Raw genomic sequence first — 70,514 nt, 5'->3', positions numbered from 1 at the left:
CAGGAGTTTGCCCATACTTTGATGATGTCCTAATTGCAGGTAGCTCTGAGGACGTTTTGGCAGACCGCCTGCAAGCTGTGTTGGAAAGGTTTAGGGCTGCAGGTTTAAAACTCAAGAGGGACAAGTGCAGGATTGGGGTGAGAGAAACAGAATTCCTAGGGTTCAGGATAGATGCTCAAGGCATCCATCCCTCAGCATCCAAGGTCAGGGCAATCAAAGAAGCCCCAATTCCACAAAATAAGGCAGAGCTACAGGCATTCCTGGGCCTGCTCAACTTCTATCACACTTTCCTGCCACACAAAGCAACGATAGCAGAGCCCTTACACAGGCTGCTAGACAAGCAATCACCCTGGAATATGGTCTGCCACACACACGGACGCATTCAACGCACTAAAAAAACTGTCAGCAGGAAATGCCACAGTTACACACTTCAGGGAAAACAAGCCAATCTGAATTGCTTGCGATGCATCCCCTTATGGGATTGGGGCAGTCCTCAGCCATTTAGAGGAGGATGGAACTCAAGCCCCCATTGCCTATTACTCCAGGACCCTGTCAACTGCAGAAAGGAATTACGCACAGATAGATAAGGAGGCACTGGCAGTGGTTGCAGGAGTAAAGAAGTTCCATGATTACCTGTATGGTAGGGATTTCCTAATATACACAGACCATAAACCACTATTAGGGCTGCAGGTTTAAAACCCACAGATAAACAGACACCACAAATTCTGTCACCTAGGATGCTACGCTGGTCCATTTTTCTGTCAGCATACGCCTGCAAATTGGTACACAGGCCAGGCAAGGAGATGGGGCACGCAGATGGCCTCAGCAGACTCCCCTTAAGGGATGCTGAGCCAGACCCGGCACCTGCTGCTCAGATACTGGTAATCCAAGAGCTGCCAGAATGCCCCCTCAACGCCAAAGACGTGGCCAAAGAGACCCCCAAGGACAAAATCCTGAGCCGGGTGCAATCATGGGTAAACAGTGGGTGGCAGGACAAATCACCAGGGCAATAGTTCATTGCTCATTTTTCTAGGAGGCATGAGCTGTCAACCCACAAGGGATGCCTGTTATGGGGAAGTAGAGTCATAATCCCACAAGGCCTGAGAGGAAGAGTCCTTCAGTCACTGCACGAGAGCCACCCAGGGGTGGTAAGGATGAAGGCACTGGCAAGGAGCTACCTCTGGTGGCCGGGGCTAGACAAGGAAATAGAGGGGTTAGTAGCAGGGTGCTACACGTGCCAGAGGTCACGCCCCGAACAACCACATGCTCCAGTACACAAATGGGAGGAAACATACACCCCATGGTCCAGAGTGCACATAGACTATGCGGGACCATTCCAGGGCCACATATTCCTAGTAGTGGTAGACAGCCATTCTAAATGGTTGGAGGTGGTGCCTGTGGGCAACATGACCTCAGCAGGAACCATTCAGGCACTAAGGGGGCTGTTCGCAACCCATGGACTTCCGGATGTAATTGTGTCAGATAATGGAACGCACTTTACCTCATCGGATTTTCAGGTGTTCCTGAGGACCTTGGGGATTAGACACGCCACCTCAGCCCCTTTCCATCCGGTCAGTAATGGTTTGGCAGAATGATTTGTACGGACTACAAAAGACGCCCTCAAGCGCATAGTCCAAGGGGAATGGAAGCAATGACTGGCCACCTTCCTTCTTCACCAACACTCAACGCCCTGCTCCGCAACAGGCAAAAGCCCAGCAGAACTCAGATGGGGTAGACGCCTGATAACAACACTGGACAGGCTCCACCCAGACAGAGTAGCAGCGGACGTCGGGACCCCAAATAGCAAAAAGGTTTTCAACACAGGCGATACCATCTGGGCAAGGAACTATAGCTCAGGTCACCCATGGGTGCCAGGGGAAATACTGGACCAAACAGGTCCCCTGTCCTACAATGTAAGGGTGGAGGGGGGACTACTGTGGAAAAGGCATCTGGACCAGATAAGGAAAAGGGCTCCTGAAAGGGTTTTGGGGGACATTTTTGGGAGTCATTCACACAATCACCCAGGAGGGCTACCAGAGAGTCACAAGGGCAGCTATGCTCCAGGCAGGAGACCGGCAGTGGGGACAGGCCAACACCTGACCTAGACGGAAGGAGGTCACTGCAATACCAACAGAACAGCCCCTCAAACCCCAGCCACACACAATCCCTTGGAACCACAGCACCCACACCTACACACCACGGACCACCACCCCAACAACCAGGAAAGGCAGGAAACAACGAAAATGCAAACAGCAACACACCACTGGGCGAACCAGTCCTAAGGAGATCAAGCAGGGCCCACAAGGCTCCAAGCTACCTCTCTGATTATGTGCGGTCCTAAGGGAGGAGGAAGGTGGAAGTGTCAATAATATAATAAGATGTAAATAGTGTATGCAGTTATGAGGGTAGGAATGGTAGGGGGGATAAAACCTCACTATGGGGGGGGTGTAGTGTATGCAGCTAAAGCATACACAGGCTGTCAGCACAGCAGGGGGCTGGACAGCTCCAGGCTATAACCGCATTTGGCGGGAAAGCCTGGTTTGAACGAGTTTGACAGCCCCGGGCTATGGCCAGCTCTGGCGGGAAGCCAGGGTTTAAATCTATTGGCAACCTGCACTGGTGGGAAGCCCAGGTTTGAATGGATTGGTTGGCATTCACCTGGGCAGGTATAAAGATATGCCAGGTAACCCCCTTTCCCCAGCTTCGTTCCTGACCTCAATAAAGAAGTTACTACCCAGCTGAGTGTCCGTCTCTGTGTGCGCCCACGCTACTTTACAGAAATATATTACCATGCCGCAGTGTTAAATTGGATTAGAGAGTGGATAATTCTGAAGAACAAAAGATTACTAACTTTAGAAGGCTATGATTTACAATTTGGTTGGCATGCTTTTCTTTGGACTGAGAAACAAGGATTATTTCTACATTTTCAAAAACATCGGATTAGACAAGCCTTATTCAATATTTGGAACAAAATGGACTTCCGGATGGCAAGTCGTCGCCGGAGGCAGCCATTCTTAGGCTGTCAGCCCCGCGGCTCCGTAGAGCCACCAAAAACAGCGCTGATCAGCTGTTTCGGCGGCTCGGAAGCCCCCTCCTTGGGAGAAGAGGAGGGGGTGAGCGCTCAGGTAGGGGTAGAGCTCTCCGGGGCCGCCAGAACTTAAAGTTTTGGCAGCTGAAGGATTGAGCTCCCCCGAAGCCTGGGTATGCTCCGGACTGCGAGGCGCTTCTGCTCCGGGTTTTTTGGAGCAGAACAAGGCGTCTGCAACCATTCCTGCTAGCAAGAAAGAATTTTGGAGAACTTGGACGCAGGCAGAGCGATGCAGGAGATTCAGGTGAAAGTGGACTTTTGATCTTTAACTCAATGGATTTTGCTGAGCTTGAAAGCGAAAGTGCGTAGCAGACAATAGTGGGTGAAAATGGTGGCTACATCTTTTAAAGTTTCTAGAAGTGCTGGGGTTTCTCCGGTGCAGCAGTCTTCGTTGCAAGTTTTATTGCCCCCTGCACCCGTACCAGCATCAGCCCTCACAGTTAAAGATTTGCAGAATGTGATGCAAGAGATTATGGAAAAGCAATTGCAACAATTAGCTGAGATAATGGATGAAAAGTTGGATGAGAAGTTAACAGAAAAACTAGCTGAGGTTATGGATGAAAAGATCACAGAGAAATTCACAGAAATAAGGGCAGACATCTTATCTGCATTTCAAGGCATGGCTATATGTATTGAGCATTTGGACGAAAGAGTGGAAGATCTCAGTCAAAATAATACTAGATTAGAAGTAAAAATGACAGAAACCGAAAATGTGGTGGAGAAAATTGATTGTGATTTGACCTTGGTAGAGTATCATCAGATGGAGTTTGCCGTGAGAATCAGAGGCTTAAAAGAAGATCCTAAAGAAAATCTGAAGGAAATAGTTTTTGAGGCTTTGGAAGGGGTGCTGGGGCGATCAGCAGATGAAATAATGGAAGACATAGATAAAATTTTCCGTGTTAATTTGTGGATTGCAAGACAAAGGAAATTACCCAGAGATGTGGTGGTTTATTTTACAAAGAGAGCGATTAGAAATGAGGTTATTCAAGCCTCCTACAATACCGAATTTGCAATTGCTGAGCAAGAAGTCTTGATTTTAAAAGAGATCCCTCCAAGAATTTTAAGTAGAAGGAAGAAATTTGCTTTTTTGGCACAAGAATTAAGACAACGTGATATCAAGTACAGATGGGAGATACCAGTGGGTATGGTGGTGATCTATGAAGGTATGAGACATTGTCTTACTACGGTGATTCAGGCACGTGATTTTTACAGTAATGTTTTAAAAGCAGCCCCCATACCACTTTTGGAATCTACAAAGAAGAAAGGTGAGGGAGAGTCTCAACGACACAGAGAGAATTTACAAGGTGCTGAAGGAACAATGCAGACAGATGAGAAAGTTACAGGAGTGGATCAAGTTTCAGTATCATTGGAGGAGGCCAGAAATTGGAGGAGGCGTGCTGCTTCTAGACGGATGAGATGAGCTTGAAGATTTAGTTGTAGAACTGAAGGAGATTTTAAGATTTAAGATTAAGATTTATTGAGATTTTTATACCACCCTTCTCCCAAAGGGACTCAAGATAATAATGTAATAAGGATCATAAAAGGCAGTTTTAGAAGAGTAAATGGGAATTGAGATTGTTAATAGGGTTAAATATTTGGGGATATATTTTTCACCCTCAAATGTAGAGTTATATAAAATAATTATGTATTGTAATATTTTATATTGTTTTAATTTTAAAATAATTATGAAAACTTAATTGGAAAGAATTGTAGTAGTGCTTACTGAAATTTTGAAGGTCATGATTTGTTATTTGGTTGGTATGTATATCTATCGTGTGATAAGAAGGTGGATAATGTGTTTAAGGTATATATTTTAAAACATGCTCTGTTGCGAGTTTGGGAAAAAGTATAGATGCAAGCTAATTTGTAAGCTATTTTCATGGGCAATAATGAAACACGTAATAGAAAATACAAAAATGGTGTGATTACATATAAGAAAATTTTAAGTTTGGAAAGGAATGTATGGTATTCGAAGCTGCATAATATCTTAAGAGGTTTTAGATGGAAAATTACAGACCAGGCGGAAAGAAGATTAGAAAATTGATTTTTTAATGATTGATGTAAATTTGTTTTGTCTGTAATTGTTCTTATTGGGTATTTTTATTGATACTACTGTTATGGATATCCGGATGTTGAATTTGACTACGGCAGTAAGACTTTTAGTAGGGCAATATTGGAAGAAGGAAGAACTGCCGACTATAGAAGAATGGATTGTAAAAGTTCCCAACTTGGAGGATATGGCAAAGATGTTAGCGTATTTGAAAGACTATTTGCAACAGAGAAATACTGTGGAGTAAATATGGGACTAAAGAGTGTTATCCAGCACTTGAATAATTATTGATGTGATATTCATACTGTTTGGAGTTAATTTATAAGAGTTAAAGTGCGATAGTTTTAATAGTTTATGATTGTTTGCATAAGGTGGACTATGATTATTTGTATTCTTATACCCTGTACTTAGCTCTGGGGGGAGGGGAGGGGGGAGGGGGAAGGGAGGGAGGGGTTGGGGAGGGTTGGGGAGTGGGAAGGGGGTGGGGTGGGGTTGTGTTTTGTTTGTTAAAAATAAAATATATTGTAAAAAAAAAATATTTGGAACAAAATTAGAAACCAAAACTATACTAAAATACCAGTCTGGTTGTCCACCCTCGAAGCGATTGTTTATCCAAATCTGTTCAATTTGGGTAATAATATTACATACAAAGATATTATGGATAATGAGGGGGAATTGGAATCTAGAAGCGATTTAGAACTACAAGGGATAAAATGAGATTGGTGGGCCTATCTACAGATACAATCACGATTCGGGAAAGACAAGAAAGAATGGGGGATAAATACCCAAGAAACTGCTTTGGATAAAATATTATTGGGGCCAGATGACAAACAAATAAGGAAATTGTATAGTTTGCTTTTGGGATATAAAATGTTTGAGGAACAAGTGAAGGAAGCTATGTTGTCTTGGGCCAAAAATGTGGGGCATGGCATCGATCTTGACATATGGCTAATGCTCTGGGATAGGAGTAAAAGGATAGAACACTGGCCTCAGCCTATAAGGAAAATGGGGTAGCTGCCCCCCTGGAGTTATGGGGCTCCATCACTGGGGGTTTCAAGCAGAACACGCAATATAGAATAACAGAGTTGGAAGGCACCTTGCAGGTCTTCTAGTCCAACCCCCTGGTTAGGCAGGGAACCCTACACCATTCCAGACAAGTGGCTGTCCAGTCTCTTCTTGAAAACCTCCAGTGACGGAGCACCCTCAATTTCTGGAGGCAGCTTCTGTTCCACTAATTAATTGTTCTCACTGCCAGGAAATTTCTTCCTAGTTCCAGGTTGCTTCTCTCCTTGGTGAGTTTCCATCTGTCGCTTCTTGTCCTTACCATAAGGGTAAGGTTGTGTATCAACAGGATCTTATTAAGGAAGCTTTTGTGGACTTTTATTCTAAATTATATGCTAAAGATAAGATTAATGAAGCAGATATTGATGTATATTTGAGGAATGCTAACATCCCGGTTCTTACACAAGAACAAAAGGAAGAGATTAATCAATTGATAACAGAAGAAGAAATTCTTTTAGCAATTAAACAATTGAAGGTGGATAAAGCGCCAGGCACGGATGGACTGACTGCGGTGTATTATAAAAATTTACAATTGGAGATGATAAAGCCATTAAGGGAATTGTTTCAGACAATTCAAAGGGGAGGAGGGGTGCCTCCGTCTTGGAGAACTGCTTTTATTTCTCTGATTCTGAAGGAAGATCAGGATGTTACTCAAGTAAGAAATTACAGACCAATGTCACTTTTGAACACGGACTACAAGATATTTGCTAAGGTTTTAGCTAATAGATTGATGAGGGTTTTGCAACAGATAATTCATGGTGATCAAACTGGGTTTATTAGTGGCAGACAAATGAAAAATAATGTGAGGCATATAGTAGACTTGTTGGAATTTTTGGAAAGGAACAACCAGATCCCTACGGCGCTGATCTTTCTAGACGCCGAAAAAGCCTTTGATCAACTGGATTGGCAATTTTTGATGAGAGTATTAGATAAAATGAATTTTGGGGATAAATTCTTACAACCAATTAGGGCATTATATCAAAAACAAACAGCCCGAATAATAGTAAATAATAGTTTGACTGAAGTATGTAATATTGAAAAGGGCACAAGACAAGGGTGTCCGTTATCACCCTTATTATTTGTTTTAACATTGGAGATATTATTGATTAAAATACGGAATTCGGAAAAAATTAAGGGAATTCAAATTAGAGATCAGGATTATAGATTGAGTGCGTTTGCAGACGATCTGGTTGTTACGGTGACTCAGCCAAAAAATTCTGTTGTGGACCTGATGGAGATAATAATGCAATATGGGAAGGTTTCTGGATTCAAGGTTAATATACAAAAAACTAAAATATTGGCTAGAAATATGACAGTAACGCAAAAGGCCCTTTTAGAAGGGTTAACTGGATTTGAGATTGTTAAAAGGGTTAAATATTTGGGGGTGTATTTGTCACCCTCAAATGCAAAGTTATATAAAAATAATTATGAAAAATTATGGGGAAAAATTCAAAAAGAATTGGAAAGCTGGAAAAAATTACAATTGTCTCTATTGGGAAGAATTGCAGCAGTGAAAATGAATGTTTTGCCTAAATTTTTATTCTTATTTCAAATGATACCTATTCTTAAAAAGGACTCAAATTTGGAGGAATGGCAAAAGGGTATCAACAAGTTTGTATGGGCAGGGAAAAGGCCACGAGTTAAATTTAAGATTATGCAGGATACGCGTGAAAGAGGTGGTCTTAAAATGCCCAATTTTAAATTATATTATGAAGCTGCTGCGTTGTCAGCAATAAGTGATTGGATTAATTTAACACAAGGGAGATTATTAAATCTTGAAGGCCACGACTTGTTATTTGGCTGGCATGCATATTTATTGTATGATAAGAAGGTAGATAATGTGTTTAAGGTGCATATTTTAAGACATGCTTTGTTGAGAGTTTGGAAAAAGTATGTTGTTGTTAGTTGCGAAGTCGTGTCCGACCCATCGCGACCCTATGGACAACGTTCCTCCAGGCCTTCCTGTCCTCTATCATCTGCTGGAGTCCATTTAAGCTCACGCCTACTGCTTCAGTGACTCCATCCAGCCACCTCATTCTCTGTCGTCCCCTTCTTCTAGTGCCCTCAATCTTTCCCAGCATTAGGCTCTTCTCCAGTGAGTCCTTCCTTCTCATTAGGTGGCCAAAGTATTTGAGTTTTAGCTTCAGGATCTGGCCTTCTAAAGAGCAGTCAGGGTTGATCTCCTCTAGGACTGACCGGTTTGATCGCCTTGCAGTCCAAGGGACTTGCAGGAGTCTTCTCCAGCACCATAGTTCAAAGGCTTCAATTCTTTGGCGCTCAGCCTTTCTTATGGTCCAACTTTCACTGCCATACATTGCAACTGGGAAGACCATCGCCTTGACTATACGCACTTTTGTTGACAGGGTGATATCTCTGCTTTTTAGTGTGCTGTCTAGATTTGCCATGGCTTTCCTCCCAAGGAGCAAGCGTCTTTTAATTTCTTGGCTACAGTCCCCATCTCCAGTGATCTTGGAGCCCAGGAAAATAAAATCTGTCACTACCTCCATTTCTTCCCCATCTATTTGCCAGGGCCAGATGCCATGATCTTGGTTTTCTTAATGTTTAGTTTCAAACCAAGCTTTGCACTCTCCTTCTTCACTCGCAACAAGAGGCTCTTTAGTTCCTCTTCACTTTCTGCCATTAGAGTGGTATCATCTGCATATCTTAGGTTGTTGATGTTTCTTCCGGCAATCTTAATAAGTATAGACATAAGTTAAATTACAAGATACCTTTATGGGCAATACCGAAACACGCAATAGAAAATATAAATGTTGGGTTCAAACATGATGTGACTACATATAAGAAAATTCTAAGTTTGGAGAGGAACATATGGTGTTTGAAGCCGTATAATTTTTTACGAGAAGAGAAGATTGTTCAAACCTGGTTTCAATATGGTCAGTTACGGGCCAGGTGGAAAGAAGACCAGAAAATTGGTTTTTCAATGGCTGATGAAAATCTGGTAAAGCAAATTAGAAATCAGGGTCCAGCACATATTAAACGGATATATCTTGCATTGATAGAAATTGATTCAGAAACAGAACTTGTTAAAGATTGTATGATAAAGTGGGCCCAGAATATTCAAGAAGTTATCACAATGGATACTTGGGAAAAGATCTGGGTGAGGAATGTAAAATTTACGCAAGCCCAAAATTTAAGAGAGAACTTTTATAAAATGTTTTATAGGTGGCATTTAGATCCTAAAAAGCTTGCAAGTATGTATCCGAACTATCAACCTAAATGTAAATGTAAATCTCAAAAATAATGTAAGACAAGAAGGTATGTCAGTCCGTTCATATCGTGTCCAATGTTTTAAACAATAAAATTTGTAAAAAAGAAAAAAGAAAAAGAAATTTGGTCGGGGTATGTAAATTTTAAGGGTCTTTGTCTCCCTTATCCAGGGGACTTCAAACTTGGCAACTTTAAGACTTTCTGTCTCCGAGGTGTGTCTCCCCTGTGGATTCCCTCTGGAAAGCCACACTGGGGCTTTTGTGGGGAGGGAAAACCCTCAAGGGGGCAGAAAAAGGCACCTGAGACCAAGAAGGCAGCGAGAACAAAGCTTTATTGCAGAACAGAAGGGATGAAGCCAGGGTGGGTTTGGGGGGAGGGTCTCCAGAATAATCCAGGAAGGAAGGAAAGCCTCTCAGTGAAGTTGGCGAATTAGACCCAATTCAGGTGGGTATCCCCATTGCGGATGCTGTAAAAAGAGACATTCAGACATGAGATTTCTGCCCAGGACTGCAGGCAGTGCTTCATCCTGGCTAATCGTACAACCACAGAGACTCGAATTGAAATCTGGAGAAATGGCCTGATTGGGAGAGCCCGGAAGCAATGGGGTAGCTGCCCCCTGGAGTTATGGGGCTCCATCACTGGGGGTTTCAAGCAGAACACGCAATATAGAATAACAGAATTGGAAGGGACTTTGGAGGTGTTCTAGTCCAACCCCCTGGTTAGGCAGGAAACCCTACACCATTCCAGACAAGTGGCTGTCCAGTCTCTTCTTGAAAACCTCCAATGACGAAGCACCCTCAATTTCTGGAGGCAGCTTCTGTTCCACTAATTAATTGTTCTCACTGCCAGGAAATTTCTTCCTAGTTCCAGGTTGCTTCTCTCCTTGGTGAGTTTCCATCTGTCGCTTCTTGTCCTGCCCTCAGGTGATTTGGAGAATGGACTCCACAGTTCAGCCCTGAAAATTCCCTTCCCTTCTACTGAATCAATCATAGCCTGTTGTGAGAACCAGGATATAACATTAAGCCACCCAGTTCAATGAAGCAGTCAGCCCTCAGCTCCTTCCCTACTTACCAACACAGGTGTGTCGACATTCATCCCAGGTCTTAAAATTGTTGGCATTCCCACCGCATCCACCGTAAGTAAATCCTTGACATTGGTTTGATGCCGGGTTGTAGTAGAAACGAGGTATTTGGGCTTTACATTTTCCAGGATCAGAAGGGAGATGACAAAACACTGCAGGAAATGGAAAGGTGTGTTTGTGTGTGTTATTTGATTAGGTAGCAGAAACGTCTTTAAGGCACTTCCCCAACATGGTGCCCTCCTAGCATGCTCAGTCTGCACATGATCAAGAGCCATCTGGGATGTTTTAATTTGGCTTCCTGGGTTGGACCAGATGGCTGAATGATGGATCCTGTTCCTTAAACTCCGGATTCTGCTGTTGCATTGAGTAAAAATAAGTCAGCCTTGCCCTGAAAATACAATTCTCTCTCTCTGATTTCTGTCTCCAGCTGACACCCAACCACCATCTCAAGAACCTTACCAGAAGAGGCACCACCAAACCAGAGGTTCTAGATTGGGGTTCTTGGTTTCCTCTCCGTGGGGGAGAACTCTGCCCTCTGATCACGTCAGCCCCTCCCAGCAAAGGGTTTCAAGATCATTCTGGAAACTCACTGGGACGGTCCTGGCCGGAGACGGGGGTCAGCTCTGCCCAGAGGGTGAGGAGTCCCAGCAGGAGAAGAAGACCTCCAGAAGACATGATGAAGCCGTCTGCCCCACACCCGGGCTGCTCGCTCTATTTATTCTCTCAACTGGGAAGTTCACATCCAGGAAGCAGGATGGAGTAATAGAGTGAGGATTTCATTTCTTTCCTCTTTCATTAGTTGGTTGAACAAGAGGTGTTGGATCCTCTGAGCTGCATTGGCTGGACGGTTGGGGAAAGGAAGGCAGGTCCCTGATGCCACTTCTAGTCTCCGCCCCTGACACACTCCGTGCCACTACTGCTATTCCCCAGGTCCCCACGCACACCAAATGTGAAGTTCTGCTGAGTCTAGTATTGTTCCGTCTAGTCCCAGGGTTGCAAAGTCCAAGAACGAAGGCACAAGTCTGCAAATCCCCCCCTACACACACAAGGACTGAAATCCAGGCACACTGCAAAGTCCATGCACAATAACCAAGGCAAGGTATGAGTCCTCCTCCTCCTCTTCCTCCTCTCTAACCCTCCCCTCCTCCTTCTCCCAAATCCCACATCCTTCTAACAGTGATGTTGTTCCCTAGATGGGTAATGAAACAATTGCAAGCAAACAGACAAGCTCAGAGAACAGACAAGCTCAGAGAACAGGATGCCTCAGAAAACAGAATGGCAGAAAAAAATTAGATACACGAGAACCTCTTATGCATGAAGATTGTCTATGTTTTACGCATAGGTTATTACAGTTGTCCACAAAATATCTCTTTTGCAAGCCATCTGTGCTTAGTTCACCAATAACATCCTCAATGTGGAGGAGTTCATTTCTCAGCAGACCGAAAAGCGTCCATTTCCACCGTCCGCCCGTCAATTTCCATTTAACACAGCAGAAATTAAAGGAAGAATCTCCTCTTGCAGAGTCCACTGACTGTCCTCAGTGCTGCCGGACAGAGAGGGACACCCTCGTGAGTCACACTTGTGCCCGTGCCAGGGGCACCTGACACTCTCAGGATGTCCCTGCCAATCTGTTCAGTCACGGTACAAGTTGTGATGCCAACAGGCAAACAGGTTTGGTAACCCAGGATGCTGATCTATAAGCCAGGATCCAGGAAGGAGCAGAAGCCCCAGGGCCCACCTGTTTGAACACAATAGGCCTCCATTGTTAGAGATGCCAGGTGTTTCCTCAGCTGTTGGCCTCACCTGACACGGAAAGGCCAGCGGTCTGTTGCGTTGAGGAAGAGTTGTCAATCTCGTCATCGGCTCTTCTCCTGCAAGGGGTTCTTCTCACTTCCTCATAGCAGGACTTAAAGGTCCCTGCGTTCCACCCAGAATCCAACGAAAACCCTCAAGGTCCAAATTTGTGATCAAACGAAGCACAGGTCCTGAGTCAAGGAAACAGAAGTCACAGAGTCGGGGTATAAGCGCAGCAGGGGAAATGAACACTTGTTTCCAAGATCACACAGTTCTTCATCTTCTTCGTCCTCCTTTCCACAACCCCCCCAGCACTGATGATCTTGAAATGTCTGCAATATAAGCATCAAGCATGGAGAGCATCAAGGACCCCATACTCCTCCTCCTCCTCTCCAAAAACCCAACTCCTTTCTATCACTGATGTGGTAAGGTAGTTGTGTCATGAAATGTGTGCAAGAAAACCACCAAGCTGGGGGAGCAGCAAGGTCCCACAATCTTCCTCCCCCTCCCCCTTCCCCTCCCCCTCAAACCCCACTCCCTTCCAGCACTGATGAGGCTAGCTAGTTGTGTAATGAAAGGTGTGCAAGAACACCAAGGACACCACAGTCCTCCTTCCCCTCCTCTTCTTCTACTTCTCCTCCTCGTCGTCTTTCTCCTCCTCTCCTTTGTATTTTCTGTGTCATTTACTTTGATCTGAGTCTGAGTGTGCCCTTCTGGTATTGGTGGGTTAATCCTATTATGTCTCCTGTCCTAGGAATTTTGGTCGGGGGGGGGGGAGCCAGCTTTCAGAGCAGGTGGCTGTGTGAATGGGCTTCTCCATTTCACACAACCTCTCATTCAGCGTTTGTGGGGGCTGTTTGGAGCCATAGAAGGTCCTGTAGGGACAGCCGAAGTTGCGGACATCCCAGAGAACCTACATGAGCAGCGGCTCGTGTCGGAGATACGGAGAAAACCCGATGCAAGCAGACCGGGGAGAAGGAGGCCAGTAATGGCCGACAAGAAGATCTGACAGAGGGATGGAGCTAGCATCGTCTTAGCGGTACAACGGTGGAACGGAGCTGATGGAAAGTAATTCCCAAATATTTACATCTGAATATAAAAGGGTGCACTTGGGAAAGAGGCGCTGGCCTGAAGAGGGTGTCTTACTGAGAGGGAGCGAGCGGCGAGCGAAGTGACGAGAGATAAGGCGACAGGCGAGAGCGACAAGAAGAGGAAGCCAGGAAGTCAGTAGATTGTAAGTTTGTCCCGAGAGTAGGCAAACTGACAGAAAAGCAACGGGGAAAAGATAAACTTGGGTGTTTTGGAGACTGAGTTGTTATGTATTAGGCTTTTAGGAACAACTGAAGCACTTGTATAAGAGTCACCACCAGGAGGCATTGAACTGTAACTGTTTTGGCGGGAAGCAGTTTTGGCGGGAAACAGAGTTCAATCCAATTGGTTGGTTGTGTACCTGGCCAGGTACTGGCCAGGTATATAAGGAGTGCAGGTAGCCCCTATTCCTAATACAGTCACTTCCACTTAATAAAGAGCTGTTATGTTGTACTCATCGTCTCGGCGTCCTTCCTGCTCTCCAGAACCCACTACACAACATGAGTTCTTGAGAAAACCTTTGGAAGAATGAATTTTTGAGAAAACGTGTGTGGATTATTAATTGAAGGAAAGTGAACTGTTTGGATTGTCTTGAAAAGTTTGAAATTTTGAATTTTTGTCTTACATGCCACGGGTGGATAATGGACCTAAGATGGAGTAAGTGATACAGCAATTTAGGAACTGAAGTCTGGATAGTGGGACATCTACTGGCCTTTTGAAGTTGGGAAAGATACAAAAGGAGTTAATTTTGGAGTTGGAAACCCAATAGGAAAGTGACTTTGATACATATTTAGATAAACATAAATATATAACCTGTCTGCCTGTTAATAATCATTTGGCTGTAACTGTCGACTGCTAGAATTGGATAGAATTGAAATAATTAGCTAAGAAATGAGCTATATGATTGTTAAAGACATAGATAAACATATAATTATATTGTTATATAGTTAAAGGTTTATACAAGGCTAAAGGAATTAGGCATTTGTAAAGTGTGGTATTGATTGAGCAATCTGGCTAAATATTTATTTTATTTTATTTATTTATTTTATTAAATTTCTATACCACCCTTCTCCCGAAGGAGTCAGGGCGGCGTACAGGGCAATAAAATGCCACATACAAAAGTTAAAAAAAATTAAATTAATTAGCCCTAACAATAAATAGTTAAAATAAACTCAAACCCTTAGTCCAGGCCGGCCTGTTCAAACAACCAAGTCTTCAGGTCACAGCGGAAAGAGCGAAGGTCGGGAGCCGTCCGGAGCTCAACAGGCAGTTGATTCCAAAGGGCTGGCACGACCACAGAGAATGCTCTCCCCCTGGGGCCGCCAGCCGGCAAATATGACAAGCATTCCGAATCTAACTATTATTAGTGCAGGAAAGAGGGCGGCGCCACAGGGGTTAGGGATGTCTTCAAGCCCTTCTAGCCAGAGGTCCATTGAGGACATGCTACAAAGGGAAAGGTCAAACTCCTGTAAAGATTTACAAGTCCTCTTACAAAATATGCACGAAGCAATGACCAAGAACCATGAGGAGATGAAGAAAGAGATAGGTCAAGTAAGAAATGATACTGGAAAGAATACAAGCGATTGATGGTAAATTTGAGGGGATTCAGCAACAATTAATTAATAACAAGCAAAGACTACAGGAAATGGAAGTGAGAATGGAGAAGGAGGAGAAGAAAGTAGAGGATTTAAGTGAATCATTACTTCGGGCAAATAGGGAGCTCGAAACAACAGTGATATTCCTGGAAGCGGAGAAGGCTGCTCACTACTTGCGCTTTAAAAATGTTAAAGGAAAAAAAGGCAAAGATCTGCCGGATATGATGGCAGACCTAATGGCAAAGGCGCTTGGCATAGGGAAAGATGAAATGTTGGCGGAAATTGACGAGATGTATAGGGTTCAAACTAATTATGCGGGGACACATAATCTCCCAAAGGAAGTACATGTAAGGCTGGTCAAAAAATCGATTCGGGATGAACTATTACATAGATCAAGAGAAGAGCCATTAGACTTTGGAGGACAACAGATAACAGTTCTCAAACAAATACCTAAAAGGCTGAGGGACTTGAGATGTGGTTACCAATTCTTAACATCGAAATTGATTAGATATAATGTGAATTTTAGATGGTTAACCCCAGAAGGTATTTTAGTCACATGGCAAGATAGAAGGTAAAGATTGGATTCGATAGAGAAGGCAGAAGATTTCTATAAACTCCACTTTAACAATGAAGATGAAGTAGAAGTAGAAGATGAAGATGGAAGAGATGTATGAGAAAGAGATGTAAGACGGATAACCATAGAAGGGAAAGTATTAGGAGCAGAGGACAGAGGAAATAAACCTGGAGAGACTACAGAGATATATGGGGGTAGAGATAAAGATGCGAGAGAGCCCCGCACAACGAGAAGCACAAAACCTAGATATAAGTAAAATAAAGGGAGAAGAATGTAGGATCTTGTCCCTGAATATTAATGGGTTAAACTCGCCAATGAAAAGACAGAATTTTTTTTAGTAAACTGATTTGTCAAAAATTAGATTTAATTGCAATTCAGGAAGTTCATATAAAGGAACAACAAAAATATCTGTTAGATCAACCAAAACTAGGAAATCTATTTGTCTCATTAGATCGACAAAAAAAGAGGGGGGTGGCATTATACGTGAATGAGAAATTGGTAGCTAAACAAATTTATAATGATAGAGAGGGTAGAATATTGATAGTCAAGGTAGAAATAAACTATAGGGAGGTGATGATTGTAGAAATATATGCCCCGAATGGAAATCAAGAACAGTTTTTTAAAGCATTACATAATAAGATATGTAGTATAGACTACGATGAGATTTGTCTGTCAGGAGATTTTAATGCCATTTTAGATAACAATTTGGATTATAAGGGTAATAAGACCAGGAAAAGGAAAAGATGAATATTACCAAGATTTATTTATTTATTTGTTTTTATATACCACCCTTCTCCTGAAGGACTCGGTGTACAGAGCAAGGTAAGTATACAGTGAAGCAATAGTAAAACAAATGAAACCCCAAAATCTATCAGGCCAGGCCGGCTTGCTGGAATAGGTAGGTTTTTAAGTCACGCCGGAAGGTGCGAAGGTCGGGGGCCATCCGGATTTCAGCTGGCAAGCAGTTCCAAAGGGTTGGCGCACCTACCGAGAATGCTCTCCCCCTGGGGGCCACCAGCCGGCATTCTCTGACCGGTGGCACCCTGAGGAGACCCTCTCTGTGGGAGCGCACAGGACGGAGGGGTGTTGACGCTGGCAGTAGGTGCTCCCATAGGTAATCCGGACCCAAGCCATGTAGGGCTTTGTATGTCATCACTAGCACCTTGAATTTCACTCGGAAGGCAACTGGAAGCCAGTGCAGCTCACGGAGGAGAGGTGTAATATGGGAGTATCGGGAAGCCCCCAAAAGTGTTCGTGCAGCTGCACTCTGTACCAGCTGAAGTTTCCGAGTGGTTCTCAAGGGCAGCCCCATGTCAAGAGCGTTGCAGTAGTCAAGACGAGAGGTCACACGTGCATGGGTGACTGTACGCAAGGCATCCAGGTCCAGATAGGGTCGTAGCTGGTGCACCAGGCGAACCCGAGTGAAAGCCCCCCTGGTCACAGCTCCTATGTGATCTTCTAAGGAGAGCTGTGAATCTAGGAGGACACCCAGGATGCGGGCCCTATCAACGGGGGGCAATAACTCACCCCCAATATTAAGGGATGGAATACTCTGAATATCCTGGCATGCCGGTATGTACAGCCATTCAGTCTTGTCCGGGTTGAGTTGAAGCCTGTTCCTCCCCATCCATTCCCGGACCGCTTCCAGGCAACGGGACATCACGTCGAGGGCATCACTGATGTGATTTGGAGTCGAGATGAAAAGCTGGGTGTCATCAGCATACTGATGGTAACCTACTCCAAAACCACGAATGATCTCACCCAGCGGTTTCATGTAGATGTTGAACAGGAGAGGCGAGAGGACCGACCCCTGAGGAACTCCACAAACAAGAGACCTAGGGGTCGACCTTTGTCCCTCTGCCAACACCGACTGCGAGCGTCCCAGGAGAAAGGAGGAGAACTGTTATGAAATTTGTTGTGCAGAGGTCTCCTTGTGCTACCAAAGAGTTGCACAGACAAGGAAGGGCACTGAGAGCAGTAAAAGTCACACACAGAAATACACTGAGTTCTAAAAGCAAAAAGTATTTTACTTTGAGGTGGTGTAAGAACAAAAATGCACAGTCAAAAATAAACAGTCCAAGTCATACACAATAGCAACAGTCCAAGGAGTAATCCAAACTACAAAGTCTTCTTACCGGTCCAGAGGTCAATACACAGTTCAGGTTTACAACAGTAGTAAACCAACAGCAGAGCAAAAACAGTAACAGTAGAAAGCAGTGAATTCAGAGAGAGAGAGAAGCTACTTTCCTAGCTTCCTCTTATGGCCGTGAGAACACTTACACACCCATTGGCCAATTAACAACTTAAAGCCATAGCATTATGGTTAATATATTTTCAACCCAACATTGTAGGCTAGCACCATATGCCTAACATTCTCCCCTTTGGGTAGAATAATATATAACTCTTACAATCTTATGCACATTCTTTCACAATTAGCATTGTGTTTCACAGCACTTTGTACCTTCGTAAAATGGTCTGCAATATTTACATCAGATGGACAATACTCTAACTGTATTAATTTATCTTTGACACATTGTCTGACATTTAAATAACGAAGATCAGTATGTTTAGATCTTGTTCTTACTGCAGCATTATTAGCCATCTTTATTGCAGCTTGATTGTCCTCATACACAATGAATGGATCATTTACATTTAAACCCATATCTAACAATAATTGTTTGTACACTAGCAGTTCTGTACATAACACTGATAGACATGAAAATTCAGCCTCCATTGTAGATAAGCTTATGTGTTTTTGTCTAATAGACTTCCTATCAAAGATTGGTACATAGTCTTATCAAATACAGGACTCTCAACATTAGTGTCCTTAAAATCCATAGCCATCGGAGTTTTAGCTGGTTTACACATTTCCATATTGTATCTCTTTAATAACTGAGATATTTTACTGGCTTGTGACACCTTAAAACCCCTATTTGTTTTCACAATATCTAACCCCAAATAGTGGCTAATTTCTCCAAGATTTCTAATTGTGAATTTATTTTGCAATCTTGAAATGATAGTTTGTGCTTCTAACTCAGTTTTTGTTATTATTGCAATATCATCTGTGAATAATAAAATAAAAGATAATGCTCCGTTGTGTTCTCTTCTAAACAAACAAGGATCAGCATTACTGGCTACAAAACCTATTGCACTTAACTCATTAACTAAACATGTATTACACTCATAGCCTGATTGTTTCAATCCATAGAGGCTTTTCTTTAATTCCCAACAATCATGGTCTCTATCACTGGTCAATCCTGGTGGTATTCTTAAATAAATAGTATGTTGCAATGGAGCATGTAAATATGCAGTTTCAACATCTACATGATTAACCATATATTGGTTTTTAGCCGCCCATACTAAAGCTGCTCTTAAAGTAGTTGCCCTTAAACTGGGTGCAAACACTTCGTCATAATCCTCAGTAGTTTGGGCAAAACCTTGTGCAACCAAACGTGCCTTATGGGTTATAGTTCCATCTACTCCCTTCTTTATTTTATATATCCATTTACAACCTATAGCTTGCTCACCAGGTGGCAGTTTTGTTTTCTGATAAACCTTAAGATTCTGCAAAGACTTCAACTCCCTGTTCATTGCAGCTTTCCATGATGCCTGTTCCTTTTCAGGATACATCCTGATCTCATCATAGTTAGATGGCTCTACACTAACTTGACATATTATACTAGCTTCATAGCGATCAGGTGGATGTCTGATACGCATTGAACGCCAAGGAATTACAGGGTTTTGAGTTTCTGACTCCTTTCCTTCCTCTGATTCATCTATTATCTCCCCTATCTCCTCTTCATCTTTTATATTTACAGGAGATGTATTATCATTACTAGTTACGTTATCAGAGGAGTCCTCAAACACTAGAGGATCAGTATTAACAGCTTCTTGCTCTAACCTATCCCAACCAACGTGCTCAAGGAACTTTGCACTAGCACTGTTATATACATTAGTTGTGCCTCGTTCCCAGAAACGATAGGATCTGTGATTAGCTTCGTAACCTACGAAGTATAATTGCCTAGCCCTATGTTGGCCTTTACTCCTGAGTTGTGCAGGAATGTGGACCCAAGCTGGGGTGCCAAACGTGTGCAGGTAATCAAGGTTTGGTCTTCTACCATGCCATATAGTATATGGTATTTTACCAGTAGAAGTATTAACAACTATATTCAGAACATGGTTTGCACATTTTGCTGCCTCCCCCCACAGTCTATCTGTTAAGCCTGAATCTTGTAACATGGTTCTCATCATGGCTTGTAACGTTTGCCCACGTCTCTCAACAAATGCATTATGTTGTGGCCTATAAGGGGCTGAACGTTTATGCTCAATGCCAGCTGATTGTAGCATATCAACAAAATACTTATTTGTAAATTCAGTACCATTATCAGTAATTATGCACTGAACCTTTCTCTTTGTTTTCCTCTCCACGAACTTCAGCCAGTTTGCAAATTGTTGGAAAGTATCTGCCTTTGACTTAAGCAGATAACAAAAACCATATCTAGAGTAGTGGTCCAATATACTTAAAACATAACATGACCCTCCTAAACTTGGTTTCATGGGTCCAATTAAATCAGCAAACACAACTTCCAAAGGAACAGTTGTTTTGAAGCCGTTTATCCTGTTTGCAGGAGTTGCCTTGCTCTTTTCCTGATTACAGGCATTGCAATTCAAATACTTACTACATGGCTTCAGTTTAACTCCCTCTACTAATTCCACTGTTTTACGTAGTGAGTTAAAGTTTACATGCCCTAACCGCCTATGCAATAATTGTATGCACTCATCATGTGGCTTCTTGTTCTCACATATTGAGTTAGCTTTAACTGTACTAACTTGGTTACTTGTGTGAATGAATAAACCATTTTTCAAATTAGCAGTTACACAGGTTCCATTCCTCTCAATAGTGCATTGCTCCCCTCTGAATGTTACCACAAACCCAACTTTAACCAATTCCCTTACAGATAACAGGTTGAATCTTAGCTTAGGTATATATAACATAGGTAACTGTTCATCAATGCATGGACAATAGGAATTACCTTCACCAGAGGCCTTCATCCTCCAACCATTGGCCAGTGAAACATATTGGTTGCTGTTTTTCATAGTAATAAACCTCTTTTTCTCTTTAGTAATGCACTGTGAAGCCCCACTATCAACAACCCACAATTCATTATTTCTGGATGTTGATTCACCAGAAATAGCCAAACCAATGCCCTTCTTAGCCTTCCCACTGCTATTCACATTCTGTTTTTTACCCTTTCTACAGAATTTGGCTATATGCCCTGTAGCCCCACAAGAATAACATTTCTTGACATTGTAAGCAGTGGTAAATGGCTGCTCCTCTCGTGGCTGTGTCTCTCTCAGCTGGTCTCTGTCACGCCTCCTTCTGGACTCTTCCAGCAATCTCCCAGTAATGTTAGTCAATGTCAGTTCCTCTCTGGTCAGGACTTCCAAAGAAGAAACATACTCATCATAACTCTCATCCAAAGATGACAGAATAATGTAGACCTGATGCAACTCTGAAAAAATCAGCTCCTTTTCATGAAGCTCTTGAAAAGTTGCCTTCATGTAATTTAAATGGGTCAGCATATCTCCATTCTTCTGCAAACGAGCCCTAAACAGCTTACGTGTAAGGTGTATATGTGCACCCACACTGTCACGAACATAAAGCCTTCGCAAAACATCCCAACACCTAGCAGCAGACTCCTCACCACGAATATGGACAAGCTGCTGGTCATTCAGTGTTAGTCCAATAATGCAAAGAGCTTTCTCATTGCTACGTTTAAAGTTGTCTAACTTCTTTGCATCCTCTTCGTTATTTGCATCCCAAGCAGTAGTATCTGGTGGGTTATTTACAACAGTCCATAGTCCTTCCTTGTGCAAAAGCAAGCAGCATTTTGTGGACCAGGAAACATAGTTTGTCCCATCCAACCGGGTTATCCAGGAGATGCCTGACAACTGTTCTTGTGCCATTTTACACCAAAAAGCTAACACAAACTCAGCTAGGAAAACTGTGTGTACTTACTCTCAGTACAGGCCTGGGCCCATAACCAGTGTTATGGAATTTGTTGTGCAGAGGTCTCCTTGTGCTACCAAAGAGTTGCACAGACAAGGAAGGGCACTGAGAGCAGTAAAAGTCACACACAGAAATACACTGAGTTCTAAAAGCAAAAAGTATTTTACTTTGAGGTGGTGTAAGAACAAAAATGCACAGTCAAAAATAAACAGTCCAAGTCATACACAATAGCAACAGTCCAAGGAGTAATCCAAACTACAAAGTCTTCTTACCGGTCCAGAGGTCAATACACAGTTCAGGTTTACAACAGTAGTAAACCAACAGCAGAGCAAAAACAGTAACAGTAGAAAGCAGTGAATTCAGAGAGAGAGAGAAGCTACTTTCCTAGCTTCCTCTTATGGCCGTGAGAACACTTACACACCCATTGGCCAATTAACAACTTAAAGCCATAGCATTATGGTTAATATATTTTCAACCCAACATTGTAGGCTAGCACCATATGCCTAACAAGAACCACCGAAGAACTGTGCCTCCCACTCCCAGTCCCCTGAGGCGCCGCAGCAGGATACCATGGTCGATGGTATCGAAAGCCGCCGAGAGGTCTAATAAGACTAGGACAGAGGAGTATCCCTTGTCCCGGGCTCTCCAGAGATCATTCATCAGAGCGACCAATGCCGTCTCCGTGCTGTAGCCGGGCCTGAAACCCGATTGGCACGGGTCTAGATAATCCGCTTCATCCAGGACCTGAGGAAGCTGATGAGCCACCACGCTCTCAACAACCTTTGCAAGAAAGCGAAGGTTGGAGACTGGACGAAAGTTATTCAATGTAGCTGGGTCCAAGGTGGGCTTCTTGAGGAGAGGTCTCACCACCGCCTCCTTCAAGGAGGCGGGGAAGTGACCCTCACTCAAAGAAGCAGATATGACCGCCTGGAACCAGCCTCGTGTCCCCTCCCGAGCTGCATAAACCAGCCAGGAAGGACACGGGTCCAATAAGCATGTGGAGGAGCTCAACCTCCTCATAATCCTGTCCACTTCCTTTGGAGTCACAGGATCAAACTCCTCCCAGATGACGTCGACAAGACTGCCCGTGTCCTGTTCGTCAGACTCTGCCCAGTTGGAGTCCAGGCCGGTTCGAATCCGAGCGATTTTATCCAACAGATATTGACCAAATTCCTCAGCTCGACCCTGTAAGGGCTCCTCCCTCACCTCTTGATTGAGAAGGGAGCGGGTCACTCTAAACAGGGCAGCCGGGCAATTATCTGCGGACGCGATGAGGGCGGAGAAGTAATTTGCTCTCGCCGCCCTTATCGCTGCGAGATAAGACCTAGTGTGGGTTCTTAGTCGCAACCGGTCGGATTCGGATTGACTGGACCTCCAACGGCTCTCTAGGCCCCATCTCCGACGCTTCATCTCCCGGAGCTCCGTGGAGAACCATGGGGCTCGCTGGGATCTGCGCCGGGTCAAGGGCCGCAAGGGCACAACTTGGTCAAGTGCCTCCGTGGCTGCCCTTTCCCAGGCTTCCACTAAGGCATCCGCCGAGTTGTGAGCAGGGAGTGCAGGTGGGTTCCCAAGCGCTGCCTGGAACCTGTCAGGGTCCATTAGGCGCCTGGGGCGGTACCATCTGGTTGGCTCCACACACCCATGGCGGGGGGTGGCAAAGCGGAAGTCCAGCCGCAGGAGGTGATGATCGGTCCATGACAGGGGCATAACGGTTGGAGAGCCCCCACCAAGATCATCACGCCACCGTCCAGATAAGAAAACCAAGTCAGGGGTGTGGCCTCCCTCATGAGTCGGTCCAAGAATTATTTGCGTCAGGTCCATGGCCGTCATGGAAGCCATGAACTCCCGAGCTAGCTCAGACAATCCTCCTAGGGACGGTAGATTGAAGTCGCCCAAAACTATAAGTTTGGGGAATTCAACCACCAACCCCGAGAGGACATTGAGCAGCTTAGGCAGGGCTGCCGCTGCGCGATTAGGAGGAAGGTACGCCAGCAGCAGGCCCAACTGCGCCCCAGGACCATATCTCAAAAAGAGAGACTCACACCCGACTATCTGAGGAACGGTGGTCTCCCGCGGGCTTAGGGTCTCCCTGATAATTACTGCCACTCCTCCGCCCCTACCATGAGGCCGGGGCTGGTGTAGCACCCGGAAACCAGGTGGGCAAAGCTCAACCAGAGGAACACCGCCCTCTGGGCCCAGCCAAGTTTCCGTGATGCAAGCCAGGTCCGCGTGCTCACCCTCAACTAGATCTCGAACAAGGGGAGCCTTATTAGCAACGGACCTGGCATTCAGGTAGACCAGCCTGAGCTCAGGAGGCTGCACATCCTCGCTCCCGGGTCCTCGGGGAAGAGACAGAGGGTCGGAGCGTCTCACCACTTGTAGATAGCGGGGATGACCCTCCCGGTGTCGATACGGCCCTCTGCTTGCACACCTTCTGCCGTTCCCCACCGTCCTGGGAATTGGTAGTCCCTCGGCTCGCTTTCGGGCTTCGGCGGCGATCGAACCCCGCTCCTCCCCTTCGCGATCGATCCCAGGCCTGACCTGTGCAACGGTTGTTGGACGGCCCTGCTTCGTCGAACAACCACAGCCCATTCCCACCCTCCTCCCTAACCCCACAAAAATTTTTACTAAGAAGTTAACCAGGGGCCTCTTGTTGGATTTATGATGGGGGCCCCTGACCCTGCCCGACCATCTCTCAGAGGCCCAATGGTCGGGCCCTTTATCGAGATTGGAGTTGGTAGCGAAGGCGGGTCGCACCCAGGAGAGGGGGGAACCCCTGAGGGCGAACAGGTCCGTGCTGGAGTAGCGAAGGTGCATAGAGTCAAGAAGGATTCAGGGAAGGCAGTCCCATAGATGTTGGTTAGTAGGAGGGTCGAGTCAGGGTAGGTGGGCATCTGGACCATCACCCAGCTACTGCCACTTAGCCGGGTGAACCCCAGAGGCAGGCCACTCCCCATCCTCTCACGATGGGTTGTGACTCTGTTCCCGGGGATAGTCTAGAATGCACTCTGGGTGAAGCATACCCCATAGAGCTCCCACCTCTATGGGGCTGCAGGTGTAAGGTCAAGCCACTCTGCCACCATGGCTTGCACCCAGGCCCATCAGGTCCTATGGGGAAAGGGCAGGCAAGGAAGGTTATATGCAGGCAGAAGTCACAAGGTGGTGAGATTCTCATCTGGCGTCGGATTCGGCAGTTCAGTCGCCCCTAGAGTTCCTTCGCCATACTGATACTCTGGGCGTCGTTCCCGGCCGCAGCTCCATAGGCCCCTACTGGTTGGGGACCGTCCAGAGCGCGGCCTCCCAGAGGTACAGGAGTCCCAGGTCTTCAAAAAAGGGGGGGTGAGGGGTTGGGAAACGGCATCATTGTTCATCAAAGCAGGCCAAGCAAGGCCCCAGACGCCGTCACCGACGCCGCCGAAAGCGGCCCGAAAAACGGCCCGAGCGCGGCCTAAGTACGGCGCTGCCGTAGCTGCCACCGCCGTCTCCTCTGCCCAGATGAACCATGGGTGTCTCCTCCGGTAAAAGCAGCTCAGAGACGCCGCCGTTGCCAGGAGTGGTCTGAGGAGGCTCAGGGCAGCGAGAAGGCGTCGGTATCGGTTGTGAACGGCCGCGAACAGCCCAGGAGCTGCCTGGAGATGCCATGCCACCGCCATCACCGCCGCCGTTGAAAGCGCCCCGAAAACGGCCCGAGACGCGGCCCAGGAGCGGCCCAAGTATGTCGCCGCGGTGGCCGCCGCCGCCGTCTTCTCTGCCCAGCTGATCTGCGGGCGTCTCCTCCGATAAAGGAGCTCAGAGAGGCCATCGCTGACAGGAGTGGACCCAGGAGGCTCGGAGCAGCAAGAAGACGCCAGGATAGGTTTTAAACGGCCGCGAGCGGCTGGGGCGCTGGCTGGAGAAGCCATGCCGACGCTGTCACCGCTGCCGTTGAAAGCTCACCAAAAACGGTCCAAGGAAGGCTCGGAGACGTCGTCGCCGTTGTTGCCGCTGCTGTCTCCTCTGCCCAGCTGATCCGCGGGTGTCTCCTCTGATGAAAACCGCTCAGAGACGCCGCCGCCACCAAGAATGGTCCGGGACGGTTGAGGCAGAGAGGAGACGTCGGCATTGATTGAAAAAACAGCCGCAAACGGCTCGGGAGCGGGCCGGAGATGCCATGGCGCCCCTACGGCTGGAGATCCTTTTTTTAAATTGGTCAAAGACTTAAACATCCAGGATATATGGAGGGAATAGACAGTATACATACTATTCTAACCGACATAGTTTGTGGTCCAGGATTGACATGGTGTGGATGTCAAAGGAAATTAATTCCGAGGTCGAAGAGGTTTGTATAGAGACAAGCACCTGGGCAGACCACAACCCTATGAAATTGAGTTGGAAAGCCCCCCCCCAGAAAATACCTAGTTGGACTATACAAAGATCAATTTTAAAAGAAGACGACTTTAGGTTAAAGATGGAGAGAGTATTAGATTTCTTCTTTAAGGTAAACAAAGCTGAAGACACCTCCGTACAAAACAATTGGGATACAGCCAAGGCGATTATGAGAGGGGTAGCAATGGCATATATGGCAAAAAGGAATAAGGAGAAAAAACAACAACAGAAAAGGTTAGAAGGGGAATATAAAAGATTAGAAAAAGTACTCCAACAGGAACCACAAAAAAAGAATGTCAAACAATTAATGGATTCAATTAAACATAAACTTAATATTTTAGACAAAGAGAAATTAGCTCAACAGATGAGAGGTATAAAACAGAACTTCTCTGAAAATGCAAATAAACCGGGCCGATGGCTTGCACGTAAATTGAAAAAACAAAAGGAGAAAAGCTGGATTAGTAAACTATGTGACGATAAAGGGAGAATACACTATCAAGAAGAGGAGAAAAAGATTATAGCTCAGGAATTTTATGAGCAATTATATAAAGATGATAGTCAGGAAATTGAGGAGAAAGCGCAGGACTGTTTCCAAAAAGTCAAACTACTTAAAGTCACAGAGGAAATTAGAAATATGTTGAATGAAGGAATTAGGATGTCTGAGGTGATTACGGCTATTAATAAACAAAAAAATAATAAAGCATCGGGTCCTGATGGCCTCCCGATAGAAATTTATAAGGAACAACAAAATATTTTAGCACAACACTTATTGGAGGTGTTCAATGCGGTCTTGGAAGAAGCAAGAATTCCTAAGTCATAGTCTGAGGCAAACATAGTCCTTATCCCGAAAGATAATGCCGAACGTACATTAATTCAAAATTATAGACTTATATCTCTACTTAATTCTGACTACAAGATATTTACAACAATCATAGCAGAGCGACTAAAAAGCTTCCTAAATGATTTTATACATGTGGATCAGAACGGTTTTCTTGCTAAAAGGCAAACTAAGCATAACTTTAGGGTCATATTGGACACTTTAGAATATTACAAATCATATAGCGGACAACAGATGGCGTTGTTATTCTTAGATGCCCAGAAGGCCTTTGATAATGTTAAATGGTCATTTTTATATCAACAACTTAGATATATGGCTATGGGTGAAAAATTTACAAATATAATAAGGGCAATTTATACTAATCAGGAATCAAATGTAATTATAAACGGGGAAGCATCTAGGAAATTTCAAATACAAAAGGGAACAGGGCAAGGCTGTCCCTTATCTCCATTACTGTTTATATTGACATTAGAAGTCCTAACGAGGATAATTAGAAATAAACCGCAGATAAAAGGATTAGACATTAAAAAGGAAACTTTCAAACTTCAAGCATTTGCGGATGATCTGGTCTTTATCATGGAGGACCCAAAACATTTGGGACTGAAATTGTTGTAAGAATTAGTTAAATATGGTGAAGTCGTGGGGCTGAAAATAAATAGGTGTAAAATCAAGATGATTGTTAAAAATATGACCAATAAACAGAAAGATAATTTGGCTAGAACTATGGACGTAGAAATAGTTAAGAAAATAAAATATTTAGGAATCACTATCACGGCTAGATGCACTTCACTTAAAGAAGACAATTACGATAAAATAGTGAAACAAATAAAAGGTGATTTGGAAAGATGGGGGAACTTGAGTCTTTCACTACTGGGGAGAATTGCGGTGATTAAAATGAACGTCTTGCCCAAAATCTTGTTCCTGTTTCAAAATATTCCAATACAACTTGATTCAAAATTCTTTCGAAATCTGAATAAACTGTCATTAAATTTCATTTGGCAAGGGAAAAAACCAAAAATTAAAATGAAATATTTGCAGGATGCAAAGGAAAACGGGGGATTTGGATTGCCAGTCTGGGAAATATATTACCATACCGCAGCGTTAAATTGGATTAGAAAGTGGATAATTCTGAAGAACAAAAGATTACTAACTTTAGAAGGCCATGATTTACAATTTGGTTGGCATGCTTTTCTTTGGACTGAGAAACAAGGATTATTTCGACATTTTCAAAAACATCGGATTAGACAAGCCTTATTCAATATTTGGAACAAAATTAGAAACCAAAACTATACTAAAATACCAGTCTGGCTGTCCACCCTCGAAGCGATTGTTTATCCAAATCTGTTCAATTTGGGTAATAACATTACATACAAAGATATTATAGATAATGAGGGGGAATTGAAATCTAGAAGCGAATTAGAACTACAAGGGATAAAATGAGATTGGTGGGCCTATCTACAGATACAATCACGATTCGGGAAAGACAAGAAAGAATGGGGGATAAATATCCAAGAAACTGCTTTGGATAAAATATTATTGGGGCCAGATGTGTAAGACGCAAAGGTATTGGCAAAAGATTTGGACTTGGTGAAAAGAAATACTAGGACGCAAAGTCGAGTTTAGACCAGAATTTTTTTATTGGGTATAACAGAGGAGAAATACTCCAAAGAAGAGTTATATTTGTTGATCCATATCAGTTTCTGTCTCCGAGGTGTGTCTCCCCTGTGGATTCCCTCTGGAAAGCCACACTGGGGCTTTTGTGGGGAGGGAAAACCCTCAAGGGGGCAGAAAAAGGCACCTGAGACCAAGAAGGCAGCGAGAACAAAGCTTTATTGCAGAACAGAAGGGATGAAGCCAGGGTGGGTTTGGGGGGAGGGTCTCCAGAATAATCCAGGACAGAAGGAAAGCCTCTCAGTGAAGTTGGCTAATTAGACGCAATTCGGGGTTGTATCCCCTTTCCGGATGCTGTAAAAAGAGACATTCAGACATGAGATTTCTGCCCAGGACTGCAGGCAGTGCTTCATCCTGGCTAATCGTACAACCACAGAGACTCGAATTGAAATCTGGAGGAATGACCTGATTGGGAGAGCCAGGAAGCAATGGGGTAGCTGCCCCCCTGGAGTTATGGGGCTCCATCACTGGGGGTTTCAAGCAGAACACGCAATATAAAATAACAGAATTGGAAGGGACTTTGGAGGTCTTCTAGTCCAACCCCCTGGTTAGGCAGGGAACCCTAGTGGAACCCTGTTCCACTAATTAATTGTTCTCACTGCCAGGAAATTTCTTCCTACTTCCAGGTTGCTTCTCTCCTTGATGAGTTTCCATCTGTCGCTTCTTGTCCTGCCCTCAGGTGAATTGGAGAATGGACTCCACAGTTCAACCCTGAAAATTCCCTTCCCTTCTACTGAATCCATCATAGCCTGTTGTGAGAACCAGGATATAACATTAAGCCACCCAGTTCAATCAAGCAGTCAGCCCTCAGCTCCTTCCCTACTTACCACCACAGGTCTGGCGACATTCATCCCAGGTCTTAAAATTGTTGGCATTCCCACGGCATCCACCGTAAATAAATTTTTTACATTTGTTTGATGCCGAATCGTAGTAGAAACGAGGGATATGGGCTTTACATCTTCCAGGATCAGCAGGGAGATAACAAAACTCTGTAGGAAAAAAAGGTGTGTTTGTGTGTGTTATTTGATTAGGTAGCAGAAACGTCTCTAAGGCACTTCCCCAACATGGTGCCCTCCTAGCATGCTCAGTCTGCACATGATCAAGAGCCATCTGGGATGTTTTAATTTGGCTTCCTGGGTTGGACCAGATGGCTGAATGATGGATCCTGTTCCTTAAACTCCGGATTCTGCTGTTGCATTGAGTAAAAATAAGTCAGCCTTCCCCTGAAAATACAATTCTCTTTTTTGGGGGCCCCTCTGATTTCTGTCTCCAGCTGACACCCAACCACCATCTCAAGAACCTTACCAGAAGAGGCACCACCAAGCCAGAGGTTCTAGATTGGGGTTCTTGGTTTCCTCTCCGTGGGGGAGAACTCTGCCCTCTGATCACGTCAGCCCCTCCCAGCAAAGGGTTTCAAGATCATTCTGGAAACTCACTTGGATGGTCCTGCCCGGAGACGGGGGTCAGCTCTGCCCAGAGGGTGAGGAGTCCCAGCAGGAGAAGAAGATCTCCAGAAGACATGATGAAGCCGTCTGCCCCACACCCGGGCTGCTCGCTCTATTTATTTTCCCCACTGGGAAGTTCACATCCAGGAAGCAGGATGGAGTAATAGAGTGAGGATTTCATTTCTTTGCTCTTTCATTAGTTGGTTGAACAAGAGGTGGGGAATCCTCTGAGCTGCATTGGCTGGACGGTTGGGGAAAGGAAGGCAGGTCCCTGATGCCATTTCTAGTCTCCGCCCCTCACACACTCCAGGCCACTACCAAGGCAAGGTATGAGTCCTCCTCCTCCTCTTCCTCCTCTCTAACCCTCCCCTCCTCCTTCTCCCAAACCCCACATCCTTCTAACAGTGATGTTGTTCCCTAGATGGGTAATGAAACAATTGCAAGCTCAGAGAACCCCAAGGACGCCTCAGAAAACAGAATGGCGGGGAAAAAATATTAGATACACAAGAACCTCTTATGCATGAAGATTGCCTATGTTTTACGCATAGGTTATTACAGTTGTACACAAAATATCTCTTTTTTTATTTATTTTATTTTATTTTATTTTATTTATTTTATTTTATTTTATTTTATTTTATTTTATTTTATTTTATTTTATTTTATTTTATTTTATTTTATTTTATTTTATTTTATTTTATTTTATTTTATTTTATTTTATTTTATTTTATTATTTTATTTTATTTTATTTTATTTTATTATTTTATTTTATTTTATTTTATTTTATTATTTTAATCCCGTTTATATCCTGCCCTTCTCCAAAGACTCAGGGCGGCTTACACTCTAAGCACAAATCAATGTGCTTAGCAATAGCCTTCATTCTATGTATATGCCTGCTTATTAGGGCTTTCAGGGGGGGGGGCAAGCAGCATTATTACAAAGTCAGCTTATTGCCCCCAACAATCTGGGTCCTCATTTTACCTACCTCGGAAGGATGGAAGGCTGAGTCAACCTTGAGCCTGGTGGGACTCGAACCTGATCTAATTGCAGGCAGCTGGTGTTACTTAAGGAGGCATTAGCCCACTGCTCCACCAAGGCTCTTTTGCAAGCCATCTGTGCTTAGTTCACCAATAACGTCCTCAATGTGGAGGAGTTCATTTCTCAGCAGACCGAAAAGCGTCCATTTCCACCGTCCGCCCGTCAGTTTCCATTTAACACAGAAGAAATTAAAGGAAGAATCTCCTGTCGCAGAGTCCACTGACTGTCCTCAGTGCTGCCGGACAGAGAGGGACACCCTCGTGAGTCACACTTGTGCCCGTGCCAGGGGCACCTGACCCTCTCAGGATGTCCCTGCCAATCCCTTCAGTCACAGTACAAGTTGTGATGCCAACAGGCAAACAGGTTTGGTAACCCAGGATGCTGATCTATAAGCCAGGATCCAGGAAGGAGCAGCAGCCCCAGGGCTCACCTGTTCGAAGACAATAGGCCTCCATTGTTAGAGATGCCAGGTGTTTCCTCAGCTGTTGGCCTCACCTGACACGGAAAGGCCAGCGGTCTGTTGCGTTGAGGAAGAGTTGTCAATCTCGTCATCGGCTCTTCTCCTGCAAGGGGGTCTTCTCACTTCCTCATAGCAGGACTTAAAGGTCCCTGCGTTCCACCCAGAATCCAATGAAAACCCTCAAGGTCCAAATTTGTGATCAAACGAAGCACAGGTCCTGAGTCAAGGAAACAGAAGTCACAGAGTCGGGGTATAAGCGCAGCAGGGCAAATGAACACTTGTTTCCAAGATCACACAGTTCTTCATCTTCTTCGTCCTCCTTTCCACAACCCCCCCCAGCACTGATGATCTTGAAATGTCTGCAATAAAAGCATCAAGCATGGAGAGCATCAAGGACCCCATACTCCTCCTCCTCCTCTCCGAAAACCCAACTTCTTTCTATCACTTATGTGGTAAGGTAGTTGAGTCATGAAATGTGTGCAAGAAAACCACCAAGCTGGGGGAGCAGCAAGGTCCCACAATCTTCCTCCTCCTGCCCCTCCCCCTCAAACCCCCCTCCCTTCCAGCACTGATGAGGTTAGCTAGTTGTGTAACGAAAGGTGTGCAAGAAATCCACCGAGCTGAGAGAGCACCAAGGACTCCTCAGTTCAACCCTGGGCTACAAATATTCTCTCCCCTCTTGGCCTGATTTACTCCACGGGGCCACCCGGCCTCCATTCCCCACATTGGGACCTCAACTGAGCAGCCCTGCCAGACGAACTGCAACCTTGCAAAATCCCAGAAACTCTTATTTGACTGCTGATATTAATTGTTTGGTATGGATGAGGCTTATTGCTATGCAAGAACTTCTGAATTCGCAGACCTGGCTTGATCCAAACCCATTTCCCCGTGCAGTTGAAGTTCTGTCCTGTGAAACGTAAGGAGTTTCCGTTGGGTCTTCCGACTGCCATCAGCCCAGGGTGCCCCTTCCAGCGTCATATCATTTTGCCTTTTGGTACTGTCCATAGGGTTTTCATAGCAAAGATGCTTGAGTGGGTTGCCATTTCCTTCTCCAGTGGATCACGTTTTGTCAGAACTCTCTGCTATGACCTGTCCGTCTTGGGTGGCCCTGTACGGCATAGCTCATAGCTTCATTGAATTACGCAAGCCCCTTCGCCACGACAAGGCAGTAATCCATGAAGGGGCACTTCCTCATAGCAGGACTTAAAGGTCCCTCCATCCCACCCAGAATCCAACGAAAACCCTCAAGGTCCAAATTTGTGATCAAACGAAGCACACGTCCTGAGTCAAGGAAACAGAAGTCACAGAGTCGGGGTATAAGCACAGCAGGGGAAATGAACACTTGTTTCCAAGATCACACAGTTCTTCATCTTCTTCCTCCTGCTTTCCACAACCCCCCCAGCACTGATGATCTTGAAATGTCTGCAATATAAGCATCAAGCATGGAGAGCATCAAGGACCCCATACTCCTCCTCCTCCTCTCCGAAAACCCAACTCCTTTCTATCACTGATGTGGTAAGGTAGTCGTGTCATGAAATGTGTGCAAGAAAACCACCAAGCTGGGGGAGCAGCAAGGTCCCACAATCTTCCTCCCCCTCCCCCTTCCCCTCCCCCTCAAACCCCACTCCCTTCCAGCACTGATGAGGCTAGCTAGTTGTGTAATGAAAGGTGTGCAAGAACACCAAGGACACCACAGTCCTCCTTCCCCTCCTCTTCTTCTACTTCTCCTCCTCGTCGTCTTTCTCCTCCTCTCCTTTGTATTTTCTGTGTCATTTACTTTGATCTGAGTCTGAGTGTGCCCTTCTGGTATTGGTGGGTTAATCCTATTATGTCTCCTGTCCTAGGAATTTTGGTCGGGGGGGGGGGAGCCAGCTTTCAGAGCAGGCGGCTGTGTGAATGGGCTTCTCCATTTCACACAACCTCTCATTCAGCGTTTGTGGGGGCTGTTTGGAGCCATAGAAGGTCCTGTAGGGACAGCCGAAGTTGCGGACATCCCAGAGAACCTACATGAGCAGCGGCTCGTGTCGGAGATACGGAGAAAACCCGATGCAAGCAGACCGGGGAGAAGGAGGCCAGTAATGGCCGACAAGAAGATCTGACAGAGGGATGGAGCTAGCATCGTCTTAGCGGTACAACGGTGGAACGGAGCTGATGGAAAGTAATTCCCAAATATTTACATCTGAATATAAAAGGGTGCACTTGGGAAAGAGGCGCTGGCCTGAAGAGGGTGTCTTACTGAGAGGGAGCGAGCGGCGAGCGAAGTGACGAGAGATAAGGCGACAGGCGAGAGCGACAAGAAGAGGAAGCCAGGAAGTCAGTAGATTGTAAGTTTGTCCCGAGAGTAGGCAAACTGACAGAAAAGCAACGGGGAAAAGATAAACTTGGGTGTTTTGGAGACTGAGTTGTTATGTATTAGGCTTTTAGGAACAACTGAAGCACTTGTATAAGAGTCACCACCAGGAGGCATTGAACTGTAACTGTTTTGGCGGGAAGCAGTTTTGGCGGGAAACAGAGTTCAATCCAATTGGTTGGTTGTGTACCTGGCCAGGTACTGGCCAGGTATATAAGGAGTGCAGGTAGCCCCTATTCCTAATACAGTCACTTCCACTTAATAAAGAGCTGTTATGTTGTACTCATCGTCTCGGCGTCCTTCCTGCTCTCCAGAACCCACTACACAACATGAGTTCTTGAGAAAACCTTTGGAAGAATGAATTTTTGAGAAAACGTGTGTTAAAGACATAGATAAACATATAATTATATTGTTATATAGTTAAAGGTTTATACAAGGCTAAAGGAATTAGGCATTTGTAAAGTGTGGTATTAATTGAGCAATCTGGCTAAATATTTATTTTATTTTATTTATTTATTTTATTAAATTTCTATACCACCCTTCTCCCGAAGGAGTCAGGGCGGCGTACAGGGCAATAAAATGCCACATAGAAAAGTTAAAAAAAAAAAAATTTAATTAGCCCTAACAATAAATAGTTAAAATAAACTCAAACCCTTAGTCCAGGCCGGCCTGTTCAAACAACCAAGTCTTCAGGTCACAGCAGAAAGAGCGAAGGTCGGGAGCCATCCGGAGCTCAACAGGCAGTTGATTCCAAAGGGCTGGCACGCCCACAGAGAATGCTCTCCCCCTTGGGCCGCTAGCTGGCAAATATGACAAGCATTCCGAATCTAACTAAGATTAGTGCAGGAAAGAGGGCGGCGCCACAGGGGTTAGGGATGTCTTCAAGCCCTTCTAGCCAGAGGTCCATTGAGGACATGCTACAAAGGGAAAGGCCAAACTCCTTTAAAGATTTACAAGTCCTCTTACAAAATATGCATGAAGCAATGACCAAGAACCATGAGGAGATGAAGAAAGAGATAGGTCAAGTAAGAAATGATACTGGAAAGAATACAAGCGATTGATGGTAAATTTGAGGGGATTCAGCAACAATTAATTAATAACAAGCAAAGACTACAGGAAATGGAAGTGAGAATGGAGAAGGAGGAGAAGAAAGTAGAGGATTTAAGTGAAACATTACTTCGGGCAAACAGGGAGCTCAAAACAACAGTGATATTCCTGGAAGCGGAGAAGGCTGCTCACTACTTGCGCTTTCAAAATGTTAAAGAAAAAAAAGGCAAAGATCTGCCGGATATGATGGCAGACCTAATGGCAAAGGCGCTTGGCATAGGGAAAGATGAAATGTTGGCGGAAATTGACGAGATGTATAGGGTTCAAACTAATTATGCGGGGACACATAATTTCCCGAAGGAAGTACATGTAAGGCTGGTCAAAAAATCGATTCGGGATGAACTATTACATAGATCAAGAGAAGAGCCATTAGACTTTGGAGGACAACAGATAACAGTTCTCAAACAAATACCTAAAAGGCTGAGGGACTTGAGATGTGGTTACCAATTCTTAACATCGAAATTGATTAGATATAATGTGAATTTTAGATGGTTAACCCCAGAAGGTATTTTAGTCACATGGCAAGATAGAAGGTAAAGATTGGATTCGATAGAGAAGGCAGAAGATTTCTATAAACTCCACTTTAACAATGAAGATGAAGTAGAAGTAGAAGATGAAGATGGAAGAGATGTATGAGAAAGAGATGTAAGACGGATAACCATAGAAGGGAAAGTATTAGGAGCAGAGGACAGAGGAAATAAACCTGGAGAGACTACAGAGATATATGGGGGTAGAGATAAAGATGCGAGAGAGCCCCGGACAACGAGAAGCACAAAACCTAGATATAAGTAAAATAAAGGGAGAAGAATGTAGGATCTTGTCCCTGAATATTAATGGGTTAAACTCGCCAATGAAAAGACAGAATTTTTTTAATAAACTGATTTGTCAAAAATTAGATTTAATTGCAATTCAGGAAGTTCATATAAAGGAACAACAAAAATATCTGTTAGATCAACCAAAACTAGGAAATCTATTTGTCTCATTAGATCGACAAAAAAAGTGGTGGCATTATACGTGAATGAGAAATTGGTAGCTAAACAAATTTATAATGATAGAGAGGGTAGAATATTGATAGTCGAGGTAGAAATAAACTATAGGGAGGTGATGATTGTAGAAATATATGCCCCGAATGGAAATCAAGAACAGTTTTTTAAAGCATTACATAATAAGATATGTAGTATAGACTACGATGAGATTTGTTTGTTACGAGATTTTAATGCCATTTTAGATAACAATTTGGATTATAAGGGTAATAAGACCAGGAAAAGGAAAAGAAGAATATTACCGAGATCCTTTTTTAAATTGGTCAAAGACTTAAACATCCAGGATATATGGAGGGAATAGACAGTATACATACTATTCTAACCAACATAGTTTGTGGTCCAGGAGGATTGACATGGTGTGGATGTCAAAGGAAATTAATTCCGAGGTCGAAGAGGTGTGTATAGAGACAAGCACCTGGGCAGACCACAACCCTATGAAATTTAGTTGGAAAGGCCCCCCCAAAATACCTAGTTGGACTATACAAAGATCAATTTTAAAAGAAGACAACTTTAGGTTAAAGATGGAGAGAGAATTAGATTTCTTCTTTAAGGTAAACAAAGCTGAAGATACCTCTGTACAAAACAATTCGGATACAGCCAAGGCGATTATGAGAGGGGTAGCAATGACATATATGGCAAAAAGGAATAAGGAGAAAAAAACAACAACAGAAAAGGTTAGAATGGGAATATAAAAGATTAGAAAAAGTACTCCAACAGGAACCACAAAAAAAGAATGTCAAACAATTAATGGATTCAATTAAACATAAACTTAATATTTTTTTTTTTTACATTTATATACCGCCCTATTCCCTGAGGACTCAGGGCGGTTTACAGGAAATTAAAAAATCCACCATACAAAAGTTAAAAAAAAACCAAATTAAAAAAAATTAAATTGACCCTGTATACTTAAAACCCCAATTAAAAATTTCTCCTCAGCCTGGGCCCGAGAGCTCAAAGAGCCAGGTCTTCAGGCCCCGGCGGAATGATCGGAGGTCGGGGGCAGTCCTCAGCTCCACCGGCAGCTGGTTCCAGAGGGCAGGCGCTCCCACTGAGAAGGCCCTATCCCTGGGTGTCACCCGCCGGCAATCTCTCACCGGCGGCACCCTGAGCAGACCCTCCCTGTGGGAGCGCACTGGGCGAAGGGCGTTTGATGCCGGCAGCAGGTGTTCCCTCAAATAGCCCGGACCCAGGCCATGTAGGGCTTTATAGGTAATAACCAGCACCTTGAATTTCACCCGGAGGGCAACCGGAAGCCAATGCAGCTCGCGGAGTAGAGGTGTTACATGGGAGTATCGGGAGACCCCCATTACAACTTGCGCGGCCGCATTCTGCACCAGTTGAAGCCTACGAGTGGTCTTCAAGGGCAGCCCCATGTAGAGAGCGTTACAGTAGTCCAGACGGGAGGTAACAAGCGCATGAGTAACTGTGCGTAGGGCGTCTCGGTCCAGATAGGGACGCAACTGGCGCACCAGGCGAACCTGTGCAAAATTTTAGACAAGGAGAAATTAGCACAACAGATGAGAGGTATAAAACAGAACTTCTCTGAAAACGCAAATAAACCGGGCCGATGGCTTGCACGTGAATTGAAAAAACAAAAGGAGAAAAGCTGGATTAGTAAACTATGTGACGATAAAGGGAGAATACACTATCAAGAAGAGGAGAAAAAGATTATAGCTCAGGAATTTTATGAGCCATTATATAAAGATGATAGTCAGGAAATTGAGGAGAAAGCACAGGACTGTTTCCAAAAAGCCAAACTACTTAAAGTCACAGAGGAAATTAGAAATATGTTGAATGAAGGAATTAGGATGTCTGAGGTGATTACGGCTATTAATAAACAAAAAAAATAATAAAGCATCGGGTCCTGATGGCCTCCTGATAGAAATTTATAAGAAACAACAAAATATTTTAGCACAACACTTACTGGAGGTGTTCAATGCGGTCTTGGAAGAAGCAAGAATTCCTAAGTCATGGTCTGAGGCAAACATAGTCCTTATCCCGAAAGATAATGCCGAACGTACATTAATTCAAAATTATAGACTTATATCTCTACTTAATTCTGACTACAAGATATTTACAACAATCATAGCAGAGCGACTAAAAAGGTTCCTAAATGATTTTATACATGTGGATCAGAACGGTTTTCTTGCTAAAAGGCAAACTAAGCATAACTTTAGGGTCATATTGGACACTTTAGAATATTACAAATCATATAGCGGACAACAGATGGCGTTGTTATTCTTAGATGCCCAGAAGGCCTTTGATAATGTTAAATGGTCATTTTTATATCAACAACTTAGATATATGGCTATGGGTGAAAAATTTACAAATATAATAAGGGCAATTTATACTAATCAGGAATCAAAAGTAATTATAAACGGGGAAGCATCTAGGAAATTTCAAATACAAAAAGGAACACGGCAAGGCTGTCCCTTATCTCCATTACTGTTTATATTGACATTAGAAGTCCTAACGAGGATAATTAGAAATGAACCGCAGATAAAAGGATTAGACATTAAAAAGGAAACTGTCAAACTTCAAGCATTTGCGGATGATCTGGTCTTTATCATGGAGGACCCAAAACATTTGGGACTGAAATTGTTGTAAGAATTGGTTAAATATGGTGAAGTCGTGGGGCTGAAAATAAATAGGTGTAAAACCAAGATGATTGTTAAAAATATGACCAATAAACAGAAAGATAATTTGGCTAGAACTATGGACATAGAAATAGTTAAGAAAATAAAATATTTAGGAATCACCATCATGGCTAGATGCAATTCACTTAAAGAAGACAATTACGATAAAATAGTGAAACAAATAAAAGGTGATTTGGGAAGATGGGGGAACTTGAGTCTTTCACTACTGGGGAGAATTGCGGTGATTAAAATGAAGATAAGAGTGAGGGGTGACATGATAGCAGTGTTCCAATATCTCAGGGGCTGCCCCAAAGAAGAGGGAGTCAAGCTATTCTCCAAAGCACCTGAAAGCAGGACAAGAAGCAATGGATGGAAACTCATCAAGGAGACAAGCAACCTAGAACTAAGGAGAAACTTCCTGACAGTTAGAACAACTAACCAGTGGAACAACCTGCCTCCAGAGGTGGTGAATGCTCCAACACTGGAAGTTTTTAAGAAGAGACTGGACAGCCATTTGTCTGAAATGGTATAGGGTTTCCTGCCTGAGCAGGGGGTTGGACTAGATGACCTCCAAGGTCCCTTCCAACTTTTTATTATTATTATTATTATTATTATTATTATTATTATTATTATTATTATTATTATTATTATTATTATTATTATTATTATTATTATTATGTCTTGCCTAAAATCTTGTTCCTGTTTCAAAATATTCCAATACAACTTGATTCAGAATTCTTTCGAAATCTGAATAAACTGTCATTAAATTTCATTTGGCAAGGGAAAAAACCAAGAATTAAAATGAAATATTTGCAGGATGCAAAGAAAAACGGGGGATTTGGATTGATCTCGGAGTCCTAGTAGACAATCACCTCAATATGAGCCAGCAGTGTGCTGCAGCTGCCAAAAAAGCCAACACAGTGCTAGGCTGCATTAACAGAGGGATAGAATCAAGATCAAGTGAAGTACTAATACCACTTTACAATGCTTTGGTAAGGCCACGCCTGGAATACTGCATCCAGTTTTGGTCACCACGATGTAAAAAAGATGTTGAGACTCCAGGAAGAGTGCAGAGAAGAGCAACAAAGATGATTGGGGGACTGGAGGCTAAAACATATAAGGAACGGCTGCTGGAATTGGGTATGTGTAGTTTAACAAAGAGAAGGGTGAGGGGTGACATGATAGCAGTGTTCCAATATCTCAGGGGCTGCCCCAAAGAAGAGGGAGTCAAGCTATTCTCCAAAGCACCTGAAAGCAGGACAAGAAGCAACGGATGGAAACTCGTCAAGGAGAGAAGCAACCTAGAACCAAGGAGAAACTTCCTGACAGTGAGAACAATTAACCAGTGGAACAACCTGCCTCCAGACGTGGTGAATGCTCCAACACTGGAAGTTTTTAAGAAGAGACTGGACAGCCATTTGTCTGAAATGGTATAGGGTTTCCTGCCTGAGCAGGGGGTTGGACTAGATGACCTCCAACGTCCCTTCCAACTTTATATTATTATTATTATTATGATGATGATGATGATGATGATGACAAGAAAGAATGGGGGATAAATACCCAAGAAACTGCTTTGGATAAAATATTATTGGGACCAGATGACAAACAAATAAGGAAATTGTATAGTTTGCTTTTGGGATATAAAATGTTTGAGGAACAAGTGAAGGAAGCTATGTTGTCTTGGGCCAAAAATGTGGGGCATGGCATCGATCTTGACATATGGCTAATGCTCTGGGATAGGAGTAAAAGGATAGAACACTGGCCTCAGCCTATAAGGAAAATTTATTTAAAATGTTTTATCGATGGCATCTCCCCCCAGCACGTTTAGCTACAATGTATAAGACAATATCTCCTAGTAGTTGGAAATGCTCTGAAGAAACAGGCACATATTTTCATGTATGGTGGTCTTGTAGTAAGACGCAAAAGTATTGGCAAAAGATTTGGACTTGGTTAAAAGAAATACTAGGACGCAAAGTCGAGTTTAGACCAGTATTTTTTTTATTGGGTATAACAGAGGAGAAATACTCCAAAGAAGAGTTATATTTGTTGATCCATATCATTACAGCAGCAAGAATGTCGTTTGCCCAGAATTGGAAAAGGAGTGAAATACCGGAGGAAAGCGAGGTGATAAATAAAATTTGGGCGTGCGCAGAAATGGACAAATTAACCCTGGAAATCTCAATCAGGTTATTATAAAATCTGGAATAAGTTCTACGTTTGGTGGGAACAAAAGGAAGGTCTCCATTTGAGTTCATGGATTGGTTGATTGCTTTAAATATGGTATAATTGTCTCTAACTGATGTGTATATTATGTGTATATATACATATATGCAAATCTCAAAAATAATGTAAGACAAGAAGGTATGTCAGTCCGTTCATATCGTGTCCAATGTTTTAAACAATAAAATTTGTAAAAAAGAAAAAGAAATTTGGTCGGGGTATGTAAATTTTAAGGGTCTTTGTCTCCCTAATCCAGGGGACTTCAAACTTGGCAACTTTAAGACTTTCTGTCTCCGAGGTGTGTCTCCCCTGTGGATTCTCTCTGGAAAGCCACACTGGGGCTTTTGTGGGGAGGGAAAATCCTCAAGGGGGCAGAAAAAGGCACCTGAGACCAAGAAGGCAGCGAGAACAAAGCTTTATTGCAGAACAGAACGGATGAAGCCAGGGTGGGTTTGGGGGGAGGGTCTCCAGAATAATCCAGGACGGAAGGAAAGCCTCTCAGTGAAGTTGGCTAATTAGACCCAATTCGGGGTTGTATCCCCTTTCCGGATGCTGTAAAAAGAGACATTCAGACATGAGATTTCTGCCCAGGACTGCAGGCAGTGCTTCATCCTGGCTAATCGTACAACCACAGAGACTCGAATTGAAATCTGGAGGAATGACCTGATTGGGAGAGCCAGGAAGCAATGGGGTAGCTGCCCCCCTAGAGTTATGGGGCTCCATCACTGGGGGTTTCAAGCAGAACACGCAATATAGAATAACAGAGTTGGAAGGCACCTTGGAGGTCTTCTAGTCCAAACCCCTGGTTAGGCAGGGAACCCTACACCATTCCAGACAAGTGGCTGTCCAGTCTCTTCTTGAAAACCTCCAGTGACGGAGCACCCTCAATTTCTGGAGGCAGCTTCTGTTCCACTAATTAATTGTTCTCACTGCCAGGAAATTTCTTCCTAGTTCCAGGTTGCTTCTCTCCTTGGTGAGTTTCCATCTGTCGCTTCTTATCCTGCCCTCAGGTGCTTTGGAGAATGGACTCCACAGTTCAACCCTGAAAATTCCCTTCCCTTCTACTGAATCAATCATAGCCTGTTGTGAGAACCAGGATATAACATTAAGCCACCCAGTTCAATGAAGCAGTCAGCCCTCAGCTCCTTCCCTACTTACCAACACAGGTGTGGTGACATTCATCCCTGGTCTTAAAATTGTTGGCATTCCCACGGCATCCACCGTAAATAAATTTTTTACATTTGTTTGATGCCGAATCGTAGTAGAAACTAGGCATATAGGCGTTACATTCTCCAGGTTCAGCAGGGAGATAACAAAACTCTGCAGGAAAAGGAAAGGTGTGTTTGTGTGTGTTATTTGATTAGCTAGCAGAAATGTCTTTAAGGCACTTCCCCAACCTGGTGCCCTCCTAGTATGCTCAGTCTGCACATGGTCAAGAGCCATCTGGGATGTTTTATTTGGCTTCCTGGGTTGGACCAGATGGCTGAATGATGGATCCTGTTCCTTAAACTCCGGATTCGGCTGTTGCATTGAGTAAAGATAGGTCAGCCTTCCCCTGAAATTGCATTTCTCTTTTTTGGGGGCCTCTCCAATTTCTGTCTCGTGTTCAGCTGACACCCAACCACCATCTCAAGAACCTTCCCCAAAGCGGCACCACCAAGCCAGAGGTTCTAGACCAGAGTCTCTTGGGTTTCCTCTCCGTGGGGGAGAACTCGGCCCTCTGATCACGTCAGCCCCTCCCAGCAAAGGGTTTCAAGATCATTCTGGAAACTCACTTGGACGGTCCCGGCTGGAGACGGGGGTCAGCTCTGCCCAGAGGGTGAGGAGTCCCAGCAGGAGAAGAAGACTTCCAGAAGACATGATGAAGCCGTCTGCCCCACACCCGGGCTGCTCGCTCTATTTATTCTCCCCACTGGGAATTTCACATCCAGGAAGCAGGATGGAGTAATAGAGTGAGGATTTCATTTCTTTCCTCTTTCATTAGTTGGTTGAACAAGAGGTGTTGGATCCTCTGAGCTGCATTGGCTGGATGGTTGGGGAAAGCTAGGCAGGTCCCTGATGCCACGTCTAGTCTCCGCCCCTCACACACACACTCCAGGCCCCTATTGCCATTCCCAAATGTGAAGTTCTGTTGAGTCTAGTATTGTTCCGTCTAGTCCCAGGGTTGCAAAGTCCAAGAACGAAGGCACAAGTCTGCAAATCCCCCCCTACACACACAAGGACTGAAATCCAGGCACACTGCAAAGTCCATGCACAATAACCAAGGCAAGGTATGAGTCCTCCTCCTCCTCTTCCTCCTCTCTAACCCTCCCCTCCTCCTTCTCCCAAACCCCACATCCTTCTAACAGTGATGTTGTTCCCTAGATGGGTAATGAAACAATTGCAAGCTCAGAGAACCCCAAGGACGCCTCAGAAAACAGAATGGCGGGGAAAAAATATTAGATACACAAGAACCTCTTATGCATGAAGATTGCCTATGTTTTATGCGTAGGTTATTACAGTTGTACACAAAATATCTCTTTTTTATTTATTTATTTTATTTTATTTTATTATTTTAATCCCATTTATATCCCGCCCTTCTCCGAAAGCTCAGGGCGGCTTACAATCTAAAGCACAATGTGCTTAGCAGTAGCCTTCATTCTATATATATGCCTGCTTATTAGGGTTTTCACACACACCCCAAGCGGCGTTATTACAAAGTCAGCTTAATTGCCCCCAACAATCTGGGTCCTCATTTTACCTACCTCGAAAGGATGGAAGGCTGAGTCAACCTTGAGCCTGGTGGGACTCGAACCTGCACTAGTTGCAGGCAGCTGGTGTTACTTAAGGAGGCATTAGCCCACTGCTCCACCAAGGCTCTTTTGCAAGCCATCTGTGCTTAGTTCACCAATAACGTCCTCAATGTGGAGGAGTTCATTTCTCAGCAGACCGAAAAGCGTCCATTTCCACCGTCCGCCCGTCAATTTCCATTTGACACAGCAGAAATTAAAGGAAGAATCTCCTGTTGCAGAGTCCACTGACTGTCCTCAGTGCTGCCGGACAGAGAGGGACACCCTCGTGAGTCACACTTGTGCCCGTGCCAGGGGCACCTGACACTCTCAGGATGTCCCTGCCAATCCGTTCAGTCACAGTACAAGTTGTGATGCCAACAGGCAAACAGGTTTGGTAACCCAGGATGCTGATCTATAAGCCAGGATCCAGGAAGGAGCAGCAGCCCCAGGGCTCACCTGTTCGAAGACAATAGGCCTCCATTGTTAGAGATGCCAGGTGTTTCCTCAGCTGTTGGCCTCACCTGACACGGAAAGGCCAGCGGTCTGTTGCGTTGAGGAAGAGTTGTCAATCTCGTCATCGGCTCTTCTCCTGCAAGGGGGTCTTCTCACTTCCTCACAGCAGGACTTAAAGGTCCCTGCGTTCCACCCAGAATCCAATGAAAACCCTCAAGGTCCAAATTTGTGATCAAACGAAGCACAGGTCCTGAGTCAAGGAAACAGAAGTCACAGAGTCGGGGTATAAGCGCAGCAGGGGAAATGAACACTTGTTTCCAAGATCACACAGTTCTTCATCTTCTTCGTCCTCCTTTCCACAACCCCCCCCCAGCACTGATGATCTTGAAATGTCTGCAATAAAAGCATCAAGCATGGAGAGCATCAAGGACCCCATACTCCTCCTCCTCCTCTCCGAAAACCCAACTTCTTTCTATCACTTATGTGGTAAGGTAGTTGAGTCATGAAATGTGTGCAAGAAAACCACCAAGCTGGGGGAGCAGCAAGGTCCCACAATCTTCCTCCTCCTGCCCCTCCCCCTCAAACCCCCCTCCCTTCCAGCACTGATGAGGTTAGCTAGTTGTGTAACGAAAGGTGTGCAAGAAAACCACAGAGCTGAGAGAGCACCAAGGACTCCTCAGTTCAACCCTGGGCTACAAATATTCTCTCCCCTCTTGGCCTGATTTACTCCACGGGGCCACCCGGCCTCCATTCCCCACATTGGGACCTCGACTGAGCAGCCCTGCCAGACGAACTGCAACCTTGCAAAATCCCAGCAACCCTTATTTGACTGCTGATATTAATTGTTTGGTATGGATGAGGCTTATTGCTATGCAAGAACTTCTGAATTCGCAGACCTGGCCTGATCCAAATCCATCTCCCCGTGCAGTTGAAGTTCTGTCTTGTGAAACTCAAGGAGTTTCCGTTGGGTCTTCCGACTGCCATCAGCCCAGGGTGCCCCTCCCCCACAGCCCATCGATTAACCAACCCTGTTTAAGGAGGAGCAAGGACAGATGAAGGAACAAGGAATAAAAAAAATATCCCGAGCAGGTAGGAGAAGCTGCTGTGCACCAACCCCTCCTATCCATGGGCCAATCTTGCTGCACTGATGACGTTACCCCAAATGGGAGTGAAAGGTGAGCAATATGCAAACCAGGTTTTCATATCATCCAGGATCCACCAGGAGAGATTGAGGGTGGGGCCCCAAGGGTTTCTCCTGGGTCCTCTGCTCTTCAATGAAGCTCTGAATCCCTGGATGAAGAGAGGTAGTCTATTGATTGCATGGGGCAAATCAAATCCAAAATTACCTCATTACGAGAAGAAATGAATGGAAGATGATGAAAGAATTTAGAATTGAGGATAAATTTGCTGACAGTCAGAGCAATTAATGACTAATATTATTAATCAATGGAATGACTTGCCTCCAGAATTCAGAATAGAATACAGAAAAAGAGAGTTGGAAGGAACCTTGGAGGTCATCTAGTCCAACCGTCTGCACACGCAGGAGACAATACGCCCTTCCTGGTGTTGTGAGTGCCCCATCGCCAGAGGTTTTAAAGAAGAGGCTAGACAGCCCTTTGTCTGAAATGGTGTAGGGCTTCCCGCCTGATCCGGTGGTCGGACTAGAAGACCTCCAAGGTCCCTTCCAGCTCTGATGTTCTATCTCTTCCCAGGAGGAGGTGAGAAGCCACCAACTCTCGCTGGCTGGAAGGGCTCTTCCCCACAACTGCAAACATGGCTGCATCAGAGGAGGATCTGTGTGACCGCAGCCTTGAACGAGGTGGATTGTTCAGCGTGTTGCATGGGGATTTGGGTAAAGAGGAACGGTAAGAGCGGAGCCCGGATGCCCTCAAATCAGGAGTGACCGTTTGCCTTGGCCATGCAAGGAAGGGCTCTCTGGGCCAGACCATTTGGGAGGAGGGGGGGAATTCCCTGAGCATCTGAGCACAAACACCTGGGTGGCGCTTGCCAGCTGCTGGCAGAACGAAGGCAATACATAGGTTTCCGTTTGGAATGTAAAACAAAAGAAATAAAGGTGTTTACTCTGGTTAGATTTATATCACCAGGAATGTATAGATATATATCACTGTCTCCAGGAATTGGACTCAGCTCTCCTCTTCACAACAGCCCTGTGGGGGAGGATGGGCTGAGAAAGAAGGCTTGTCTGAGGTCAGTCCAGATAGCTCAGTGGCCCCAGCCCAGCTGTTGGCTTCAGCATTACGCCTGACTTTGTTCACACAACACCCTTGAATTGCTTTTAACAGCCTTCCTTCCTTCCTTCCTTCCTTCCTTCCTTCCTTCCTTCCTTCCTTCCTTCCTTCCTTCCTTCCTCCCTCCCTCTTTCCCTCCCTCCCTCCCTCCCTTCCTTCCTTCCTTCCTTCCTTCCTTCCTTCCTTCCTTCCTTCCTTCCTTCCTTCCTTCCTTCCTTCCTTCCTTCCTTCCTGGCAAAGGACATTTTGTGTGGACAGCTATACAGATTAATGTTTAAAACAGACAAATATCTCCATGCAGGAGAAGCCCTCTGTGAGGTGTTCTCACGAGTGAATCGTTAAAGGTGCTTCCAAGCAAAGGCATCACGCAGAGATGCAATCATATTAGCTTTATTCATGATAGATCAAAGAGAAATAAATACTTGGCATGAAAGCATTCATGCCTGCATGTGAGAGAGAAATAAAATAAAAGAAAACAAGCTAGCATTACATGACTGAACTAGAGGTTAGGAGTAGAGGTAGAACTGGAGAATAGAAGTAGAACTAGAACTAGAACAAAGAGCAGCCCCTCGTGCAGAGGTATTTATGGGGGGTCTTGGTCCCTCCCTGACCATAAAACTCTCTCACCAATGGGGCTGTCGGGTCTGAGACCCTTGGCTCATCAGTGGAAGCAAAGAAGCCTCTTTGCCTCCATCTGATGACCCTTTTGGGGAACTGCCAATGGCTGGCACTAATCATCTAACAATTCCCCTTCTTTCCAGCCAATGACAGGGACCAGTGAATGTATGTGAAGGGTGAGCAGGTGTCATAGACATGCATAAAAACATTCAGAAGGCCAAACACAAACGCTTACACAGAAGGTTGTGCCGGTCAATGGGAACAGGTTTGGTGAACAGATCAGCTATCTGGTCAGCTGTGTTACAGTGCTCAACATGTATAAAACCCTCTTTCGCAAGCTGCCTGACATTTTTATAGCGTATGTCTATATGGCGAGATCTGGAGCCTACTGCATAAGCCTCCGAGATTGCAATTGCGGCAGTGTTGTCCTCTAGAATTTGGATGGGCAGAGGGGGAGATGCCCAGATGCTTGTTATCAGCTCATTGAACCAAGTCAAATCATTGGCCGTGTCTGACAGGCTGGCAAATTCAGCCTCGGCCGTGGAGCAAGAAATAAATTTTTGCTGCCTAACATGCCAATGTATTGGGCAGCCATTTAGCAATATGAGGAAACCAGAAGTGCTCCGTCTAGTTTTGGTGTCTCCAGCCCAGTCTGCGTCTGAGTAAGCGGAGAGCTGGGCCGTCTTCCCCTTCTCTGGTTCTAGCATAAGGAGAGCATCAGCTGTGCCCTTTAGGTATCTAAGCACCCTTTTAACAGCAGTCCAGTGGAATTCCTTTGGGTGTTCCACGTGCCTGGACAATAGATTCACAGCTAAAGCTATGTCAGGTCTGCTACAATTGCTGATGTATAGCAAGGAGCCAATCACAGATCTGTAAAGCGTGTTAGCTGTGAACTCAGGACCGTCCTTATGGGTGTGGTTGTAAAAGTCGCTTTGCATTGGGCTATGCGTAGGATTAGATTCTGTCATTTTGCATTTGGCCAGTAATTCCTCTATCTTTTCTTTTTGAGATAGAGCGAACCCCCCTTTAGTGGCCAAAATATGCACACCCAAGTACTTGTCAACCCGCCCCAAAGACTTCAGAGTAAACATTTCTTCCAGGGCCTTGGCAAATTCATCACACCTTTCCTTGTTAGGCCCTACATATAATAGGTCGTCCACATAAACTAGCACCCGTTCTGTGGTTCCCTTGGAATTGCGTGTGAAAACACATTGATCTGCATGAGATTCTGAGAAACCAACTCGTTCTAAACTCTTTCTAAGACAGTCATACCATAATTTCCCTGACTGCTTAAGACCATATAACCCTTTGTGAAGCAACCATGTATTTCCCCCTTCTTGCTGGTAGCCAGGAGGAGCCTTCACGTAGATCTGCCGGTCCAAGTTGGCGTGGAGGTAAGCCGTCTGGATGTCAAATTGGAAGACTTCTTCTCCCAGAGCGGCTGCAGTCACGAGGGCGGCCTTGACGCTCTCTGCCCGGACGGTTGGAGAGTAAGTCTCCGAGTAGTCTTCCATATAACGCTGAGCGAAGCCCTGGGCTACCAAACGGGCCTTATATAGGTAGAGGCCATTGGCAAGTGGTTTGGCTTTGTAAACCCACCTTGTGCCAATGACTTTCCTCTCCTTTGGAGGTTGCTGGGGGGTAAAGACTTTGAGTTTCTTTAAGCTCTGCATCTCCTTCTCCATCGCGAGCTGCCATTTCTCCTGCTCTTCGATGGGCAGCTCCTGGATGTCAGAGAAGGATTTTGGGGTGACCACAACGCTGTTGACAGACGCGATGTGGCCAATGTCAATTCTCTTTGGCGGGACCCCTTTGTTGGACCGCTTTGACCTCCTTACCTTCTGCCATTCACCGCTCTTTTCTTCCGCGGGTCTCTGAGGTGTCGCTGGTGGTGAAGACGGCGTGTCTTCCTCCATGGGACTGGACGCATCTTCGTCTTGTTCCTCACTTTCGTCGGTGGCAGGGTATGTGGTCGTCTCAGGTGATGTCGTGGTCGGTGTGCCTCTGCTGGATCGGTTGGCATATGGGCTCAGATCATTTGAGTGGATCTGGGTCCAATTGGAATCCTCTTCGAAAGAGGCAGATTGGGAAGTCACAGGCCTGCCCCCTTCTCCCAGGAAACGATAGGCCTTGGAGCCAGGAGCATAGCCCAAGAACCTTAGTCTCTGGGAAACAGATCTCCCCTTCTTCCGCAGCTGCTTGGGGATGTGCACCCATGCATAGGAACCAAACACACGCAAATGTGCCAGATTTGGTTTCCTACCGTGAACCAGGAAATATGGGGTCTGGTTCACAACACTGCTCCAGGTGCGGTTTAAGGTGTAATTGGCATAATGGACCGCCTCTCCCCAGTATGATTCTGCGACATCTGCGTCTGCAATCAGACTACGCATCATGGTTTGCAGGATTCCATTCCTTTTCTCAGCTACACCATTTTGCGAAGGCGTGAATGGTGCAGTTAGAAAATGGCGGATGCCCTTACGCCTTACCCAGTCCTGGAACTTCTGAGACATGAACTCAGCCCCGCGATCGCTCTGCAATTGTGCGATCTTGGTCTTGTACTGGGTCTCTACGAAGTTGTACAGTGACTTTATGGCGTCAAAGGCTTCAGATTTTTCTGTGAGGGTATACACGTGCCCGTATCGTGAAAAATCATCAACGGCAGTGAAAAAAATACTTTTTCTTTCCTAGGGATGGTGTAAAAGGCCCAACTAGGTCAACATGTACTAGTTGGTACGGGTATTGAGTCTTGCGTAATGACACCTTTGAGGTCGGGGCAGCCTTCCTCTTTGTTTTCTTGCAAATGGCACAGTCCAGAAATACGTCACAGTCCTTGAGCTGGACTCCCTCAGCAAATTCTCCCATCTTTTTAAATACAGGGAAGCTTGCATGTCCTAGCCTTCTGTGCATGAGGTGGACGCACTTATTGTGAATCGGCTTCCCCATTGACACCCTCTTGGCTCTAGTTGCTTTGAGTGGTGCTGTAGGTGCCTGCTGAGATTCAGGCTCCTTGCCCACACTGCCCTTGGAAAACCTTGGGGCAGGCTGTGGTGGCTTGGGAGAAAAATATGGTAAGCCGTTTATGATTGTAATATTTCCAATGACCCTCTGGTCCCTGGTGACATGACCTCCCCCCTTGCGAAATAAAACTTCCACTTTGTCATCGTCACACAATTTGGTAATGCTTAATAGGTTGTTGGCTATGGAGGGAGCGTGCAAGACACCTTCAACTTTCCCAAGACCAGGTACAGAAACAAACCCCTCCCCAACAATTAAAGCAGTATCACCATTTGCCACTTTGACAGATGAGTTAATTTTCTTTAACCTTTTAAAACCTTGACTCATATTAGTAATGTGAGAAGAAGCTCCAGAGTCCAGTAACCATAAGTCAGTGGAGCTATCAGCCTTTGTTGTGGGGGTGAGGGAACAAGTATGCAGAGAATTTCCCTTGCCCCTGCCACGCCCCCTTCCTTGCCCCTTGCCTCTTACTTGATTGGGACCACGTTTAGGGGCTTGATGTTGATGGGGGCAGTCTTTCTTGAGGTGCTCCTCAGAGCCACAGATGAAACACTTAAGCAGAGCATTAATTTGCTCTGAGTTGTGGCGCCCCTTTCTGGCTTGCTGAGTGGTGACTCTGGCGTATTCTCCGGCATCTCTTCTCCTTCTATCTTCCTCGATGAGTCTTCCTGTGAGGTAGGACAGATTTATGTTTTCCCTCTTGACCGCTTCGAGTGAAACAATGAAATTGCTCCAACTCCTGTCTAGGGAAGCGAAAATGATCGCAACCATGCTCACATCATTTACAGGAAAGTTTCTGGATATTAATTCTGACCTGAGTGCCTTTAATTTTGCAAGATGTTCAGGCATGCTGGCACCAAACCTCAGTCTGGTTGTATAAAGCTCAGTTGTAAGTCTGGTGATGGAACCAATGGTATCGCTGTTAAATAAATTGTATAATAGGCGCCACACTTCATCAGCTCTGAGCCCCGCTGGTATGCTGGAGAACAGGTTATTATCCAGGGAACTGAGCAGGGTCGAGTAAGCCTGCAAATGTCGCCACTCTTCTTGACATCCCCATAGGGGAGGGGGTGGTTTCTGGACCATTTGTAGAGTCCCATTCTTTAAGAGATATAGCTGTATATCTTTACTCCAACTGCTATAATTTTCTCCTCCCAGTTGTAGCCTTTTAAAATCATTTGGAAGATTTGCAGCCGGAATATAGTCCTTATCAGACCCACTTTCAAAAATTTTTGAAATGTCCATTGACATAAATGGGAAAGGGAAAGGCGTTTCCACAGTGAAAGGGGTCCCTCTAGTGGTCGAGGAGGGAATCCTTTCTTGACTATTTAGTAACTCCAGATGGGCGTGCCCGGAAACCATGTGATCCGTGGGAGGGCGTTGTTCAGGATTTCTCCCTTCTTCCCATGAGGCATTGGGGGGGGCGGAGCCCAGATTTGCCAGCTCGGAGTTGCTGCAATGAATCCTCCCGAGAATTGCAACAACATGGATTTTCATCATTGCCTGTTTTGCCCTGAGCTGCCCATTGCTGGTCCTGAAGACCTGGAGAGAAGGTGGGAGGCCGCGGGGGTTGATTGTTGGGAGGCTGCAGGCTGGATTTCCCCTGGCAGTTGGGCCCTGGGGAGAGGATGGGAGGCCTTGGGGGGGTGTGGGCACCCCTGACGTCTGCTTGGCCCCCAGGGCCGTAGTCAGGACTTGGATGGCCGTTTTAATTGCATTTGTATTTGTATTAGTATCGGCTGGGCAGATCTCATCGCCATCATAGGGCTTTAGGCTTTGTGGTGGGGAGAACTCAGGAATTTGCATGCTGTCTTGGTCGGATGCCAGGAATTGCATGTCATTTCTGCTGTATGCCAGGGACTGCTGGCTTTCCAGGCTTAAAAAGTCTTTGTTAGACCGTGTGGGGTTACAGGGGGCTGCCATCTTGTTTCCTGTGCCAGACCACGTGGGCGGAGCCATCTTGTTTCCGCTTGCCCCAGGAAGCTGTAGCTCACAGCTGGGCGGGGGGGGTTCGCGCCAAAAGCCCTGGGGTCCCGGGGTCACTAAGGGTGGCGGGCGCCATATTTGGAGGCCTCGGGGCCGCTAGGGAAAGACTCACCGCGTGTTCGGAGGCTTCCTGCGCGGTTTCCTGGGCTGCCTCCCCCTTCTCCTGCATTGCAAAGATCTCTTTAAGCAGCTCTTCACGTTCCTGTGCAGTCAGCTTACTCACGCAGTGTTTGGTTTCAGCCAGGTCCGTCTCTGCAGCATCTGAGCAGCCTTGGGCAGTCTGCAAACCTTCTATGCTCTCCTCTGTGGCGTTCAGTTGTAGAGAGACATGTGAACGGGTCCTAGACGCTCTGCTGGATCCTCTGACGGGATGAAGGCCATTTGTGCTCTCATCTGCAGCTGAGGTTGCATCAGGGGCTGTTGATCTTGATTGAAGACTTCTGGTCACAATCTGGGATCTCCGGCCATCCATTTCAGTTTCAAATCTAGGCATCTTACTGTTATCTGCAAGCTTGGAAGCTTTCCTTTAAACCATCCTCTCTGCTACCAACTTGTGAGGTGTTCTCACGAGTGAATCGTTAAAGGTGCTTCCAAGCAAAGGCATCACGCAGAGATGCAATCATATTAGCTTTATTCATGATAGATCAAAGAGAAATAAATACTTGGCATGAAAGCATTCATGCCTGCATGTGAGAGAGAAATAAAATAAAAGAAAACAAGCTAGCATTACATGACTGAACTAGAGGTTAGGAGTAGAGGTAGAACTGGAGAATAGAAGTAGAACTAGAACTAGAACAAAGAGCAGCCCCTCGTGCAGAGGTATTTATGGGGGGTCTTGGTCCCTCCCTGACCATAAAACTCTCTCACCAATGGGGCTGTCGGGTCTGAGACCCTTGGCTCATCAGTGGAAGCAAAGAAGCCTCTTTGCCTCCATCTGATGACCCTTTTGGGGAACTGCCAATGGCTGGCACTAATCATCTAACACCCTCATGTAGCAAATATTTTTCCCTAAGATTCTGTTTTGTTTTGCAGCTTTCTTCCTCCTGCTTCTCTCTCCCCCCCCCTGTTCTGCTTAATTTAAATAAAGGCAAAAAACTTTCTCTGATGTGCCTCATGGCCTCCAGCCAGACCATCCGTGTGGAGCCATCGCAGGATGGCAGAGGCTCTGTGCCCACCCCAGACTTACTCTGGAGTAAGCCCTTCCTGGGGACTGAGCTCCTGTCCATCCGACAGGGATTTCTGGCTACGAGAGAGGCGCTTCCCCTGCGGATCCCCCCCCGGAAAGCCACGTTGGGGAACGGTGCTCCTCTTCCCCTGACATGGGGGGAGGGACAGGGGTCAATGTGGGGAGGGAAAACCCCCAAAGGGGCAGAAGGAGACACCAGAGACTAAGACAGGAAGCTGGAACCAAAGCTTTATTGCAGAGAAGAAGGGATGAGCCCAGGGTGGGTTTTTGGGGGGGAGGGTCTCTGGGGTGGTCCAGGACAGAAGAAGGCTCTTTGGCTCAAGTTGGAACACTAGATCCAATTCGGGTGGGTCTCCTCGTGGGTGAAGCTGTAAAAACAAACAAACATTCAGACGTGAGGTTTCCGCCCATGATTCCCTCCAGGGCTTCCCCCTGCCTCATCTTTCAGCCACGGAGACCCAGGCCTGAAGTCAGGGGGAATGTCCTGATTGGGAGAGAAGGGAAGCAATGGGGCAGCCTCCCCACGGGAGTTATGGGGCTCCAACACCGGGGCTTTCAAGCAAAGGTGGGACGGGGTCTCTCCAGGATGCTCTGAGGATTTCTTCAATGGAAGGAGGATGGAGTAAAAGACCTACTGTGTCATTCCCCCATCCTCTCTTTCCAGGAAACTTCAAAGCCACCACTTGGGCACGTTCACAGGAGCTTCCTAACTCTGTCAGGGAGCATTTTCCTTTTTTTCTTTCCTTTTTTTCTGTTTTGCTTCATTAAATTAATGTGAGCTTATCTTTGGTGCCCCTGGTGAAGCTATGGTGGACCTTCTGGTCACCTGAGCATGGACCAGTTGTGCTGCCACCAAGTGGCTGTTTCGGAGAAATTACAATGTGGGCAGTCAGACCCCCCTACCCTATGATGTATTTCCTCTTCCCTCCCCTTTCTGGGATGGACTTCCTCCTCCTTTGTCCCTAGAGAATCTCCTCCTCCATTAACCAGAAAACATGTGACAACAGCAGACATGTGCAGACGCTGGGAGTATTACCATTTTCTGACCTTGGAGATACCTTGGAAATGTCTTCGAAATGCTGTACAAATATCATATTAATGCACCCCACCTACTGTATTCGACTCTACATGCAATAAAGGTATTTCTATATGATAAAGGTGTTTTCCACGAGTTCAACTATCTGGAGAGAGCTGTTAACGTTAATGACTTCTGCTTATATAGACCATAGAAGTCTTAACAAGAGATTAATTACAGTACAATGGCTTGGATCCAGAATACCAGTTCTGGTCTGCCCAGATGATGAGCTGGACCAAAGTGGACAAGAGGTTCTGTCCCAGCCTCTCCTCCTCCTGGAAGTCCTCCTTGCCTGGGACCTTCTGGCATCCTGACCAGACTGGCAGGAGGACCATCTTCTCCAACACAACAACCCAGCAGCAGCTGAACTGGTGGAGGGCATTCTCTCAAAGGAGGTTCAAGAGGAGAAGAGGTCAAGAGAAAGAGGGAGGGGGATGTAGAGGATCAGTCTCATGGCTTCCAGAGAACGGGGGTGGGGTACCTATCAGAAGAAAAGTCCCCACCTCACCACACCAAGCTCTGCTTCAGCATCAGGGTATACCTTCTCAACCTTTGATAGACCAGAGGAGAGCCTGGAGATGCAACAGCCTGAGAGACCCCAGAGAAACCTGCAGGTGCCCAGACCATGTCTAGGCCGAGGAGATACCACACAGCCATTCCTCTGGACTGAGCAAACTACACAAGTGACAATGTGTGACACCTACCAAACTTCTTATGGACGGCATCCTTGCACTCAGTCAGGCATCCGTAACGGCAACATTTCTTCTCCCCAGGACATTTCCAGTCATTTTCACAATTCTTGCGACAAGTAATCTTGTCTTGCTGGCCCTGTTGTTGAGGGCCCCGGGGACACAATCCAGGTTTTTCTGCAAAACAGAAGATCCCAAGGCTGAGAGACTCTCCTGGAATTGGAATCCCAGAACAAGGAAGATCCTATCTCTGGAGCTTTCAGGAGCCAAAACATCTCCACACATCCAGATGAGACACTGCCAGATCCCACCTCCCCACCTCCTTCCCCACAAAGCAGAGCCATTCCCTGCTGGGTCGACCTCTCAGGACCCTGGGGGGGGTCCCCTAGAACTGGGCTCCCCTCTCTTGCCCCGGATGCTGGGGGTGGACATGGACAAGCCCACCAAAGAGGAAGGAGGAATTCTGGGGAATGGGAGGCAGAGATTTCTCTGCTGGTCCTGCACACTCCCTCAGCCCCCTCCCCAAATAACACAGAGAGGGTAAGACAGCGCCCTCCCCCAAGAGGGGGACGGACAACCAGAGAGGTCTTCTTTCCTTGGACCTCCTGGAAGTTGCCTGACGTTCTTTGGCTAAATGGGGAGGTCGAAGTCCTGAGCTGGCTGCCTCAGCACAGGCACCTGGGCTCCCTCAGAATTGGGCCCTTGGTGGTTCATGGACTGGGCAGGATGGAGCCCTCATGCCAACATCCACATAATCAGGACACACAGCCCAGCAGAAAATAATTCCCCAATCAAGCAAATGTCAAGAAGGAAACCCCACCCCCACCAAGACTTGCAGGGAAAGCTGAAGTATCTAAACAGGGCAGCAAAGCCCAAACTCTACTGCAGTGATGATGTTCCCTGGCTGGGTCATGAAACGTCTGCAAGAAAATGACGAAGCTCAGAGAGCACCAAGGACCGCACAGTTCTCCTCCTCCTCCTCCTCCTCCTCCTCCTCCTCCTCCTCCTCCTCTCTGCAAACCCACTCCCTTTTAGCGCTGATGATGTTCCCTAGTTGGGTCATAAAACAGTCTGCAAAACCCCCCCACCAAGCTTACACAGTGCCAGAAATTCCACAATTCAAACATAAGTGACAAAGATTCCATTCTACTGATTCAATCCTAGCCTGCTGTAAGAATCGGGATATTACATTAAGCCATCCTAGGCTTAATTTTAGGTGACAGCAGCAGTCAGCCCACAACTCCTTCCCTACTTACCAACACAGGTGTAGCGACATTGATCCCTGGTCTTAAAATTGTTGGCATTGCCGGGACATCTACCAAATGAAAATTCTTTACATTTGTTTGAAGCCGAGTCGTAGTAGAAGCGAGGCGTATGGGCTTTACATATTCCAGGATCAGCAGGAAGATGACAAATCTCTGCAAGAAAAGGAAAGGTGTGTTTGTGTGTGTTATTTGATTAGCTAGCACAAAAGTCTTTAAGGCACTTCCCCAATCTGGTGCCCTCCTAGCATGCTCAGTCTGCACATGGTCAAGAGCCATCTGGGATGTTTTAATTTGGTTTACTGGGTTGGACCAGATGGCTGAATGATGGATCCTGTTCCTTAAACTCCGGATTCTGCTGTTGCATTGAGTAAAGATAGGTCAGCCTTCCCCTGAAAATGCAATTCTCTTTTTTGGGGGGCCCTCCGATTTCTGTCTCCTATTTGGCTGACACCCAACCACCATCTCAAGAAGCTTCCCAGAAGAGGCACCACCAAGCCAGAGGTTCTAGACCAGAGTCCCTTCCTGGGGCAGAATTCGGCCCTCTGATCACGTCAGCCCCTCCCAGCAAAGGGTTTCAAGATCATTCTGGAAACTCACTTGGACGGTCCCGACCGGAGATGGGGGTCAGCTCTGCCCAGAGGGTGAGGAGTCCCACCAGCAGCAGAAGACCTCCAGAAGACATGATGAAGCCGTCTGCCCCACACCCGGGCTGCTCGCTCTATTTATTCTCCCCACTGGGAATTTCACCCCTGCAGTTCCAGGAAGCAGGATGAGGTAATACAGTGAGAATCTGAATTCTTTCCTCTTTCACAAGATGGTTGGACAAGAGAAGGGGAATCCCAAAAGTTGGATTGGCTGATTACTTTGACGAAAGCTAGGTAAGATGTTATCCCATCTTCCTGAAAGTGATTGTTTTGACATTCCCTTTCTATACATATACATATACATATACATATACATATACATATACATATACATATACATATACATATACATATACATATACATATACATATACATATACATATACATATACATATACATATACATATACATATACATATACATATACATATACATATACATATACATATACATATACATATACATATACATATACATATACATATACACCTATTACTATTGGTACTACTACCCTTGCTTGCCTTTGCCACAGCCGTTCTATTTCTATTTGTAGGTCTTTGTATTTTATTATCTTCTCTAGTTCTTTCTCGTCTATTCTGCTGTCTCCAGGCACTGCCACGTCCACTATCCAGGCTTTTTTGTCTTTCTTATCGACAATTGTTAAGTCTGGGGTGTTATGTTGCAGGTTGTTGTTGTTGTTATAGTTGAAAGTGAAAATCAATCTTGAAACAATTATTATTTGGATGCTGTTTTTAAATGTTTGGTATCGATGATGCTTATTGCTATGCAGTAACTTCTTGGCCTCCTTCTCCTATGTTGCCTAATCAATATCATGTTCCACCTCTCTCTCTTGTGAAATTTAGGAATTGCTTTTGGCTCTTCCAACTGCCAGGTGAGAACTCTAATCCTCCACAGTTAGGACAAGCTGCTGTGTACCAACCCCTCCTATCCATGGACCACTCTTGCTGCACTGATGACGTTACCCAGTATGGCAGTGAAAGGTGAGCAACATGCAAACCAGGTTTTCAGAACACCCAGGATCCGCCAGGAGAGATCGAGGGTGGGGCCGCAAGGGTTTCTCCTGGGTCCTCTGCTCGTCAATGAAGCTCTGAATCCTTGGATGAAGAGGGGGAGTATATTGATCACATGAGAGAGTTAATCCTCTGGAAGAAAGAAATAAAATCCAAAATTACCTCCTTACAAGAAGAAATGGGTGGAAGGTGATGAAAGAGAAATTTCCTGACAGTGAGAACAGTTGATCAGTGGGATGACTTCAGAGGTTGTGGGTGCTCCATTGCTGGAACTTTTTAAGAAGAGACTGGGCAGATAATAATAATAATGATGATAATGATAATGATAATGATAATGATAATGATAATGATAATGATAATAATAATAATAATAATAATAATAATAATAATAATAATAATAATAATAATGACAACGACAACAGCAACAGCAGCAACAACAACAAAGTTGGAAGGGACCTTGGAGGTCATCTAGTCCAAGAGCAACAAAGAGGATCAGGGGACTGGAGGCTGAAACATATAGGGAACGGTTGCTGGAATTGCGTATGTCGAGTTTAATGAAGAGAAGTACTGGGTGTGACAGGATAGCAGTGTTCCAATATCTCAGGGGCTGCCCCAAAGAAGAGGGAGTCAAGCTCTTCTCCAAAGCCCCTGAAGGCAGGACAAGAAGCAACGGATGGAAACTCATCCAGGAGAGAAGCAACCTAGAACTAAGGAGAAACTTCCTGACAGTGAGAACATTTAATCTCTGGAATGATTTGCCTCCAGAAGCTGTGAATGCTCCAACACGAAGTTTTTAAGAAGAGATTATAGGGTTTCCTGTCTGAGTAGGGGGGTTGAACTAGAACACCTCCAAGATCTCTTTCAACTCTGTTGTTGTTGTTGTTCTTGTTCTTGTTCTTGTTCTTCTTGTTGTTGTTATTACCTGCTCAGGCAGGAAACCCTATACCATTTCATACAAATGGCTGTCCAGTCTCTTTTTTAAAACTTCCAGTGTTAGAGCATTCTGAAGAAAAGCCGTTCCACTGGTTAATGGTTCTCCCTGTCAGGAAATTTCTCCTTAGTTCCAAGTTTCTTCTCTCCTTGGTTAGTTTCCATCCGTTGCTTCTTGTCCTGCCTTCAGGCACTTTGGAGAATAGCTTGACTCCCTCTTCTTTGGGGCAGCCCCTGAGATATTGGAACGCTGCTATCATGTCACCCCTTGTTCTTCTCTTCATTAAACGAGACATACCCAATTCCAGCAACCGTTCTCTATAAGTTTTAGCCTCCAGTCCCCTGATCATCTTTGTTGCTCTTCTCTGCACTCTTTCCAGAGTCTCAAAGTCTTTTTTACATCATGGTGACCAAAACTGGATGCAGTATTCCAAGTGTGGCCTTACCAAGCCATTGTAAAGTGGTATTAACACTTCACATGATCCTGATTCTATCCCTCTGTTAATGCAGCCTAGCACTGTGTTGACATTTTTGGCAGCTGCAGTACACTGCTGCCTCATATTGAAGTGATTGTCCACTAGGACTCCAAGATCCCTCTCACAGTTGTTACTATTGACCAAGGTACCCCCTATACTATACCTATGCATTTGGTTTTTCCTGCCTAAGTGTAGAACCTTAGTTTTTTCACCATTGAATTTGATTTGTTTAGATAGCACCCAATGTTCAAATGTCATAGTTCCGACAAACAGAGATGAATAAAGCAGAACTCTAAGGCTTGGAAATCCCTCAAAGAACATCTTTATTAGTTACAAAGTATCGGCACAGTCAAAAGTGAAACCAAGACTGAACACACAAGTAACAATTGCCCAATTACAAAGTTAAATGTCCCACCCACAAAACTATGCAAGCAACTATTCCCGAATATACTCATTTGGTGGGCTTTTTATGCAATGCCCAGTCTCTGGTCCTGGAAGCAGTAGATGACCTTTGTTCCCATGGGATAAAAGATTATTTTGACTAATGAAGCACCTGGGCAAACCCTCAAGTTGAAAGATAAACCTTTTCGCCAACAGAGAATGATCTGTCAAGATCATCTTGCATCTTAAGCCTATCTTCTGAAGTGTTGGCTATTCCTACCAGCTTGGTGTGATCTGCAAATTTGTCCAGAATGGTATAGGGTCTCCTGCTTGAGCAGGAGGTTGGACTAGAAGATCTCCAAGGTCCCTTCCAACTCTGATGTTTTCCAAGGAGGAGGTGAGAAGCCTCCAACTCTTGTTGGCTGGAAGGGATCTTTGCCACAGCTGCAAACACAGCTGCAAGAGGAGGTTGTGTGACCACAGCCGGGGTGGTTCAGACTATTGCTGGAGGACACCTATCAGCAGAGGAACAAAGCTTTCATTTGCCTTGGTCATGTAGGGAAGGCATTGCTGAGACAGACCACTGAGGGGGGAGTGTGGGGGTAGATTTCCTGAGCATCTGAGCACAAACAGAAACTGTGAGAGGGACCTTGGACTCCTAGTGGACAGTCACTTGACTATGAGCCAGCAATGTGCAGCAGCAGCCAAAAAAAAAGTAATACAATCCTGGGTTGTATAAATAGATGCATAGAATCGAGATCACATGAAGTATTAGTACCACTTTATAAAACCCTAGTGAGACCACACCTGGAATACTGCAGCCAATGGCTGTAGGAGTTGGGTCTGGCTAGTTTAAAGAAAAAAAGAAATAGGGGAGACATGATAGCAGTATTCCAGTATTTGAGGGGCTGCTGCAAACAAGAGAGGGTCATGTTATTATTCAAAGCACCAGAAGGTAGAACAAGAAACAATGGTTGGAAACTGAACAAAGAGAGAAGCAACCTGGAATTAAGGAGAAAGTTCTTAACAGTGAGGACAATTAACCAGTGGAACAGCCTGCCTCCAGACGTTGTGGGTGCTTCATCATAGGAGGTTTTTAAGAAGACACTAGACAGTCACTTGTTTGAAATGTATAGGTTCTCCTACTTGAGCAGGGGGCTGGACTAGAAGACCTCCAAGGTCCCTTCCAATTCTATTCTATTCTATTCTATTCTATTCTATTCTATTCTATTCTATTCTATTCTATTCTATTCTATTCTATTCTATTCTATTCTATTCTATTCTATTCTATTCTATTCTATTCTATTCTATTCTATTCTATTCTATTCTATTCTATTCTGTTCTATCCATCTTATCCCTCTCTCTATCCATCCATCCATCTCTCTCTCTGTCTATTTGTCTATCTATTTGTCTATCTATCTTTCTATCTATCTATCTATCTATCTATCTATCTATCTATCTATCTATCTATCTATCATCTATCCATCCATCCATCCATCCATTCCTCCCTCCCTCCCTCCCTCCCTCCCTCCCTCCCTCCATCCATCCATCCATCCATCCATCCATCCATCCATCCATCCATCCATCCATCTATCTATCTATCTATCTATCTATCTATCTATCTATCCATCCACTTTATCCCTCTCTCCATCCATCCATCCATCTCTCTCTGTGTGTCTGTCTATCTATCTATCTATCTATCTATCTATCTATCTATCTATCTATCTATCTATCTATCTATCTATCTATCTATCTATCCATCCATCCATCTACCTTATCTCTCTATATATATATCCATCCCTCTCTCTTTGCATCCATCCATATCTATCTATCTATCTATCTATCTATCTATCTATCTATCTATCTATCTATCTATCTGTCTGTCTGTCTGTCTGTCTGTCTGTCTGTCTGTCTGTCTGTCTGTCTGTCTGTCCGTCCCTCCATCCATCCATCCATCCATCCATGCATCCATCCATCCATCCATCCATCCATCCACCTACCTGTCTAGTAAAGACTCATTCCCCACAGCTTCTCCTTAAGTCACTCTCCTCCAGGTGTTCCTTGGGAGGAGGTGTGGGGTGTCCTCCTCCTGAGCAGCCTCACAGCCCTTCTCTGGGCTTGCCTGTGCTCCACTTTCCCTGCCCTTGGATCAGTGGAGGAGGCAGCTGTTCCTCATCAGAAGGGATCTGCTGCCTATCAGCAACACTGCCGGTCATCAGCCAATCCTCCCCCCTATGTCTGTGGAGTCAGGCAGTTTGCTGTCTGGTCGACCACCTCCCCAATACCTGAGGGGCCTGGGACAGCATTGTCCTCAGCCCCTGGCATGCCTTCCCTGTTGGACAGTTCCAGTTCCAAGTCCTCCTCCTCCTCCTCTAAACTGGACTCTGAGATTGACAGGCATATCTGAGGTGGGGAAAACAGCAGTAGATGACAGGGATCTCATCTCCAACCTACACCAGGACACATTCTGGCCCTTGGGCGATTCTGCCAGACCTGCCAGACGACACAGGGTCTTCTTATGAGGACAGGCTTATGAAGAGCCTGGGGTGGCCATTCTGGAGAGAAGACAACCAGGCTAGGACTTTTGAGGAGCATCTGGGGACATCAGAAGGAGCCCAAGAGGAGACGGCCAGGAGCTCTTCTCCTGCAGAGGCTCTTGGTTCTCCAGGTGGAGGAGACAAAGTCGCTGGTGACTTATGAACAGAGGGCAGCCAAGGGAGATTTTGCGTGGACAGCCATGATGACATATGTGTAAAATAGACATGTATCTAGATACACGAGAAGCCCTGATGCATCTAATATTTTTCCTGCTGTTCCGTTTTCTATTCTCATTTTTTTCCTGCTGCTGCTCTTTTTTTTCTGTTCTGCTTAATTTCAATAAAGGCAAAAAACTTTCTCTGATGTGCCTCATGGCCTCCAGCCAGACCATCCGTGTGGAGCCATCGCAGGACGGCAGAGGCTCTGTGCCCACCCCAGACTTACTCTGGAGTAAGCCCTTCCTGGGGACTGAGCTTCTGTCCATCCGGCAGGGATTTCTGACTACAAGAGAGGCGCCTCCCCTGCGGATCCCCCCTGGAAAGCCACGTTGGGGAACGGTGGTCCTCTCCCTCTGACATGGGGGGGACATGGGTCAATGTGGGGAGGGAAAACCCCCAAAGGGGCAGAAGGAGACACCAGAGACTAAGACAGGAAGCTGGAACCAAAGCTTTATTGCAGAACAGAAGGGATGAGCCCAGGGTGGGTTTTGGGGGGAGGGTCTCCGGGGTGGTCCAGGACAGAAGAAGGCTCTTTGGCTCAAGTTGGAACACTAGATCCAATTTGGGTGGGTCTCGTCGTGGGTGAAGCTGTAAAAACAAACATTCAGATGTGAGGTTTCTGCCCATGATTCCCTCCAGGTCTTCCCCCTGCCTCATCTTTCAGCCACGGAGACCCAGACCCAGGGGCAATGCCCTGATTGGGAGAGAAGGGAAGCAATGGAGCAGCCTCCCCACTGGAGTTATGGGGCTGAAGGCTTCAAGCAAAGGTGGGAAAGAATCTCTCCAGGATGTTCTGAAGATTTCTGTACTGGAAACAGGATGGACTAGATGACCTCCAGTGTCATTTCTCAATCCTCTCTTTCCAGGAGACCTCAAGGCAAAGCTATGGTGGACCTTCCTGTCACCGGAGCATGGACCGGTTCTGGTCTGCCCAGAGGATGAGCTGGACCAAAGTGGGCAAGAGGTTCTGTCTCGGCCTCTCCTCCTCCTGGAAGTCCTCCTTGCCTGGGACCTTCTGGCTTCCCAACCAGGCTGGCAGGAGGACCATCTTCTCCAACACAACAACCCAGCAGCAGCTGAACTGGTGGAGGGCATTCTCTCAAAGGAGGTTGAAGAGGAGAAGAGGTCAAGAGAAAGAGGGAGGGGGGCGTGGAGGGTCAGTCTCAAGGCTTCCAGAGAGTGGGGGTGGGTATCTGTCAGGAAGAAGGTCCCCACTGCACCAAGTTCTGCTCCAACATCAGGGCACCTTCCTTTTTTTACATCATTTCTGACGGACCCCAGAGAAACCTGCAGGTGCCCAGACCAAGTCTAGGCCGAGGAGACACCACATAGCTGTTCCTTTGCACTGAGCAAACTACACAATGTGCGGCACCTACCAAACGTCACGTTGAAGATATCCTTGCACTCAGCCAGGCACCCGTAACGGCAACACTTCTGCTCCCCAGGACATTTCCAGTCACTTTCACAATTCTTGCGACAAACAATCTTGTCTTTCTGGCCCTGTTGTTGAGGGCCCTGGGGACACACCCCAGGTTTTTCTGCAAAATAGAAGATCCCAAGGCTGAGAGATTCCTCCAGAATTGGAATCCCAGATCAAGCAAGATCCCATCTCTGGGCCTTTCAGGAGCCGAAACATCTCCACACATCCAGATGAGCCAGGTGGAGCAGGATCCCACCTCCTTCCCCACAAAGCAGAGCCATTTCCTTTTTGGGTCAGCCTCTTGGGACCCTGAGCTGGACTTTATAACTGGGCTCCTCTGTCTTGACCTGGGAAGGGGAATGTGCACCTCCCGTTTCTATCAAAGAGGAAGGTGGTTCTCCTTGTGGGTGGGCCAAACGTGCATCTCTGTCTACCTTCCTCATCAGGAAGGGATTCCAGGGAATGGGAGGCAGAGACATTTTCTCCTGACTCTGCACATCCCTGCAGCCCCTTCCCCCAAAACAGAGGGCGAAAGATAGCACTCTGCCTCTGGACCCCCTCTTTCTTGGGGTCTCCTGGAGGTTACCCTGAGGCTCTCAGGCGAAATGCAGAGGACTTTCTGGAAGTGGGGTGGAAGTTCTGAGCTGAGACACTTGGCACACAGACCTGGACTTAGACAGAGATGGCTCGTAGATGTTTCCAGAAAGGGGAGGGTAGAGTATTCACGCCAACAAACACATGAGTAGGGACAAACAACCACACATAAAATAAATCCCCAATCAAGGAATTGTCAAGAAGAAAACAGCACTCTGATCAAGACTTCCAAGGCAAAGTGCAGTATATAAACCGGGAGCAAACCCCATACACAGCTGCTCTGAAGATGTCCCTAACATCTGCAAGGAAACAATCAAGAGAAAGTTCCTGACAGTGAGGACAATCAACCAGTGGAACAGAAGTTGCCTCCAGACGTTGTGGGCACTCCATCACTGGAGGTTTTTAAGAAGAGGCTGGACAATCACATGACTCAGATGGTATAGGTCCTCCTGCTTGAGCAGGGGGCTGGACTAGAAGACCTCCAAGGTCCCTTCCAGCTCTATTCTATTCTATTCTATTCTATTCTATTCTATTCTATTCTATTCTATTCTATTCTATTCTATTCTATTCTATTCTATTCTATTCTATTCTATTCTATTCTATTCTATTCTATTCTATTCTATTCTATTCTATTCTATTCTATTCTATTCTATTCCATTCTGTATTCTATTCTATTCTATTCTATTCTATTCTATTCTATTCTATTCTATTCTATTCTATTCTATTCTATTCTATTCTATTCTATTCTATTCTATTCTATTCTATTCTATTCTTACAGTATGCCCCACAGTCTTCCTCCTCCTCCTCCTCCTCCTCCTCCTCCTCCTCCTCCTCCTCCTCCTCCTCCTTGCAAATTCCACTCCCTTCTAGAACTGATGATGTTCCCCATTTGGATCATGAAACACCTTCAAGACAACCACGAAGTTCAGAAAGCACCAAGGACCCTACAGTTCAACCTTGAGCTACATAAATTATCTTGTATTGGAAGATGCCATCCACAGCTGCTTCCCTACTTACCAACACAGGTGTAGTGACATTCATCTTTGGTCTTAAAATTGTTGGCATTGCCCTCGCATCCACCATAAGTAAACTCTTGGCATTTTTTTGAAGCTGAGTTGTAGTAGAAGGCCCGAACATTGGCTTTACATGGTCCCGTTTCAGAAGGAAGATAACAAAACTCTGTGAAATATGGAGGGGGCAATGTTATCTATTAGCTAGCAAAACTTCTTTAATACACTTCCCTAACCAGGTGCCCTCCTAACACGCTCAGATTGCAAACAATGGGGAGCCATCTAGGACATTTTACTTTAATGCCCTGCTCTGGGATTTGGACCGGATGGCTGAATGATGGATCCTGTTGCTTAAAGCCCTGATTCTGCTGTTGCATTGAGTAAAGATAGGTCAGACTTCCCCTGAAATTGCATTTCTCTTTCTTGGGGGCCCCTCCCATTTCTCTCTCCTGTTCAGCTGACACCCAACCACCATCTCAAGAAGCTTCCCAGAAGAGGCACCACCAAGCCAGAGGTTCTAGACTGGGGTTCTTGGTTTTCTCTCCCTGGGGGAGAACTCTGCCCTCTGATCACGTCAGCCCCTCCCAGCAAAGGGTTTCAAGATCATTCTGGAAACTCACTTGGACGGTCCTGGCTGGAGACGGGGGTCAGCTCTGCCCAGAGGGTGAGGAGTCCCACCAGCAGCAGAAGACCTCCAGAAGACATGATGAAGCCGTCTGCCCCACACCCGGGCTGCTCGCTCTATTTATTCTCCCCACTGGGAAGTTCAGCCCTGCAGTTCCAGGAAGCAGGATGAGGTAATACAGTGAGAATCTGAATTCTTTCCTCTTTCACAAGATGGTTGGATAAGAGAAGGGGAATCCCAAAAGTTGGATTAGCTGGTCAGCTTTGGGGAAGCTAGGCAGAGCCCTGTTGTCCTGTTCCACTCCCTTGTTCCATAGAGTAATGAAACATCTGCAAGAAAACAACCAAGCTTAGAGAGCACCCAGGTCCCCACAGTCCTCCTCCTCCTCTTCCCCTTCCCTACAAACCCCGCTCCATTCTACCACGGATGTTATTCCCTAGTCGGGTCATGAAACATCTGTAGCAAGGCAACCAGGTTCAGAGAGCACCAAGGACCCCACAGTCCTCCTCCTCCTCCTCTCTACAAACCCCACTCCCTTCTAGCACTGATGAGGTTAGCTAGTTGTGTAATGAAAGGTGTGCAAGAAAACCACCAAGCTCAGAGAGCACCAAGTTACCCCAGAATTCAACACGGGGGTACAAATATTGCCAGATTTACTCAACCCAGCCTCCATTCCCCACATTGGAACTGCAAAATCCAAGCAATTGTTGTTTGACTGCTGATTTTAATATTTGGTATCGGTGAGGCTTATTGCTATGCAACCTTCTTGGACTTCTCCTGGTTTCTCCAATGTTGCCTAATCCAAGTTCATCTCCCACTGCAGCTGAAGTTCTTTCTGTCTTGTGTAATTTAATGAGTTTCCGTTGGGTCTTCCAACTACCAGCAGAGAAGGCTAATCAGCCCGGGGTGCCCTTCCCTCACCGCTCACCTATTAACCAACCCTGGTTAAGGAGGAGCAAGGGCAGATGAGTACGCCAGGCAGGTAGGAGAAGCTGCTGTGTAGCAACCCTTCATATTTACAGATCAATCTTGCTGCATTGATGATGCTACCAAGAATGGCAATGAAATGTGAGCAGTATGCAAACCAAGTTCCCAGAACACTAATGATCCACCTGGTGAGATCAAGAGTTGATACACGATTGCGTGAGAAAGAAAGAAAGAAAGAAAGAAAGAAAGAAAGAAAGAAAGAAAGAAAGAAAGAAAGAAAGAAAGAAAGAAAGAAAGAAAGAAAGAAAGAAAGAAAGAAAGAAATTCCCAAATTACTTCATTACAAGAAGTAATGGATGGAAGATCATTAAAAGAGAGATTCAAAAACTAAGGAGGAATTTCCTGACAGTCAAAACAATTAATCAGTGGGATGACACATAAGGCAGAATATCAGCAGACAGCCCGAATCTGCAAAGATTTACTCCACAGTTATTCTTATTGGGTATTATTACTGATTGTACTGTTATAGAAACTAAGTTGATGTTGAATTTAATAACAGCAGCAAGACTTTTGGTTTTGCAATATTGGAAGAAGGAGGAACTGCCTACTATAGAAGAGTGGACTTTAAAAGTTTCACACTTGGCAGAAATGGCAAAAATTTCAGCATACCTGAAAGAACAATCGCAACAGAGATACAGTATATTTCGGAATGGAGAAGATGGATTGAATATATTCAGAATAAATATGGGACTAAAGAATTTCATTTAGCATATGAATGAATATTAGAATTATAAGATGCATTATTATTATTTACCTATGTGTAAGGGGAATTAAAGTGCGATAGGATTTAATGTGTATTCACAGTCGGTTAGCATATTTTAGTTTAAGCTTGTTGGAGGCAATACCCTGCTTTCAGCTCTGGGAAGTGCGGGGGAGGGGGGGAAGTGGGGGGAAGGAGGAGGGGGGCAAGGGGGGAGGGGGAGGGATGGAGTATACTTAAAATGTACTGTAAAACTTTTGAAAAAAAAGAAATGCAAAGGCTCAGAATGAACAAAGTTGCGGGTGCTTCATCACTGGAACTTTTTAAGAAGAGACAGGACAGCCATTTATATATTTATATATTTATATTTATTAAACCTATATACCGCCCTTCTTCCGTAGGACTCAGGGTGGTTCACAAGGTTTTTTAAAAACAATACAACAAATTACAAAAATTAAAAACAATTAAAATGATTACATTAACCTTGAATAAATAAAAATCCCAATTAGAATCCAATTAAAACCCCAATTAATACTCTCAGTCCAGAACGGTATAGTTCTCCTGCTTGAGCAGGGGGCTGGACTAGAAGACCTCCAAGGTCCCTTCCAGCTCTGATGTTCTCTGTTTTCCCAGGAGGAGGTGAGAAGCCTCCAACTCTTGCTGGTTGGAAGGGCTCTTCAACACAGCTGCCAAGAGAACTTTGAGGGGGATCTGTGTGACCATAACCTTGAGCGAGGTGGTTTGTTCAGCGTGTTGCACAAGGATCTGGGTAAAGAGGAACGGTAAGAACGGAGCCTGGATGCCCTCAGATCAGGAGTGACCGTTTGCCTTGGCCATGCAAGGAAGGGCTTGCTGGGACAGACCATTTGGGAGGAGGGAGGGGGGGAATTCCCTGAGAATCTGAGCACAGACACCTGGGCAGCAGCTGCCACCTGCCGAGAGAAGAAAGGTAATACTTGAGTAAGCAGATCTGGGACTTAGTTAGAAACAAAAGGGGGAACTTGAGGAAAACAATTCTAGACCTAATTCTTACTAATAGAGGGGAAGTGATAGAGGGAGTTGAAATTGCTGGAACCTTGGGCGAGAGTGACCACATCAGATCTCAGAGACCCAGTGGACAATCACTTCAATATGAGCCAGCCGTGTGCTGCAGCTGCCAAAAAAGCCAAGACAGTGCTAGGCTGCATCAACAGAGGGGTAGAATCAAGATCACGTGAAGGGTTAATACCACTTTACAATGTCTGGGTAAGGCCACACGTGGAATACGGCTTCCAGTTTTGGTCACCACGATGTAAAAAAGATGTCGAGACTCTAGAAAGGGTACAGAGAAGAGCAACAAAAATGATCAGGGGGCTGGAGGCTAAAACATATAGGGAACGGTTGCTGGAATTGGGTATGTCTAGTTTAATGAAGAGAAGGGCGAGGGGGACATGATAGCCATGTTCCAATATCTCGGGCTGCCACAAAGAAGAGGGAGCCAAGCTATTCTCCAAAGCACCTGAAATCAGGACAAGAAGCAACGGATGGAAACTAGTCAAGGAGAGAAGCAACCTAGAACTAAGGAGAAACTTCCTGACAGTTAGAACAATTAACCAGTGGAACAACCTGCCTCCAGAGGTGGTGAATGAATGAATGAATCAGGAGATCGATCCTGATCGATTCAAGGTAGACTCAGCCTTCCATCCTTCCGAGGTTGGTAAGTTTCATGCCATTGGGCAGGGGTTTCTGGCTCCGAGAGGCCCTTCCTCTGCAGATTCTCTCTAGGGAACAATGAGCAGCATAGAGGGGGCTCCCCTTCCTCTGACATGGGGGGGAGATGGGTCAAGGTGGGGAAGGAAAACCCCCAAAGGGGCAGAAGGAGACACCAGAGACAGAAGGAAGCCATGATCCAAAGCTTTATTGCAGGGAAGAAGGAATGAAGCCAGGGTGGGGTTTTTTGTGGGGGGTCTCCAGGGTGGTCCATGACAGAAGAAGGGTCTCTCCATGAAGTTGGTGAATTGGGACCAATTTAGGTGGGTCTCCTCGTTGGTGATGCTGTAGAAACAAACATTCAGATGTGAGGTTTCTGCCCAAAATTGCTTCTGGTGCTGCCCAGGAACTCCCCCCCCACCCAATATTGAAACCACGGAGACCCAAAGCTGAAATCAGGGAATGTCCTGATTGGGAGAGAAGGGAAGCAATGGGGCAGCCTCCCCACTGGACTTATGGGGCTCCATCATTGAGGGTTTCAAGAAAAGGTGGGACGGGGTCTCTCCAGGATGCTCTGAGGATTTCTGCACTGGAAGGAGGGTGGACTAAATGACCTCCAGTGTTTTTCCCACATCTTTTCTTTCCAGGAGACCTCAAGGTGAACTGCATGGACACGTTCACACGAGCGGTCTAACTCAGAGAGGGAGCATTTCTTACAGCCAGAAATGTGAGCTTGGTTTTGGCTCCCCTGATGAAGCTATGGACCTTCCTGTCACCTGAGCTTGGACCAGTTCTGGTCTGCCCAGAGGATGAGCTGGACCAAAAGTGGGCAAGGGGTTCTTTTCTGGCCTCTCCTCCTCCTGGAAGCCCTCCTTGCCTGGGGCCTTCTGGCTTCCTGACCAGGCTGGCAGGAGGACCATCTTCTCCAACACAAGGACCCAGCAGCAGCTGGAATGGGGGAGGGGAAACGTTCTCCCAGTGGAGGTTCAGGAGGAGGAGAGGTCAAGAGACAGTGGGAGGGGAACATGGAGGATCAGCCTGAGGGCTTCCACAGAGTGGGGGTGGATATCTCTCAGGAGGAAGGGCCTCAAAACACCAAGTTCTGCTTTAGCATCATGACACCTTCCTGTTCTACATCAACTCCACCTGGACACGAGGAGAGCCTGGAGGCTCATTCTCATGGCTTCCACAGAGGAGAGCCTGGAAGGTCTATCTAGTG

The 70,514-nt window shown here is 45.5% G+C and overlaps 3 protein-coding genes and 1 long non-coding RNA gene across 11 annotated transcripts; all 4 read right to left on the bottom strand.

Annotated features, from left to right (window-relative positions):
- Nucleotides 1–29,264: 29,264 nt before the first annotated feature.
- On the bottom strand, nucleotides 29,265–30,129 carry LOC308665558 (kunitz-type serine protease inhibitor 1; the record flags this gene model as incomplete). The annotated part of the gene is made up of 2 exons (XM_081323619.1): nucleotides 29,882–30,129; nucleotides 29,265–29,434 (listed from the first exon to the last, which is right to left on the bottom strand). Exons 1-2 carry the CDS (start codon nucleotides 29,964–29,966, stop codon nucleotides 29,265–29,267), a joined length of 255 nt encoding a protein of 84 aa, XP_081179745.1. The 5' UTR covers nucleotides 29,967–30,129.
- A 703-nt stretch (nucleotides 30,130–30,832) lies between these two features.
- On the bottom strand, nucleotides 30,833–44,876 carry LOC308665722. 5 transcript variants are annotated; one of them, XR_014025932.1, is made up of 5 exons: nucleotides 43,969–43,983; nucleotides 42,517–42,934; nucleotides 41,906–42,061; nucleotides 41,018–41,293; nucleotides 30,833–30,950 (listed from the first exon to the last, which is right to left on the bottom strand). It is a non-coding gene; the product is annotated as an uncharacterized lncRNA (long non-coding RNA). The 5 variants fall into 5 exon arrangements; XR_014025930.1 differs by lacking the exon at nucleotides 30,833–30,950 and adding an exon at nucleotides 44,862–44,876 and having other exon boundaries at nucleotides 40,497–41,293; nucleotides 43,969–44,215; XR_014025931.1 differs by lacking the exons at nucleotides 30,833–30,950; nucleotides 43,969–43,983 and adding an exon at nucleotides 44,034–44,048 and having other exon boundaries at nucleotides 40,497–41,293.
- Nucleotides 44,877–53,238: 8,362 nt separating this feature from the next.
- On the bottom strand, nucleotides 53,239–56,896 carry LOC308665705 (kunitz-type serine protease inhibitor 4-like). The gene is made up of 4 exons (XM_081323861.1): nucleotides 56,649–56,896; nucleotides 56,043–56,204; nucleotides 54,802–54,963; nucleotides 53,239–53,390 (listed from the first exon to the last, which is right to left on the bottom strand). Exons 1-4 carry the CDS (start codon nucleotides 56,731–56,733, stop codon nucleotides 53,341–53,343), a joined length of 459 nt encoding a protein of 152 aa, XP_081179987.1. The 5' UTR covers nucleotides 56,734–56,896; the 3' UTR covers nucleotides 53,239–53,340.
- A 5,816-nt stretch (nucleotides 56,897–62,712) lies between these two features.
- On the bottom strand, nucleotides 62,713–68,802 carry LOC308665704 (kunitz/BPTI-like toxin). 4 transcript variants are annotated; one of them, XM_081323859.1, is made up of 6 exons: nucleotides 68,640–68,802; nucleotides 68,142–68,538; nucleotides 65,915–66,248; nucleotides 65,302–65,463; nucleotides 63,647–63,808; nucleotides 62,713–62,858 (listed from the first exon to the last, which is right to left on the bottom strand). In XM_081323859.1, the coding sequence occupies exons 3-6, from the start codon at nucleotides 65,997–65,999 to the stop codon at nucleotides 62,809–62,811; spliced, it is 459 nt and encodes a 152-aa protein (XP_081179985.1). In that variant the 5' UTR covers nucleotides 66,000–66,248; nucleotides 68,142–68,538; nucleotides 68,640–68,802; the 3' UTR covers nucleotides 62,713–62,808. The 4 variants fall into 4 exon arrangements, with proteins under 4 accessions (XP_081179985.1, XP_081179986.1, XP_081179983.1 ...); XM_081323860.1 differs by lacking the exons at nucleotides 68,142–68,538; nucleotides 68,640–68,802 and adding an exon at nucleotides 66,848–66,865; XM_081323857.1 differs by lacking the exons at nucleotides 68,142–68,538; nucleotides 68,640–68,802 and adding an exon at nucleotides 66,582–66,830.
- Between the last annotated feature and the right edge of the window lie 1,712 nt (nucleotides 68,803–70,514).

The sequence above is a fragment of the Vipera berus genome, assembly GCF_964194415.1.
Source record: "Vipera berus genome assembly, chromosome: 3".
Taxonomy (NCBI): domain Eukaryota; kingdom Metazoa; phylum Chordata; class Lepidosauria; order Squamata; family Viperidae; genus Vipera; species Vipera berus.
The sequence above is the reverse complement of the archived record's forward strand: the minus strand, read 5'-3'. Positions and strand labels throughout refer to the sequence as shown.

Excerpts from the sequence above, each read along its gene's own strand:
- LOC308665705 (XM_081323861.1), bottom strand. The coding sequence starts at position 56,733 with ATGTCTTCTGGAGGTCTTCTGCTGCTGGTGGGACTCCTCACCCTCTGG. Across the intron at positions 56,205-56,648 it reads CTCCGGTCGGGACCGTCCAA|AGATTTGTCATCTTCCTGCT; the intron begins GTGAGTTTCCAG and ends CTTTTCTTGCAG. Across the intron at positions 53,391-54,801 it reads TGCCGTCCATAAGAAGTTTG|CTTCACCCACGAGGAGACCC; the intron begins GTAGGTGTCACA and ends TTGTTTTTACAG.
- LOC308665704 (XM_081323859.1), bottom strand. The coding sequence starts at position 65,999 with ATGTCTTCTGGAGGTCTTCTGCTGCTGGTGGGACTCCTCACCCTCTGG. Across the intron at positions 63,809-65,301 it reads ATGTCACTACACCTGTGTTG|AAAAACCTGGGGTGTGTCCC; the intron begins GTAAGTAGGGAA and ends TCTATTTTGCAG. Across the intron at positions 62,859-63,646 it reads TATCTTCAACGTGACGTTTG|CTTCACCCACGACGAGACCC; the intron begins GTAGGTGCCGCA and ends TTGTTTTTACAG.